The sequence below is a fragment of the Protopterus annectens genome, chromosome 13.part0, assembly GCF_019279795.1.
Source record: "Protopterus annectens isolate FY-2018-M chromosome 13.part0, PAN1.0, whole genome shotgun sequence".
Classification (NCBI taxonomy): Eukaryota; Metazoa; Chordata; order Ceratodontiformes; family Protopteridae; genus Protopterus; species Protopterus annectens.
In genome coordinates, this window is record NC_056747.1 from 773970806 (window position 1) to 774042894 (window position 72089).

Here is a 72089-nt window from a genome sequence, read left to right on the forward strand (position 1 = left end):
GTCACATGCCAATCTATACGTGTCAACACAGTCACATACCAAGTCATGCATGTCCACACAGTTACATGCCAAGCCATGAGTGTCCACACAGTCACATGCCATGCTGCTAGCATGTCTATATCCCTGTCTTCACCAAAATGTCAAATCTTTGGGACAGTTATCTCACTGAGAAGGTTGAGTTATACTAACTGTGCTAGCCTGCCTTGTGTTTTTTTTCATTTCTTAACCACGTAAGTGAGCTGGCCTGTCTGAAACTTTTCAGCTATTATTGAGCCGCAAAACAAGGGTAAATGTAATATGCATGGACAGTTTCAAGTAGCCAGCCAAGAAGCATGCTTTTGGAAGGTGTAAAGAAACCAGAATACTCAGGGAAAAAATGCACAGACACATAGGAAACACTCAATCTCCACATAGATAGTGGCCAGAAATAAGGACAGATCCTCAGACCTTTGAGCTGTAAGCAGATATCTTAATCATTTAACTCGGTAAACTCAATACCTTCATTAATTATTCATAAGGGCTTATGCATATTTAGTCTTCTTTATGAATCAGGCTTTACAACTAAGCATAGTCCAGCAGCCTGTCACAGGATTATGTAAAGTTGTGCGGCACGTTTTATGAATCTGACCCTCAGACTTCTGTGAGGACTATACTAGAGTGCTTTTAGTCTAGCTGTCTACTAAATAGTTAACATTCAAGTTAAAGCCCATTTTAACTTTTTAAACCTTTATTTAATGAAATTACTTGAGCCGCGGTGGTGGTGCTGCGGTAGCATTGTCGCCTCACAGTAAGACGCTGTCCGGTTCGATTCTCAGCTAGAGCATCTTCTGCGTGGAGACATGCGTGAACCAGTGCACCTTTGTTGAAGGTTGTGCATCAGGGCTGGTAACGCGGCATGTAAAAATCAACTACCAATCATTAGCGGACCGGAGTTCCGCTGTGGCGACCCCTAACCGGGAAAAGCCAAAAGACACAACAACAACTCATTTGTCATTAAAACGTGGCATATGAGGAACCTATTATAACTACTTGATACTGCAAGCTGCGGTGGTACAGCGGTAGCGTTGTTGCCTCACAGCAAGAGGTTCTCCTGTTCGATTCAAGGCTGGAGTGCCTTCTGTGTGGAGTCTGCATGTCCTCCCCGTGGTCGAGTGGCTTCCAAAAGACAAGCGTGAATGGGCATGCCTTCGCTGAAGGTTGGGTGTCGGGCTGGCAACTCGGCACCATAAAAAATCTACTGCCAATCATTAGAGGACCAGAGTTCCACTGTGGTGACCCCTAACCGGGAAAAGCCGAAAAGACAAACAAAACACTATATTGAACAATGTGCAAATTGTTTCCATATAGACAGCTATGCAAGCAGTTTAAATATATAAACAGTGTTACTATTGCATATAATGCTGAGATTTGTGTAAATAACATCAAGTAAAGGCACAGCTGTAGTAGTTATTGAACTGTATAAGTGATACAGTATGGAATGCAGTGATTTGTGTAACTAATATTCATGTAAACATACAATTGTAGTTATTAAACTGTTAATGTTGATTATCATGCAGTAACATGAATCTAAATGGTATGAAATGTAATCAGAATGTAATCAATATGTAAATGTTGAAAAATTGTTACTGTCTTTTGGGCTGGGGTATGGATGAAAAGATCTTTGGACAAGTTCACTTACTCATTCAACAAAACATTAGATAAATAAAACACAGTTCCAAGGCAAAAAGTATTTGAAATTCACACACAAAGTACACAAATTCTAGGCACATGTGTTCACAGTTGTATGCCCACAAGCAGTTGTACAACAGAGACTTCCCTCCCCATATTGGGGAAAAATTTATTCTCCCACCTCCCTATCACATACGTATTATTCTGTCTCCAAAGTTGCTGCACCTCAGAAAAAAGATCAATCACTAATATAGAAATAACAAGGTCTCTCTCTCTCTCTCTGAAGCAGTGAAGTCATAGATGTCTAAAGCAAAATACATTTTAGTACTAACAAATCACTCCTACAAACAGCAAACAATAGCACATACCAACTGCCATCTCCAGCAATTGTACATTGGATAGCAGTCTGCCTGGCAAGTAATAGGTGCCTTTCAGTACCAATCCCCTAACTATGTAAGCAGCACTGTGACATCATGGGCTATGAAATGACTGCTGCTTTGGAGCACCCACTGAATGAGTGTCACATATGAAATCACCAATAGATGACATCACAATGCAGAGCAAGAAATAAATGAAACAGCTGCTAAAAGGCTCCACAGACCACAATTGCAAAGGTTAAAAAAAAAGTCTGCAAAATTAAATAACATGGAATGATTTTTAAGAAGTGACATAATAATTAGTTAAATACAAACTTGTGGCATGAAATACTTCATGTAAAGACATTGATTTTTTGGGGGGGCACTCTACCCCCTGCACCTCTCAATGTGCGGACTTTCTCCCCCATCAGTCTCTAAATGTACTACCTCCAACGTCACACAAACTTGGAGACGAGGAAAAAAAAACATCTCCCTGTGGAGAACACATACCTACACCTGCAAAAAAACAGGCTGTGCTATCCTGTGACACTGACGTGATGAGAAAGGAATTACAAAGCTGTGACAATATGGATGTTGACAAAGGAGCTGTCAATAACCCACAGGAAATCTTATAGTCATCACATTCATAAATCACATCACACAAAGTGCAGTTTAGTTCTTCTGTCACTGCTGAATTCTCCATGCCCCTCTGTATCCAAAGCTCTCCTTTCACAAACCAGTACTTGTTTATTAGCTGGCAGTTTATTTAGTAACCTTTTCCATTTCATAACCATCTGAATTTTTGGGACCACATTTGCTGAGTCCCAGGATGAGGAGACCAAATGTCCAAAAATCCAGATTTATGTACATTAAGTCTGAGAATGCCATTTTTCATAATATTCCTTTTCTCTGAGGCATGGTGATCTCAGAGCTGGTTGACTGGACAGACTCCGCTACGAACACAGCATTTTTTTTTTTCTGGGGAGCTCCAAAGTGACATTTATACTGATTCACAGAAAACTAACATAACACTGAAGAAATTCCTGTACCTGAACTGCACAAGATGTGTGTGGAAGGTATTTCCTTGTGACATAAGATGGAGGAAAGCAGAGCACAAGCCTAAAGTTCCAATGGTTCAAAAAGAGCTTACTCTTTCAGCATCATGAATTCAGTATTTTTCTCATGGTAACTAACGCACCCCATCAAGTGATGATTATGTGGTAGACAGGACTGTCACTTATGTGCAGTGATGGCACTTGTATTTCTGGAGAGGTTTCCACCAGGGCTGCACATCTAACAAATGTGTCTCTGTGTGTTTTTATCAATCCTAGACATCAACACTGCATTTGGATCCCCAATATAACACCCAACAGATGTGTTGCATGAGTGAGACTGACACACATTCCCAGGTGAGCAAGGGTCATGGATCATTAATTACATTAGGTCCTGAGAAGAGCACATCAAGGACTGAAACAATACTAACTGCATGAACTTTAATCATACCCTGACTTAGGAATAGGGTCCATTCCTGAAATGGTATTAGAAACTCAAACACACACACACACCATACATGCTTTGGACCTAGTGTAAACACATAACATAGGATGATGTTCATTGTAACAGCTATGCACATGCTGTGCTTATTAGTGTGTGTGCTATAAGAATCCTGCATCTGTGCAGATCCACCAAGCCATGCCAACAAAACAGAAGTACTTAGTACGCAATGTGCAAAGTCATTATACTGATTTACCTTTCAAACCGACATCACTCCACCCCATTATCCCCAGAATCAGCTACAACAGCACTGCACAAACAGACATAATTACAAAGGGCAGAGTATGCTACAGCAATAAGGAAAGTACAAAAGAACATATAAACTTACAAAGTACTTCAAAGATAGATGGAACACACTAAAAAGAACTACTGCAACATTCAAACATGGTTAATCGTCTTCACTTCACAAACATTAAAACGACTTCTACAGAATAAACTTCATTCACAAAACTACACATTTGTAAATATCCCTATAAAATCATCTAAATACTGCGGTGGTGGTGCTGAGGTAGTGTTGTCTCCTCATAGCAAGACGTTGTCCCGTTTGATTCTCAGCTAAAGCGTCTTCTGTGTGGAGGCATACATGAATGGGGCGTGCCTTCGTTGAAGGTTGTGTGTCAGGGCTGGTAACCCGGTACGTAAAAATCCACTACCAATCATTAGTGGACTAGAGTTCCGCTGTGGGAAAAGCCGAAAAACACAAACATGATATGAAAGACATTATTCATCCAATCAATAAAATAATCAGCTTTGTTAAGCAATAATAAATACATCAAAAATAGATGTCAGTAAATAAAGTAATAAATAAATAAAATATGTTTAATCAATGCAAGATGAAAGCAATTAACCATAATTTTAAGTAACAATAAATTTCCTTTAAATATGTTCTGTTTTCTCTTTCTTTAAGGCATTTTATTTTGGTTTATTTTATTGTAAACAATGTTTCTAGCTTACTGAATATTGCATGCTTTATATAGTGCCCATGACTGCACAGCAGGGTTAGCAGTGCTGTTTCTATGACCAACAAGTGTATATTGGATTCATGTTTGCAAACTGCTGCACACTGCTCAGCACCATCGTGTTCACTAACTCGTCTTCCACTGATGTGTATTATGTGGGACTGAATACTTTGTGTGACTGGCATCTAATTCAACCAGTAGTGTGGAATCACCCAGTATCAATGAACAACCTTCACAGCATTTTCCAAAGTGCAAAGGTATACCAAATAAAAGTGATGAAATACAATACGCCCCAAGGGGTCCACCACATGTATCACCTTGGGGCATGAAAGCATTACCACCATCCCTCTTAGCAGAAGAAATCTGGACAATAGCAAAAATAATGTGTGGACAAAGGCCCAAAAATATGGATACATTTTAAATATTGCACTTATAAATTTAGAAAGTTACTACAATAATAGGTTTTGCATCATCATACACTGTCTGAAGGATATGAAGTCTGAAACGTAAATGTGTCATTATTTAGTGACTTTAGTCCTCAGTGATTTTCCAGAACATCACAAATTTTATGAAGAGCAGACTGCAAATATCTGGGCTTTTAAAATCTGGACAGTTGATACATATGATTGCCACTTTGTAGAATGATGCCTACCTACTGTAGAATAACGTTTCAGATCTGTACCATGGATGACAGCCACTGCGGGTATAGGCATCAGTAGCATGATCATTTACTGCAACCATAGGAAGTCCAAGGAATGTAAAGCATTGTTGTACAAATAGTCTGGCCTGCAAAGAAGGGAAGCAGGTAGGCTCTGGAGTTCCACTATATGCACTGCTTAGGTAACCCGACTCTGTTTGTGCTATATCATGCAGCCATGTGCACTTTAAAAGTGAGAGAATATATTTTATTTTACTTTATTTATAATTCATGTAACTATATTTCCACTGCAGATAAAGACATTATTTTGTATAATCATCAGTGGTATCTGGTATCTGGTATCTGGTATCTGGTATGCACTCATGGTAACTACTGCTTAAGTTAAGGTTTAGATGTATGTGCATGTTTTTGGGTTGCAGTTGTTTGTGTTGTCATCTAATTATATTGCATCATGGTCTACTCAGTGTACTTCTTTTAAGTATGTTTTGATAGAGTGGTATGATCCACTTATACTGCATCAGCTTGACACTGCATAGTTATCTTGGGACATTTTATGTTGGTGTGTGTGCGTGTGCGCATCTGGGCGTGTGTGCATGTATGTATTGGAAGTGCAGTGGGGTCCCATTACCTTGCTTGAGGTTGGCCTTGTGCAGACTACCTGGGTCATGCCCTCTAAGTGACCACGTGTAGTGTGGTGTAGAACATTTACAACTGGATTATATCAGGCCTGCACTGTCTACTTGAAGTGTTGCTTTTAAGCTTCAGTCAATAGTGCTATGTGGTCCTGTTATATTGCATAAGCTCAGCTATTTTTGGATTGCTTTGGTCATTCTCTGCAGGTATGTCAGTAGTGCAGTGTGATCCAATCATACCATGTGAACTCATCACTGTGAAGTCTCTATGTAGCATTCCAGATAACAGTGAATCAGCAGTGCAGTGAGATTCCACTACAACTTCAAAGAAAGCATATAGTGAAAATTCAGATGTGAAAATAAGAATTAAACTGGAATAAAACTGATTACACACCACCTGAAGAGTGTAGTGTGGTCATCTTTGTTGATGCAGTGGTAATGTATTTTGCAAGCCAGAGTTTGCTTGGCAACTGTCAGTCAGTGAGCCGTGTTGTAGTGCAGGTCATCCTGGCTGATGTGCATTATCAAACTAGCTCTGATCAGGAATGATTATACATGATACAGCCAATGCTATTGCTCCTTAGGGCATTGTGTCTGCCTTCACATCAGTCCCTTTAAACTCACAATGCTGAATGCTGGAATTTGAAGGCTGAATGACCAAAAATCCAGACATATATACTAAAGTCCGAGTCTGCAATTTGTCAGAATATTCCCTTCTCTCAGAGGTATGTCAATCCCATTGTTGATATATATATATATATATATATATATATATATAGGTTCAGGGAGTGTGGAAGGATCATTCTACACATCTGGGGGGAGTGTGAGGGGGTCCTCCCCTGCAAAAACAAGTTTAAAGAACAACAATGTTCGATATTCTCTTTTCTCCTGCATTTTCGGTCTTTTTTTTTTTTTTTTAACATTTAAGTACTTAACATTCCAAGTTCCAACATTCCAATAGGGAGCCATCCTGCTCATGTATCCTTGAGGAATTTCTACATTGCACACACATCAGGGACTTCACATCTGCACCTTGATAATTTACCTGTTGCCCCTCACTTTGCCTTACTGTAAACTGCACCATTTTACAACAAGCAAGAATGGGATAAGTAGCCAAAAAATACCTATCACTTTACAGTACCAGTGAATGTGAGTTTGTGTACTGGGCTGGTGTTGCTGTCTGTGTGCTCGCAGATTTTTAAAGTGCACCACTGATGTGCTCGTCCACCATGTGTTCTGCAGCATATCCTGATACCCAAGTTAGTCTGTGCAGACCTTCATGTATGCACCATTTCCTAGATTGTGAATGAGAATGTGTTGTTTTGCATCCATTTTAGTAAGAAGCATTGCCCTACAACCTGTGAGAGATGCACTTATCTAGCCAAACTGGAGGTAAAGCTCTCTCCAACCAAGACTGAACTTGACAGTCATGAGGTGAAGGTAAACATTTGCACCACACCACACTCATCACATAGTCTCACTAAATCTACACCACCAAAATCCACACATAGTAACGCAAAAACATTCGCGGAGGCTCTCAATAATAATCTGTCTAAGCAACAGAGACATCCAAAGCAGAAACGTAAGCAACCTCCATCCCCCAATACAACCCAAATGACACATAGCCCACAAACTCAGTATGCCACTCAACTACAGCCAATAAGGCAAAACTACATACCCAACACACTAGTCATAGGTGACTCTATAGTCAGGCACATTGATGTCCCACTCACCAGGCTAAACAAGGAGAAGGTTCCTGTTAGCTGGCTGTCGGGTGCCAGGATCCGCCACATAACCCACGCACTCAGGTCACTCTACAACAAGTACAAATATGACTCTGTCATTGTCCATGTTGGTGTGAATGACCTGAGACGTACCTCGCTGGACTACATGAAAAGAGACATGGAAGAGCTCTCCGATCTTGAAACCCAGGCAGGTATGACCCTAGCCCTGAGTAGCATTCTGCCATCGCCCAGAATGAAACTGCAGTACAAGGAAAAAATGACTGACTTCAACAATTGGCTAAGCTTCTGGTGTCATTCTAAGGGGATCCAGTATCTGTCTGCTTGGGATGACATGGTCGACAGACCACAATGCTTTGCCACAGATGGCCTGCACCTGTCCCCCCTGGGATTCCGGATACTGGCTAAAGCTCTTGCAGCCCCTATAGTGCCTTTTTTAGGCAAGGCTCAAATAACAAATTCACCACCATAACAGGAACAGGCAAGCAAAAACTGAGGGTAATGCTACTCAATGCTAGAAGTCTAAATCTCAAAATGTACTCACTCGAGGCACTCCTTAAAATGGAGAACATCGATATCTGTGCAGTGACTGAGACCTGGTTCAAGGCTCCAGAGAGCACCCCTGCACTACCAGGCTATAACTCATACCACACTTTTCGGCCATGTAACCTGGTCCGAAACACCAAAGGCGGAAGTGTGTCCATATTCACTAAGGATATCCACAACGCCAGGCTAGTTGCTTAGCATAATGCATCCGAGGTTATCCAAGTGCAACTAACTCTGGCAAAACTGCATTCCAAATTGTAGCTTGCTACAGATCCCCCACAATGCCCCAGGATTCCCACTCCTCTTTTCTTGATGTAATGGAAAATATTAGGGTTCGACCAAACACCCTAATAATGGGCGACTTCAAATACCCCACCATTAACTGGGAAAACTACTCATGTACCAACTCCTTAGCTCAACGCTTTCTGGAATTCATAAACTCCAATGCCCTGGATCAACTTATCCACACCCCCACCAGGGGCAACAATATCCTAGACCTAGTCATTACCAACATGAGTGACCAGTGTTCCACACCTGAAGTCAACTCCTCGTTGGTCCGATACGACCATAAGTTAATCACCCTTGATATCCACATCCCGCCCCCACACCCTATTAAGGAAACCACAGTAAAAAATTTCTCCAAAGCCAACTTCATGCTTCTTAAGACACAAGTGGTGAACTTCATGACACCCATGCAGATGGACAATACAGTTACAACTGCTGAATCCTACACAAATGCACTCTATAAGCACTTACACGAGTGCATGGATTGTGCTATCCCAAACAGAACCAAGATGCTATCCTCCAAAAAAAGAAGCCAATCTGGTGGTCCCCTGCCTTAAACAAACTGTATAACAGAAGGAAGAAACTGTTGCAAAAGAGAGTAAAATCCTATGAGTGGAGGAGCTCCCTGGTCAGCCTCAGTAAGAAGCTGAGATCCCTTATCCTCCAAAGCTAGCTACGAAAACAAAATCGCCACTAATTCCAATGACAACCACAAAGCATTCTATAGCTATGTCAAGAATCTCGATGGCAACACCCAGATCTGCTCTGAGTTACAGCACACAGGCAAGAAAATTACAGAACCAACTGATATTGCCAACATCCTGGCAGATAGGTTCAATGCTAACTTTACCCCCTCTCACCCCCTAAAGGGCCCATATCTATACAGGAACAATGCAGAGTCCTTGTAATCCCAACTATGCAGGTAAAAGCTGCACTCTCTAAAGCCAAAAACAGAGCATCCATGGAACCGGACAACATCTCAGGCTGCGTTTTACACGAACTTCAGAACGAACTGGCTCCCCACTTAAGCACCATGTTTGATAATAGCCTCACATCAGGCTTTGTGCCCACTGAATGGCACACAGCAACAGTTATCCCACTCCACAAAGGGGGAGCCACCACTGATCCCGGGAACTATCGACCTATTAGCCTGACGAGCCTGGTCTGCAAGGCCATGGGTCGTATCATCATGGAACTTATAAACAACGATATTGGTAACCTCCAGACTCTAGATCCCACTCAGTTTGGGTTTGTGAAAGGCAGATCATGCCTCCTGAACCTGATCGACTTCTTTGAGGCTGTCATCAAAGCCATATATGAGGGTAAGGTGGTTCACACAGCCTATCTTGACCTCGCCAAGGCTTTCAACACCATCCCCCATTCTGGAATTATAGCTAAACTCACTAAACTAGGTATAAATCCCCATGTCACAAGATGGGTTGCCAACTGGCTCACTGACAGAACCCACACTGTAAAAGTTGCAGACTCCAAATCTGACCTCAAAGCAGTGGCAAATGGTGTACCACAGGGTTCCATCCTGGGACCTCTTCTGTTTGGTATCTACTTCTCTGAAGTACAGGCTAACACAGAAGGCCTCTGGCTAATGAAGTTTGCAGATGACTGCAAACTAGGAGCCATAGTCAAGTCCCCAAATGATGTGGACATCCTACAGAAGGGCCTCACTGAGACAGATGCCTGGTGTCAGAGCCAAGGCCTCAAGCTCAATGCCAAAAAGTGCAGTGTAATCCCCTTTGGTAAAAACTCTGTACCCATGACCTACCACATAGGCAGCAATCTACTTAACACCGAATGCGTGGTAAGAGACCTTGGGACCCAGGTGGACAGTAGTCTCTCCTTTGATAGTCACATCGCCACAGTAATCAGGAAGTCCTTCTATGTGGCACACCTCATCATAAAAGGGTTCTCATCCAGGAAAAAAAGAGGTCATTGTTTCCCTCTACTCGACACTCATTAGACCCATTATAGAGTACAACGCCCCTTTTGGAATGTACCTCATAAGACATCTGCAGCAGCTGGAAAGGCAACAGAAGTACCTCACAAAGAGGATTACTGGCTTCAAACAAATGCCCTACATTGACCGCCTCAAAAAACTCCAGCTTTACTCCATAGTATATTGCCTACTCCGAGGTGATCTCTGACTAACATATACAGCTATGCCAAACCCAGAGCTGTGGGGCATGCTACACCTAAAAAATCCCAATCCCCCTGAGCTACAAGCTCTAGGGACCTAAACCTTGTCACCACAATAAACAGGACATGCTGTAGGGATAGATTGTCCCAGAGACTTCCCATACTCTGGAACAGGCTAACCATCTATGTCAGGCAAAGTTCTTCATTAGCACTGTTCAAGAAAAATCTTGATGAGTGGATGGGAAATAGGAAATACACCCCGGGGATCACTTCTGTGTCTCTGTTCAACAGTGACACAGGAAAATAACTTTCTTGGGTGGCATAAGCCAGGGAACCTTGTTGGCTAGGCTTACGTAGTCCCTTGGGCCGATAGCCTAGTACCTACCTATGAACCTATGCACTTATATACCTCTGTGTACTGTACATTTAATAGTACCACCCAACATACAAAGTACACCATTCTTTCTGAATCCTAACTTTATAAAATTCTTATGCCTCCTGAAATGGAAAATTTATATTCTTTTACATATTTACTGAGTACTGCTCTTCTGCATTATCCTTCTTTTACTTGCTCCACAATGCAGCATTTTCTGTAATTTGTTTTTAGTATCTACCGTGTTTACTGTACTCCTCTAAGGTTGCACATTAACATTGTATGTTGTCAAATGAAACATTCACTGCTATTTATTTGTCTAATGCATGCCATGTTTACAAACTTCCCAGGTCATCCCTGACATTTGTGATTAATCTGGTAGCTATACAAGCAAGAAAGCCACTGATTTGGAACTCTCCTGCCATCTCTGCTGCCACAGATGAAATGTGGAATACCTTTGATTATTGTTGTATCTTAATATTCTACAAGCAATACAAAGCTGGATAACATGCATGCTTTATCCTCCTTACTTCCAGAATAGCCCGTTGCTAGTCAGATTGAATGGACTTCCTATAGAGTAATGAGATAACTGCACTGCACCTTTGCCCATCAGATTCTCTTACATAAGTTACTTCGGACTTTCAGGCAAACACTGATCAGGAAGGCAGAGCCACCCTAAAGTCTCAGATCACAGAAGTCTGTTGTTCCTGAAATCCTGATGCCAAATCAAGTTTCTGCTCCGGCAACTGAATAGCCTTTGACTCACACTTTATGAATCACTGATTTGTGTTAACGTTAGGGAAAGCCTAACAACTCAGACATGATACAGAGCAATGAGCAGCTGTTTTAACTGAATACAGTCTCTCTCCCAAGCACCACTGAGGCTACTCACATTTGATGTTCACCCTTGTTAGAACGAGTACACAGAAGAGTTCAGTTTTATATCAGCCATGCATAGGGATGAGCATCATCACCATTCATGCAGGCAGCATCCCTTCTCCACTCATAAACATAATATATAAACAACCCACAGGTGGGTGTCTGGCTCCATTGCACAGGGGGTGGGCTCAAGGAGTTAGGGTGCGGTCAGTGACTCCAACACTGAAGAGTAAAGGGTCATGGCCACTTTGCCTCCTTTCATGGAGTGTGGAGGGTATCAGACATTTAGTAACACATAGGGAAGTGCAATTTCACCCATGTAAAGCAGTGGTACTGCTTCACATGCTTGAGGGGAGGGGATGGGGCTGCTTGCTGGCAACAACCCTTGCAGATGTGCGGCATGACCAGCACAGGCAGCTCACTTAACATCCCTCTCTGGATTTGCAAGCTGGGTGTTCACGCGGATCCGAGAGCTAAGACAAGCCTTGAGCCACTCCTAATATCTGTTTAAATGATGGCCTTCCTGATTGCCCTTTGTACCAGTGATAGAGAATACATGGGCCAATTTGGCCTGTGGGCAGAGGAAAGGGTGATGGTCAACAAACAGCTGGGGTGAAGAGTGCTAAAAAAACTCTAAAGATGGTGAACTTTGGACAAGTCACCCTTGAAGCACACATTCATTTGAATATCTAATTTTGAACTAATGTATATTTCACAAAATTTTGTCTACATCGGCTACAAAACCAGCAGCATGGTTATTAATTGTTTTTCATGCTTAAAAATAGTTCTTTTGATGCATTAGTAATATAATTCAAAATTATTTAGTAATATTACCATGAATATCTGTTAAAAAAATTCTTAATGACAGTGAGCCAGATGTGGAACAGCAAGGAACACAGAATTTTTAAAACTCAAAATAAGTCTTGATCCTGATAATGAGGTATGGGTACCAGGTAAATACAGAAACAGTACAGTTCCTGGACAATTGCTCAGAGGACTGAAGCAGAGGTATACTTGTTTACTGCATTTTATTTTGCCCTAGAACTCGCTATGCAAAGTTTGTAAAGTTTTTGGCTGACTAATGGGTGAGTTCACACCCTAACTTAACATTACTCTCAGTACCATTAGAAGTCAGATAGACTAAAGTGTAAATCTGTCAATATCACAATTATCAGAATGGTGGTGTTTGTGACAGGATTTCTGTAGACAGTTAATATGGCCTTTTGTCTGTGTTATGACTGAAATAAGCCAACAACTCAGTAACTAATATTACACTCACATATATATATATATGTATGGGATCCGTACGTACACCATCCCCCACTCTGGAATCATAGATAAACTTACTAAGCTGTGCATTAATCCCTACGTCACCCAATGGGTTGCTAACTGGCTTACTGATAGAACCCACACTGTAAAAGTAGCCAACTCCAAATCCAGCTCCAGACAAGTGACAAGTGGAGTACCTCAGGGTTCAGTCCTGGGACCACTCTTGTTTGGCATCTACTTCTCTGAAGTACAGGCCAACACTAAGGGACTCTGGCTAACAAAGTTCATACATGACTGCAAACTGGGAGCCATTATTGAATCCCCAAATTATGTGGATACTCTACAAAAGGGCCTTACAGAAACAGATGCTTGGTGCCAGAGCTCAATGCCAAGAAATGTATAGTTATCCCCTTTGGGAAAAAACATGTATCTGTGAATTACCATATAGGTGTCAGTACACTAAATACCAAAAGTGTGATAAGGGACACAGGTGGACAGTGGTCTCACCTTCGATAACCACATCGCCACAACAGTCAGGAAATCCTTCTATGTGGCACACCTCATCACTAAGGGCTTTTCATCCAGAAAAAAAGGAGGTCATTGTCCCACTGTACTCATCCCTCATTAGACCCATTATAGAATACAATGCCCTGTTTGGTATGTACCTCTCAAGACATATGCAACAACTGGAAAGGCCGCAGAAATACTTCACTAAAAGAATCACAGGCCTAAAGCAGATGCCCTACGCTGACCACCTAAAAAATTCCAGCTATACTCTATTGCATATCATCTACTCAGAGGCCATCTCTGCTTAACATACAAGGCAATGTCAAACCCAGAGCTGTTGGACATGCTACACTTAAAGAAATCCCAATCCCTCAGAGCCACACACTCCGGGGATCTAAACCTTGTCATCACAATAAACAAAAAAGCTGGAGGGATAGGTTCCTGACCAAGAGACTCCCCAGACTCTGGAACAGATTGCCCATACATGTCAAGCAGAGTGCCTCTTTGGCCCCCTTCAAAAGGAACCTTGACAATTGGATGGGAGAAAGGAAATTCACCCCAGGGATCACATCAGTTGCCCTGCTAGACAGGGGTCCAAGGAAGTAAATAGTGTGGGAAGAAATAGCCAGGGAATTGTTATGACTAGGCTTGTATAGGCCCTAGGGCTGATAGCCTAGTACCAACCTATGAACCTAATCACCGAACGGCAACATAACCGAAATAGATTCGGCCGGGCATACTTGCACGAAAGTGGTTTTCACCAAAAGGCACTTTCGCGTAAGTATGCCTGTTGCAAAGATCGCATTACAGTGGGGATAAGGAATAGTTCCCTTTTCCCCACTGTAGTGCGACCTCAGAGTGAGAATATTTAAGCAGGGGGGTGTGAGGGGCACAGCCCTCCATGTGGAGTTGGGGGGGGGGGTTCGGTGAAAGCGCTTTCGTTAAAGTGTGTTTGGACTATTGAACTTTTGTTCAATAGTCCTAGATCCATATATATATATATATATATATATATATATATATATATATATATATATGTATATACACACACACACACACACACACACGTGTGTACATACCGTACATACACATAAACCTATACATACATAGTAATGTATGTTTATATATATATATATCTCAGAATGTATCTTAATTGCAGCCCCATCATGAGACTAGCCATGATTTTATTCAGAGGATGATGTAATCAGCTACTTACAACTGGTGTGCTGTGATCAAGTTTAAGCAAATGTAACAGTTGTGTAGTTAGCACAGAAAGAATGAGTTTGCCACAAGTCAGTTTCCTTTTTGTATGGAAAGGGGGACTCTTACTGTATGTCATTATGAAAGGCTGGGCAGCTGTGTATGTGGGTTCGGCCTTGAGGATGGGGTCTACCTCAATTCCAGACGGCAGTATATAAGACTGCCTGTATGTGAAACCACTACTTGAAGTAAATAAGTGCAAAACTAACATATCTCCTTCAATCTACCTTTCACCCATTTCTGTGGTGCTTGTGTATCTATGTGGGTTTGGACTCACTCTCATCAGAGAAACATCCCTCAAGAATAGCTAAGCCGCATGACAAAAATGATGATAGCATGTGAACAGCACTAAAGATCTAGACAGAACAAGCAGACAGTATAAAACCAGAAGAACTTACGGAATTCAGGGATCAGGAAGATCTTAATTCAGTCCTAGAATGATCTTCCGAGTAGCATAAAAAGATTATTTTGTTTTTGGTAGCTAAAATGAGTAGCTTGTTAAAACACAGTTGTCTGAAGGCCATATCAAGTGTTACGCTAAGGAGTGAAGCCATGACCTTTGTGAGTAATTCTTGTTTGTTAACATCTTATTTCCCATACAACTAGGAACAAGAAGTTCATTCTGACCCTGTAATCTGTAACACCACTTTGTTCAGGTCTGCCCTTTGCTCATTCCATCCTGCCTCGAGCTGCAAAAGAACCAATTCCATGCTCCTTTCTCAGCATTAAATTCTCCTGCCTTCCTCTTCACACAAAAGGGCACTGACTGAGGTCAGGATATTAAAGAGAGCTGTTACCTTTAAACAGCATGGGAAACACCTACTCTCATCAAAAATTCTTTGCAAAAAAGGCCATCAATAGGGTCAAAAAAGGCAACCACTAAGGTCAAACATTGTAAGTGATAGTTATGTTTTTTGCAAGCTTCACACTCATACCTCTCAAAATTTCCAGATTTTTGCCTCATATTTTTAGTCTGTTCCATATAAAATCTGCTTTTCCTGGCAAATAATTAAAGATTGATGTCACTAAATAATGACATACATTTCAGTTTCAGACTTCATATCCTTCAGAAAATGGATACTGAACAAAGTGTATTATTCTGGCAACCTCCTAAGTTTATAAAAGCAATATTTAAAATTTGTCCCTGATTCTGGTCCTTTGACCCCCCCCCACAGGCATAGGTTTTGGGGAGGTTAATTTGAAGTACTAACAGAAAACCTATGTAGACACTGGGAATGCATGCAAGCCTGACAGTGACTACAAGTCAGTATTGAATCCTGGACCTTTGGAGTTGTGAGGCAGAAAGGTGATACTAAGGTGACAGGAAAACCAGAGGAAATCTGCAGAGGTGGCTGCTTAATAAACCATTTCAGATTTGTTATATAAATTCTAAGTTTTGTATATGACCCATAAATAGACTATTAACCTACAGTAGCCATGCAAGAAACTAGTACTAGAGTAGCTGGTAACTACTGGTTAACAGACTATTTAAAGCAGCAACCAAACCTTACAGGCAGCTGAGATTGGCATGATATACTGCATAAAGCAGACAATGACTTATTCAAGTACATAACAGGAGGAAGGGGAACCAAATATTGGCAGTAATTTTCCATTATACCCGAAAAGGTTATTTACATCACACTAAATGGCAGAATCTAGCCTTATCACAGGTAACTGTTCCAAGGCAGTGTAACTGCTTTATATAATATTATACATAAAAATACACAACTGACACATTTGTTCTGTTATGTCTACCTGTCCAGTACAGTACTGCAGCTAACCTTATGCTGCCCTTCCTCCCTTTGCTGGCATTTTTGTCATTTGCTACAGGTACCTATTAATCTTTCTATAGCTCTACATGCCACTTAACTTTCTACAAATTAATTAAAAAGCTTTCTGATGCTGTGTATGAGGCACTTCACTACATCATACCCAGTAGATCCCCACAGAAATAACAGCATTAAAATGAACAATTACTGCATGCAACAAGGTACGACTTTAACAATGGTGTGTTTCAGTAGATACAAAACTGCAAGTGGAGAATACAGGTTATAATGAGAGAAGCCTAATTCAGTTACAGAGCTATATAGTTGTGTAATGGGTTGCAGAACCATTTTGTTTCAAATTAAATTCCAAATTCTCTTCCAGAATCTTGGAACACGTTTTATCAATCGCCACCCAGTGCACAATTAGACACTTTTGTACTGTACCATTTGATTTCTTGGTTCAACCTTTCACCAGCTTCTCATAGGTTCGTAGGTAAGCCAAGTTATCCAACCTGTATGGTGTTTAGTTAACCCTTTTGATTACCCTTACCCCCTCATGGACTAGATTCATTTTACACATAGTGATAATAATTGGGAGGATAACATAGATATTTATATGGCCCACGTATGGCATATATCATTTATTAGCTGCCTTTGTCCTTTAGTAGAGTAGGGGACATACCTGTGGTAAATTTTCTATTTCACATCCAGTACAGACAGGGGTGAGCTTTGTTTTACATGGATAGAAAGTCTGCTCCAGGGCAGTGGCATAGTCTGTGAGATATACCTGTCTCTTCTCACCATTCTGCTAAATTGCAGAGGAGGTCTAATATCCTGGACCAAGTATTTCTATTGCAGTTTAATTTGCTGATGTGCAGTACACCCATTAGGGCTGTCTCACATGATGCCTTGCATGCCAGACACATATCACATCTTAGCAGTCTGTAAGTGACCAAATATAGCAATAGAGTTTTGAGACACCCTATTTATGTAGATTGTGTAAGCCAAGTATCCTTATTGTAAGGTCTCTCTATAGGTCCAGTTGTTCCATATATATGGACAGATGCACTCAAAAGGAGACAGTTATACAAAATGATTGGTCTTATGAGGGCTGAACAGAGAATGATGGTGACACCCTTGGGCCTTGAAGCAATCCCCTTGTCATTAAGCTGTGCAGTATAGGTCTTTCTTACCACAGTGGCTACATGCTGAGATTAGCATGATATACTGCATAAAGCAGACAATGACTTCTTCAAGTACATAACAGGAGGAAGGGGAACCAAATATTGGCAGTAATTTTCCATTACACCCTGGTGGAAAGTTAGGTTACTGTCCACATAACTTCCTAAATCCTGAACGACTGGAACAAGTCTGAAGGGTGTATTCTCAATGTGATGGTTTCCAAGGGAAACCAACTTAACAAACGATATGGCAATGCATTTTTTGGCATTTAACTTCAGTCCATGATTTTGGCACCATACATCGGCGTGGGACAATCCTTTCTACAAGATAGCTAATAACTGCACCCAATTTATAGTCATCCACAAATCTACTCAGACAAAGTCCTTTTGTACTGGCTTTAACTTCAGAGAAGTAGATTCCACATAGGTTAGGTTCCAGCACTGGGCTCTGGGGAGCTTCACTAAAGACTGGTATTTTTGTTTAGGTAGTTTCCCCTATTTTTCTCTTGCATTTTCTCCATGAGCCACTTGGTGATCCAGCAGAGAAAGTCTACCACATTGAGTAGCCATCCAGTTTCTGTCAGCCTGGGATGACATGGTTGGCAAACCTTGCTGCTTTGCCAGAGATGGTTTGCACCTGACACCACTAGGCTTCGGGCTGATGGCAAAGGATGCTGCCTCCCCCATAGTGCCTTTTTTTAGCCAAGGTCTCAGAAACAAAATTGCTGACATGAAAATTACCAATCATAGCAAAATAAGGGTTATGCTGCTAAAAGCTAGGAGCTTAAATCAAAAAATGCACACCCTGGATGCACTCCTATCACTGGAGGATGTAGATGTCTGTGCAGTCACAGAAACCTGGTTCAAGGCATCAGACAGTATCCCGGCCTTGCAAGGCTACAATACCTTCCACACCAAAAACCAAAGGAGGCAGTGTTTCTCCTTCACCTCCTGACTAGTTAGACAGGACAACTCCATGGCGTTACTGCAAGTTCCAATTACTCTGGGTAAGACCCCCATTCAAGTCATAGCTATTTATAGACCTCCCTTCATGAATCATGATGCGCATGAGACCTACTTGACCAAACTGGAGTCAATCTAAATATCACCAAATACTCTGGTCATGGGGAATTTCAATTATCCCACCATCAACTGGAAACCTACTCTAGCCCTAACTCACTAGAGCAAAAGTCTCTTGACTTTGTTAACTCAAATGCCCTAGAACAAATTGTTCAAACCCCAACAAGAGGAACAAACATACTAGATCTGGTACTCACTAACATGACAAACAGATGCACCATCTCAACTGTCAGACCCTCATTAGTTAAATCTGACCACAAATCAGTCACCTTTGAACTAACACTAGAACTCACAAAGGGCAAAGTCAGACTAAAAAACTTCACAAAGGCAAACTACACCCTCCTAGGGGAAGGAATAAATGCATTCCAAGGCCCACCCACAGCTGGAAGTGGTAACCACATCAAAACTTACATTAAAGCCCTGTACAATCACCTGTATAAGTGTATAGACTCAACTCTTTCACAGAGAATCAAAGCCAGAGCCCCAAGTAAAAACAAGCCACCCTGATGGGTATCCAGTATCAAAATACTTTACAACAAATGCAAAAAGTTGCTGTCTAAAAAAACTAAAGCGAAGCCCCGACAATGGAAAAGCACCCTCCTCAGCCCATAGCCGGCCTTAGGCATAGGCCAACTAGGCGGCCGCCTAGGGCGCCGCTGTAGCAGGGGCACTTTTCCAGTATTTATTTGGTGTAGATAGACCAGGATGGGGGCACTAAGTGGTGTGGTGGGGGGCACCGTGGAGCCCTTTTGCCTAGGGCACCAGTTGACCTAAGGCCGCTCAGCCTCATCAGGCAAACAAGACAAGGGTAACTTTGGGAAATAATTAGCAATCACAGCCAAAGATAACCATAAGGTCTTTTACAGCTACATATGCAGCCTAAAAGGTAGGACCCAAGTATGTGCTGAACTAGTGATTACTGGTATCACACACACTGATCTTGTAGAGATAGCAAACCTCTAGGTGGACAGATTTGGTGAAATTTTCACTCCCTTATCCCCTCCAAACTTATCACAAACCTTGCCCCCAACATCCCCCGCACCATACATATCCAAAGAGCAGGTCATTAAAGCCTTGTCTGAGGCACAAATGCAGCCTCTACGGGACCAGGCAACATCCCAGGCTGTTTTCTAAACAAACTAAAACATGAACTAGCATCACCATTAAGTATCCTATTCAATCACAGCCTAACCACAGGCTATGTCCCTGCGGAATGGAGAACAGCAACAATTATTCCCCTCCACAAAGGTAGCTTAACAACAGACCTGGGGAATTGTAGACCCATACATTTGACCCACCTCATCTGTAACGTCATGGAACATATCATCATAGACCGCATAAATAAAGACATAGGTGACCTCCAAACCCTGGATCCTACCCAATCTGGCTTCGTCAAGAGCAGATCCTGCCTGTTAAACCTGGTGGATTTCTTTGAAAATGTGACCAGGGCCACTGACGAGGGCAAATCTGCGCACACTGCATACCTCGACTTGGCCAAGGCCTTCAACACAATTCCACAATCAAGCATTACCGATAAACTTGGCAAACTGAATGTAAACCCCTTTGTTGTAAGATGGGGTGCCAACTGGCTCACAAACCATTCACACACTATCAAAGTGGGTGACTCCCCATCAGCCAGCAGACCTGTCACCAGTAGGGTGCCACATAGGCCAAAACTAAGAGGCTGTGGCTGACCAAGTCTGTGAACAACTGCAAACTGGGTGCAACTATTAAATCCCCAAATTATGTCAGTATACTTCAGGAGGGTCTTACGCAGACCAACGGTTGGTGTCTTAGTTACGGTCTCAAACTAAATACAAAGAAATGCATCATCATTCCCTTCAGTAAAAACAATGTCCCTTCATACTATGAAATTAACAGTACCCTATGTGCCTATGAAATGGTAAAGGATTTGAGATAACAAGTAGACTGCGACCTTAACTTTGACCACCATGCGTCTACTGTAGTAAGGAAGGCTTTCTGCGTAGCACACTTAATTAGCAAAGGTATCACGTCTAGAGCATAGGAGGCTATAACCCCTCTATACTTGTCACTAATCAGGCCCATAATTGAGTATAACACCTCTTTTGGCATGTACCATACAAAGCACCTGCAGCAATTGCAGAGACCTCAGAGGTTTCTAACAAAGATGATCAAGGGACTCCAGCACGTACCTTCCACAGACCAACTAACCTGTTACTATACTCAGTATCATATAGACTTCTTAGGGGAGACATATGCCTGATTTACAGAGCAATCTCCAATCCAAACCTAATGAATTTGCTGCACATTCATAAATCAAATGGGACTAGATCTACATGTTCCAGGGACCTAAATATGGCCTGCGACATGCTGGAGGGACAGATTTGTCTCCCAGTGACTGCCACATCTTTGGAATAGGCTAACAATTCAGGTGAAGCAGAGCACCTCTATGACACTGTTCAAAAGGAACCTGGACGAGTGGATGGGGCACCGTAAATTCATACCAGGGATAGCACCCACAACCCTCCTGGACATGGGCAGTCATTACCAGATACAATCCTGGGTATTGACTAGAGTATCTATGGTATTACATTGGGATGAAACGGCTAGGCTTGAAATGACCTCCGGGTCAATAGCCTAGTAATCTCCTATGATTCTATGATGCTATGTCCTGCCTTTGACAATTCTGAACTGAAAAGGATACAGTGTTTGGAGGATCACTGTATCCTTATTTATTAACTCCATGATAAAACATTCCATAGCTTTACATATGAAGCTGGTCAGTTTTGTAATTACATGGATCAGTGGAGAGTCCTCCCTTGTGCAGGGGATGATTGATGCTACCCTCCACACATTTGGTACAAAGTCTGTGCTGAGGCTGAGGTTGAAAGGTGTTGTTAGGGGCTTAGCTAAATCATGTTTCATGGTGTCAGGATACATTCAAAGATATTGTCAAGACCCATCCATGCAGAATTTTTAGCTTTTGATATGATTTTATTTTATTTTATTTATCTTACATTTGTTTATCATGAGAGTCCGACTGGGCAAGATGTCCATTTTCAGTTGAAGCCTAGGGAGAAAAGCTCAATACAATACTAAGGTTAACAATACTGAAAACATCCACATAAAATATACAAGAAAAATTATACACAGGAAATCTGAGATTATATTTAAAAGGAAATGACTGTTATATCCATTAAGAAATGATTGTAAGTTAAAGTGAAAAACAATGAATACACATAACAAGTACTGCAATACAATACTTTGCATTGGAAATAGTGGGTGTTACATACAAAATCTGTGCAGGAATGCATATTTGGTACAATGTAAATGTAGAGTTAAGTTTCTAGAATACAGCAATCTATGTCAGGTAGTTTTTGAGATTCTAACATACAGCAAACCTGTGAGTATAATACACTACAAAAGGTTGATGAATAGTACATCCTTTGAAAGTTCTGCCTTTAGAATAGGATATGTGTGTATTGCATTTGCAGAGAGGAGGGTTATAGCATAGGAATACCTAAGCTATGTTAGTGGGGAGTGTATATGGAGTAAGGCATAATATTTGATTTGGTTGGAGGTTATCCTAGTTATGTGCAGGTACATTTCCATGAGCTGGTTAAGTGGGACTGGAGAAGGTTTTGAAGTTATGTTTACTGTCTAGGATCTGGATTTCTAGAGGAAAGGATTCCATATTTTTGCTATAACACTACAGTAGAGGGAGTCACCTGAACAATTCCTGCTTTTGGATATTACAACTAGTGCTTTGTTGGAGGATCTTAGTAGATGGTTGTTTCTGTAGTGATTTAGTAGGCCTTTAAGAGCTGTTTTTTTTTTCAGGTGATATAGCATTTGGTGAGCAATTGTAAGTTGGTTATAGATCAGTAAGTCTGGTAATTCCAGCCAGGATAATTTTTTGAGGGCTACACAGTGGTGGGTCCTAAAAGCTGAGTCGGTAGCACACTTGACAATTTTGTTATAGCAGTTGGTTAACTTATATGTCACCTTTGTTTAGGTTAGTTAGTATGGAGGAAGCATAAAGTAGTGTAGAGAGCAGGGGGGGTTGCGTTGATGGCTATACTGTTATTGGTAAGGTAGTTTTTGCATCTGTAGAGAGTTCTGAGTTTTTTATATATTTTTGTATTGTTTGTGCTATATGCTTGTCGAATTTCATGTTGTGATCTGTGATAAATCCTAATAGTTTGGTTTGCAAGACTGGTATGATGGGGGTATTGTTAGAAGAGGTTATTTAAGATAGGTGGTGGGGTCTGTGGCTTTTGAGGGATGAAATAGCATTACTTGCATTTCTTTAGGGCTGAGTATTAGTTGTGAGTCAGATAATCAAGCTTCTATGGCAGTAAAGGATTCCTGGGTAATGTTTTGCAGAAGTTGGAGAGAGGGGGAAGTGCAGATTAGGGTGGAGTCGTCAGCATACTGGACCAGACTGGCAGGGAGGATGGCTTTGTAAAGGTCACTGGTAAATATGGTGAAGAGAAGAGGTCCAAGGATGGATCCCTGTGGGACACCTAACATTACAGGGAGAAGAGGAGATAGAGAGTTTTTTTCATTTTACGGCTTGCTGGAGGTTAGATAGATAGTCTTTGAACCATAATAGTGGAGTTACTTAGGCTGTGTTTGAGAGTGCAGTTAGGAGTTTGGCATGGGAGACCATGTAGAATGCCTTGGAGAGATCTAGAAAGATAGTGGAGGCCAGGATACCATTGTTCAATTGTTGATTTACAGTTCTGGAAAAGCTAATAAGGGCTGTGGTGTTATTGTGATTGGGGTGATATCTGTGTTGTCTGTTACACAGGAGGTTGTTGGTTAGGAGATAGTTTAGAATTTGGGAGTGTATATATTTCTCTAGGATTTTTGACGGTGGGGGGTAGTATGACAATTGGTAGGTAGTTAGATAGTTCAGTTGAGTTGCCACCTTTATGAAGCAGTATTATGTGTAAAATTTTACAGAGGGTTGGGATGGATTGTTCTGAGGCTGACTTATTTATTACTAGGGAGACAGGGTATGAAATAGCTTTGGCTGCGATTTTGAAGTATTCTGCTGGGAGTTTATCAGCTGCTAGGGTTGTGGGTTTAAGTTTTGTCAAGTATCTATAAATTATGTTGGTTGGGACCAGTTGTAGGGAGATGAAATTTTGGTCTGATGTTGAGGCCTTAGAATTAGGATATGTTGTGGGGGAACTAGTGTTTGTGAGGTGTAGAATGGATTTGGTGAAGTATTGGTTAAACTGAGTAACAATATTGTTGGTGGTGGCAGTACTGTCAGTGGTGGTATCAATATGTGGGGTGGAGTACTGTTTTTTCCATTTGTAGGAGTTTACTGATGGCTGCCAAGAATTTTTGTGGGTTAGTTTTGTGTTTTGCTTGGATATCAGAGTAATGATTTGTTTTGTAAGTTCGTATTTGTTTTTTGGCTTTGTTTCTTAGTTTGAAGTATTTCTGTCTGTTTGTATCTGTTTTGTTGTGATGTCAAGCTTCCCATGCTAAGTAGTTGAGTACTTTTTCTGAGCCAGGGAGCATAACTGGACTTTGTTCTTACTATTCTGGTAGGGGCAATGTGATTTAGTATGCTCAGAAAAATTGTGTTAAAGTAATCTACAGCACTGTCTAGGGGGAGATGTGAAAGAGGTCCAATTGCAGTGATATCGTGTAGTTATGAGGTCTTGGAGTTTGAAATTCTTTGTATAGCGAATTTGTTGAAGGGAGGTTGTTTTTATTGGTTTAACCTGTTGCCTTAGTATGAATGTAGGAAGGTGGTCACTAAGGGTGTCAGGGAGGAAACCCAATTAGTGTGACTGGGAGGGATGGTTGGTAAGAATCCAATCTAGTGTGGACTTTTTCTTGGTTGTTTTATCAATTCTGGTGAAAGTATGGATTAATTGAGAAAAGCCGTGGAGGTGTATATGGTAAGTGGGAAGGGGAGAATTGCAGATGGCAGTCTATGTTAATGTCATCTAGTATAATTGTTTCTTAGGGGAGGGAAAGAGATGATCAGTGCAGGATGGATTCTACTGTATCATTGTTATTCCCAGGGGGAATATAAGCACCAATAATGTTTAGCTGTTTTTTTGGAATTGATGTTTAGTTTGGTGAATACAGCCTCTGCATTATTGAAGGTGGAGGGGGATGTCTGTGATGTCTATAGTAAGGTTGTTTTTGAAAAGTAGGGTGATACCCCCACCTCTTTTGTATGTTCTGTGTTTTCTGAGTATGTTGTAGCCTGGAGGAAGTAATTCATTATACTTAATATGTGGCTTAAGCCAGGTCTCATTGAGAATAACTATGTCAGGGGAGTATAGTGTCCAGACTGCATGCAGTTCTGCTGTTTTAAGTTTGCTTTTTATGTCAATGTTAAGAATTAGGAGGTCTGCTGGCTTTCTTTGGGAGTATATTGTGTGTATTGTTTGGTTGGTGGTGGTGTTGGGGTTATTTGTTGGGCTGGCATTTAGATATATATCGCCACTTAGTATCAGTTGTGATTCTGTATGGATGATAGCCCATAGGTATTTAGATATGAATTTGTCATATTGTAGTCAGATATGGGCTTTTGTTTGGTACTGAGGAATTATGAATTAGGCCATGTCCATGTAAGATGAATTTTATATTGAAAGTAAGATTAATAGTAAGTTTGGCTTGGATTCTAGAGGGGTTGGGTAGGTGGGACATTGTATTATTAATTTGGGGCTAGTGTTTTGATTGTAGAAGAAGAAGATGTTAGCTACAATAAGAAGGGTTGCTACTAGTAAACCTTGCAATTATAGCATTTTGTGCCTCAGGGAGATGAGGGTTGTCTTGGGAAAATTGTGATCATGGGTAGGAGAGTTAATAAGATTTGGTTGTGATGTGGTGTTAGCTGGGGTTGTAGTAAAAAAAAAAGCCTAGTTGAGGTACAGGTGAGCTTTATGGAGATTATAGGAATTAGAGTGGTATAATTCAATGAGTCTTCTGGTAGTGCCAGGTGTGTCTAAGAGGTTGTGAACTGAGTGGTTGGTTGTGCTAAGGGGCTTGGCCTAAGTAACCATAAAGGTCTTGAAAGTGGAGGTGGGTGGGAATGGGGGTAGGGTAGGGGAGCAGAGAGGAAAGCCCGAGAAGTAGAAGTAAGAGAAGAAAGAACTTTCCCATGTGGGATAGCTGAGGGGTGTCAGGTACAGGTTTCTCTTGTGGGACATATAGGGGAGCTGGGTAAAGTTTGAGATGAATTTATCAGCCAGAAGGTTAGCTACCCATTCAGCATCAGTGAAGGTAGCATTATTTGCAATCAGCTCAGCACATTCCTGCATTGTGCTCAAGAGATTTTGAAACATAACTAAAAAAGGCCCTGTAATTATTTTTAGTGTGGGTGGCTATCTTTGACTCAAATGTTGTTTTTATAGATTTAATTATGCATCTGAGTTGTTTGTTTAATTCAGTGATGAGTGATGAGAGCTCTTATTTTAGCCAATACCTTCTTCATTTTATTGTATAGTTTGTTGATGCTATAGTTCAACCATGGGGGATTCTTCCTGGGGTTTGCCCTACACTTGTATCTGCAGGGAACAATTGCATCTATGCAGCTGTTTCCATGGTGGTACAGTTCAGTGCTGTATAAATGCATACACAGCAGAATATTCAGGGTTTGGTGGGGATCTGAAGCCTGCCAAAGTATCGCCTGGAAGTAGACAGTTTGTGTTACAGAAATTTCTAAATGTACCAAGCTGAGGGGGGCCTCTGTTTTCAATTTTATTCAAATGAGATGGCTTTATCATCATTCCTAATAAGGGACAATGCTACACAAAAGATGGTGCAAAATGCACCCATACTGGTAAGACAAGATCCAAGATATTGTTTTCTCTAGTGGGTAGTCTGGCAAATTGTTGTAGAGCATTAGTATTCACAGTCTGATGGTCAGTCTTGGTCATTCATACTATTCTAGTGCAATCTTATTCTGGAAATGGACTTCCAACAGCAGTAGCAAGATATCCTTCAAGAAGCATCTGCTTAAGGGTACCTGACCACTGGAAAATGTAGCTCATTCTTAGCCACAGCCACACTGCAGTGTAACGGTATTCACTCAACCTGCCTTTAGGGAGTAAATTCAAAGTTAATACTACAGTCTTTTTAGGGGCATTTGTTCTGATCATCATGCATAGCATCGCATTTATCAAATAACGTTCCCTGATGTTGATCTAAACTGTCCCCCAAAAGCCTGCCATTAAGACCCACTGTAACACATTCTTTTTAGCTCATTCTGTATCATGTCCCCTGATCAAGCACTCTACACCCACAGTATACCTTATTCTCCCTTTTCTTTCCCTCCCACAGTGAACATTCCCAATACTCTGAATCTTGCTATATGCCCACCCCCCCATTCTACATGCCTATGCATATTTTCAACTAAGCTGATATCATTTTCATGGTACTGTTACTAAGACAGAGCACAGAACAGTCCTAATTAATACCCCATATAACTGGAAGAGGACATCTGCATCTCTACAGTCCAGAACCATGACAGAGCAATCCAGAATACGGTTGGCCTTTGCCACTGCCCTCTCACTGCCTGGGTGAATGCAATCCTTAAATATTTTTTTATCCTGTATTATCTCTGGTGTGCTCCCCCCTAACCAAAGTGTACACCCTTACCCTTTTCTCACTGAATTCCAGACACCATCAATCTACCATCCTTGTTAGCTGCTCTAGGTCATGTAGAGGCTGGCTCACCAATCGCTGACCATCACTGAAATCTCTTCATTCATGATAAGCAGGATGACCTTATTCCTTGGTCCCAGTAATATATCTGGCACATATCTGTTCAACAGGACAGATCTCAATCAAAGGTATCTTGCTTGATATCCTTCCTGCTCATATCAGCTAGCCAGAAATCTAGCAGTCTTTCAAATTTGAGTCCCACACCCATACGTTTTAGCTCTTTAACCACCTGCCTATGAGTCATGGTGTCAAAAGCTTTACTGAAGGTCAGAAACATTAAAATTATTAGGTTCTCCTTGTCAAACTTAGCAATGATCTTTCTGTACAAGTGATCATAATAGACTGACAATATCTTGCTTGTGCGAGTCCATTATGTTGACTAGTTATAAGGCAACAGACATTCAGGAAATGCACTAGTTGGCCCTGCAGAATCATTTTTTTATGTGGTGTCTATCCATCTTTATGTGGTAGTATGCATCCTTCAGGTTTACAGAGCACATCCAATCATTCATCTTCAGAAGAGGTAAGCTGGACTGGTTCATGACCATCCTGAACTTTGTGTGCTTCACCGGCATGTTCAAGGTGGTCAAGTCCAGAATCAGCCGTAAGTCTCCTGTTTTTTGAGGTACTAAAAGAACATGGAGTAAACACACAATCTGACTTGATTGGGGGGACATTTTGGGTGACTATTTTGCTTCGTAGCTTTTCTATTTCTAAGACTGCATTCTCGCTCTGACTGGGTGGAACATCAGGGAGGCAATTTCTTTGTTTGGGAGTTTGTAAAAAGGAATGTAGTATCCTCTGGATATGATCCTTAGCACCAAGCGATCATTTGTGATGGCCTCCTAGGCTGCTAGGTGAAGGGAGAAGTGCTCCCTGACTGCCTCCAGAGGAAGGCAGCCAGAAAACATTCAGGAGTGCAGGAAGAGTCGATCTGAGAATGTTTCTTGTGACCCTTGGTTTTGTGGACCCCATCGGCTGTGTGGGTAGTGTCTTCCATTCTGGTTGTTCCCCCCTCTAACCCTGGGGGAAAAATCTCCCTGTGCATCCTGAAAGGACCCTGAGACTTAAGAAACCACATCTTTTTACTCCCAAACTGGTTTCTAGAAAAATACTTTGTTGGGGTAGAAAAATGGATCCCAATGACAAATAGTCTTTCCATCCTTTTCACTGCATGGAGAGTGTGTCACCAGCCGTAGGCCCAAACGAGGTGGAGCCATCTAAGGGGGCATTGATAAAAGACTGCTTGAAGGGCTCTGCAAAGTCACACAGCCCCGTCCAGGCATGGTGCCTAATGGCAATGCCAGAACTGGCTGCTCTTCAGGTACCCTCTATGGTGTGGGATATCAGCCTCGTGGAAGCATTAGCTAGCTAGTGATTGGAGGGTGGCCAGTCTAGAGGAAAAAGGTCTTCTTTTCCTCCACAGATGTGGACTAGGGGATGAACTAGAAAGTTCCTTCACCCGATCCCTTTGTAGCCTCATAAAATGTGATAGGTAGTTCCATGTCCTCAACGTAAATGTGAAAGAGGTATAAACTCCTTTTCCAAATCTGTCCAATACTCATGATTCTCTGTTGGAAGGGTGGACAGAAAAGCTCTCTTGTGCAAGCTTGCTCCTTCTTGGTAGCTGCTGCGACAACCATAACATCTACTGAGATATCCTTGGTCCAAAGGGGCACTCATAATCCTTCCATGCTCTAGTCAGCACTAGGACTTAGCAGGGGGAGACACTCAGATGGTAGATGGGCCGGACACAAAAGCCTCCCACAGAACTGATTCCTCTAGGGAAGAGTTTTGAACAGACCAACCACCTTTCTGGTGTAGGATTTCTAGAATGTCTCCAAAGGAGACTTCAATCAGGTGGTAACCTGGGGGACCCTTCTCCTTTCTTGAAATTGGCGTTGGTGGTGAGGGATTCCTTGAGGGAATCCATATGCCTCCTTTTACACAACCTCTTTTTGGGACAGCCTCAGTGGGACGCTCTGGGAAGGTGTTGGAAGGCTCTCAGGGATCTGCAGAAGGGAGATTGTGGGGGCTTTCCAGGCCTGGCTGTCCACGTGGCAGACAATGTCTCACTCACTAGAACAGAATGGAGAGGGGAAGGTTCCAAGAGGGTGCATGCCAAAGCTCTCCCAGGGTGGGAGAGAACCTTCTCCATCACCTTGAAAGCAAAAGGACTCCAACCCTCCAAAAGCAGTCACTTTGGGGCCAAAGCCACCAAACTAGATGCCTCCCACTCTGAAGGGGGAGCCAGGGTCGAGTTGTCAAAGGCCAATGCCCCAAGGGGGAGAGAGAGCTCCGAAAACCTCAGAGTTGACGTCAACCCCCCCCCCAGAAGCCGACCTCAAACTTACAGCTTTAAGACACACTCGGAACTGACACAGTCAGGGTCGAGCAAGTTGAGGAAACAGTCAGACGTGAAGATGTAATCTCGATCACTTCTGGCACCATGGCGCCAGAGACCACTGGAATCAAGGGCTCTAACATTGAAGGATGGGTCAGAGAAGGAGCTACTGGGTAGAATACGGAAACCCTCAGGGATCCAGATGTTGATAGAGTGGACACACGATCCATCTGGATCTGGGCCTCGGGGAACTGCATCATCAGTCTGCCCACGTGCTTGGAAGTAAGGCTTCGGAAAGACCTGGAGGAAGCAGAAGGGAAGTCTCAAAGACTTCCTGGGTGAACGGGAGGGAGACCTCCTGGACAGTCTGGTCGGCACTGAGCTTGGGGGCAAAATGGATGTTGGGACAGTCACGGAGTAGCACTCTGTGCTGAAGCCGTGGAGGAGAGGAGATAGGAGCCAAGGACCCCGGGTCAGACTGTTTCTGCTCTGAGACTCTTGGAGCCTTCTTGTGTGGCTCCTACGAGGATCTTGTGGGTGAGTACTTCCTGCTCTCTCAGGATGTTTTGTAGGGGGGTTGAGCCCCTGAAGTGGAAAGGACACCCAAAGAAGATGGAGTGAGCAAGCCCTTTAGGATAAGCTTGCTCCAAAGGAGAGGATAGACAAAGAAAGAGAGTTTTTATTTATTTATTCATTCTTTAATTCTTTTTTTTTTCACTAGAAAGATAGGAAAGGGATTATGGCATGAGAAATCCAATTAAAAGAGCAATGAAAGGCAGAAGAAACAACTAGCAGAAGGATACAGAAGAAGATAGTACAAAAAAATGTTAAATGTAACTCTCACAGAAGAGCTCAGAGCTCAGGAACCTCACTGCTGAACAAATGCACAGCAAAAGAGACCCACAGGTTAATGGAGATGAAGATGGCAACATCAGATCAAACCTCAAGTGAAGGTCTGCCATTCGCACTGAGGATCTTCGGGAGCAGTTTTCTGCTTCTTTTTGAGTGGGGCATCAGCCTTAAAAAATTTTGGAGGCTCTGAACCCTGGTGGCACTCATCAGGCCCTCTTCCTAATGAAAATTTGAGGAACATCCCTTGGCCCTTCAGTAATAATGAGCCGTGGTTTCCCCTGTACATCTGAGGCGGATGTCTGCAAAACCTCCATGAATGTATGTGGCATTGAGTCCATGCCGGCCTCTGAAGTGGTCACGGTAGAGGAATCCAAGAAAAAAACTGGACACTTCTCCGGGCTTTCACCAGCCTAAAGGAAGACGTCTGGTGTAGGAGGTACAGATGAAGAATCAGACCTAACTTTCTTGGTATTTTTTTTCACAGATGGCTGGCCCTTGAGTCAGGAGGATCCTTCCATTGTATCCTTAGCCAACAATTAAGTAATCAGTTTTCAAAATAAATCGATAGGGAAGAAAGATGACTCCTCAATGTCTTTGGAACAAAGGACTGACAAATCTCACAAGATGTATGGTTATGTGAAATGCCTAAACAGAACAAACACTGCTCATGATAATTTTTTTGGGGAATCTCTCTCCTGCACTGGCATTTCCCCTTTCTGGATGACATGAAACCCAACAACCAGATCACCCAGATCTGAAGAAGTTTTTCTATTGAATAGATGAAAGTGCTAATATTCATAATATATGGTATTTTAAGATACGGGCATCATGTTTAATTTCTGTTTTTTAAACTGCAAGAATGACTAGACAGTTAAAAATAAAATGTCCACATGTGTGAACAGAATACATTATAGGACATAGGTTCATAGATAAATACTAGGCTAACTGCCTTGAAGGGTCATTTTAAGCCTAGCCAATAACTCAAGATAAGAATTAAACCATACCACTTTTGTCTATGAGATGAAGACATTAACATTATGCCAAACCCACCCCTAAAAATGAATAGTAGGCTAAATGCCCTGAAGGACCATTTTGAACCTAGCTAATAACCTGAGGCCAGAATCAAACTCTGTACCTTATGTTTATGAGCTAAACACCTTAATCATTATGCTATACCTAAACCCTAAAGAAAAAGATGGACCAAAAGCACTCTGGAATTTTCAAAATAACTGAGTCTTTGTGAAACATATAAAAGAACAATAATAACAGAAGTCTGCAGGAAACAGAATACGCTTTAAGTAGGCAATCAGAGGAAACAGTTGTTGTACAAACTGCTGAAAAGGCGATGAAAGCAAAATAGGTGGAAGAGCAAATAATATATGAACAAATGGCACCATCTTGGGTCTCCTCTGAAAAGGAGGCCATTGGTCCAGTAGGAGTAACAACACACTCAGAGACAGGAAAACCAGCTGTTAGTGGTATAAGGTAGCAGGATGACTGAGTGGATCTTATAACACAAAGCTTGATGGATTTTTGTCAGTATAAGAAGGTAGAGGGTCAGCAGTTGAGCGGAGTGCAGAGACAAATAACTCCATTTCGGATTAAAAGAAGAGATTGTCTCATTGTATTTGATGGTGGTTGGGCCTTAGCTGGGGAACTGTGTACAGTCTGGCAAATGAAGTATCATACATACTATTGGAGATGTAGCAGCAAACATGTCAGAGCTCATCCAAGCATGGGAAGGCAAGCAGTATGAGAAGTGTGGAAAAATTGTATACAAAATTTGTACGGACCGGAAAGGAATGAACAGCTCTCTTTGAAGTGTTTACAATAAAAATGGAAACAGGACAGCATATTCTGAGATTCACTGAGGTGATAAAAGGAGATTATTCCTCACAGAAAATGTGGTAAACTACAGTGTGTGCCACTTTTAAATATGAGCAGGAGAGTCAGAGAAGCAAAAAAATATTGGTGGGGGTGGGACGAGGGAAGGGATACCTGTTGGATGAAGAATTAGCTTTAAAATTATGTATACCTGTCAGGTGTCAGGACTTTCTGTTTAACAGCACAGATGATTAGTGCTCTAAGCTGTTGCCTATAGTAAAAAAAAGTACAGAGTTTGGTTCCTTCCACCTCCATTTGCATACTAAGTGATTCTGCACTTAACCAGAGAGGTTGACCCTGAAAATGGAATCTTTTTCTAGTGATCTTACCCAGTGAACAAATAAGTAGAATCAAAATTCTTACTCTTCTCATATGTACACATACCTGTGAGGAACACTGGACTGTCGCACTTCTGGATGCATAAAGGGTTATGAATACACTGCTTCTTTTTGCTTGCTGTCAACTTTGATTTAATTAATTGAATAGCAGCAACTGTTCCTTTACTTTCATTAGTTTTACGAGAATGGTCCCCAGTACAGAAAAATTAAAATGCAAAACCAAGACATCAGTTTAAAAGTGCAACATAATCTGAACTTCAGATGTAATTTTGAACAAGCCATTCAATGATCTTATTGTCTCCAGCTTAACCAGATCATTTTTATACTAAATGATGAATCCCCTGTTAACAGATTACTGTGGACAAACCACAACACTGATGACTTTGGTTCACAATCTGCATTATTGCATATCATACAGCTGCCAGTAAAAGGTATTCAGCTGTATTGGTTTGTTCGTTTGTGTCTTTTGGCTTTTCCCGGTTAGGGGTCACCACAACGGAACTCCGGTCCACTAATGATTGGTAGTTGATTTTTACGTGCCGAGTTACCAGCCCTGATGCACAACCTTCAACAAAGGTACGCCCATTCACGCATATCTCCACGCAGAAGATGCTCTAGCTGAGAATCGAACCGGACAGCGTCTTACTGTGAGGCGACAATGTTACCGCAGCACCACATTCAGCTGTATTGGTAATGTGAAGATTGTGATTGTCTGCTCTTCTGCCACCTATGGGCCTGCAAGTTGCAGTGCAGAATGGAGATAGCACACCATGACACTTTGCTGTAAATGCTGTTATGCTACCTTATCACAGCACTTGCAAAAGAGAAACATTGTCCAAGAGTAAAGGTAAGACAGATGGTCAAAACAAATACCATACTTCTCAAGTGAAGCAATGTCTTCTCACTGCTCTCCAGGGGAATCTCTAAGAGCTTGATATCATTAAATGATAAATTCTTTGGCAGTAACAAATCAGAAAACCGAGAATCCAACATCAGTCTAGATGCAGGGATATCTTGTCTTCAAAGGAGTAGCATTATTGGTACAAGATAGCAAATTGTATACATGGAACATCATCCAGCAAGGGGCATCAGTTAATGGCAAAGAAGTAGGAAAGAGGTTCAGAATGTCTTGTCATAAGAATAAAAAGAACTGGTTTTAAAAGAAAGGACAGACATTACAGAACAGGGCATGTCTGGCAAATAAGAGAAATATACAGAAGTGATATAATGATGTTTCCCATTTTGTTTTTTGTGCTGTACAGTACTTGAGTTATGGAATAATTTATCTAGCAATTTTGTTCAAGATAGTTTAACTTAAGAGTTTAAAACAGCATGACTTGTAAAAAGGGACATTTTCAATGGCAACCCCAGTAAATCCAGTAACAAGAACAATTTCAAAGCAAACTACCTATTATTATGCAAAGGTTTGTAAGGTTTGCTAAAGCAAATAACACAGCTCAGTGGGCCTTGATAATATCCCAGGATGCCTCCTGAATAATCTAAAATATAACCTGTCAGGGCTACTGGAGTTATTTTTAACTATAGTCACAAAACAATGTTTGTGCAATGAGAATGGAGGACTGCAACATTCATCCCTCTTCTTAAGGGCAGACCATCAACAGATCCCAGAAACTACAGACTCATTAGTCTGACTAGTCTTATAGGCAAAGCCATGGAATGAATTATCAAAGAAATGATCAAGAAAGACATAGGAGACTTTCACACACTAGATCCATTATAGTTCGGCATGACCTTCCTTTAACGAAGCCAAATGAACCTGGTGGATATCTTTGAGAAGCTCACCAAGGCAATGGATAAGGGTAAAATGGTACGTACTGCCTAGCTTGACCTAGCTAAGGCATTTGATACAATACTGCACTCGGGGATTGTTAACAAACTTATGGAATTAGGCATGACCCCCTATATCATGCTGTGGATTGCCAGCTGGTTCACAAATAGAACCCAGAAAGTTAAGATTAGTGAGATTACCTCCACAAAAAGGCCAGTCACCATTAGAGTCCCTCAAGGCTCTGTGTTGGGCCTGCTCTTCTTTGTCCTCTGCTTCTCAGAAGTTAAGGCCAATGCCAAAGGCCTCTGGCTAACCTGATTCTCAAATGATTGCAGACTGGAAGCAGCCATAATATCCCCTCAAGATGCAAACATCTTGCAAGACGGTCTAACACAGACAAATGACTGGTGCCAAATCCACGGGTTAAAGCTCAGTACCAGGAAATGCATATTACCTTCTGGAAATTCAACCACCCTGGGAAACTATGATATTGATAAAACACCCCTAAGAGTTGACCCACTAGTCAGTGATCTGGGAACACATGTAGACTGTAAGCTGGCTTTCGACCAACATGCATTCAAAGTATGGCACGGTATCTGGGTCCAAAGAAGTAATTGTGCCACAATACTAAGCCCTTATCAAACCAATCATCGAATATAATGCCCCCTTCGGTATGTACCCTACCAGACACATGCAGCAATTTGAATGCCCAAAGAGGTTTCTTAATAAAGAATACAGGGCATAAAGACAATGTCCTAAGCGGATAACCTGAAAGCCCTATCTCTATACTCAGTCTGCTACAGACTACAGAGAGGTGATTGATGCCTGGTGTACAAGGCCTCGTACCTATTAATGCCTGGTGTACAAGGACTCCACTCTGATGAACCTTTTGCACATCCGCAAAACAAACATCAGAGCTACTATATCTAAAAACCTAAATTTTGCTTGCAACATAAATAGGACATATTGGAGAGACAGATATGTATCTTAGAGAATTCCATTTTCTCAGGAAAAGTCTCCCCAACTTTGTGGAACAAAGTCCCTCCCTAACCCTACTTAAGTGCAGCATGGACCATTGTTTGGGAAATCAAAAACTCCCCCTGGTCTGGAGCCCCCATCTCTAATGGACAAAGGCAGTCAGTAAACCATGTCATAAACAACATTCACCCTATATAAATGTCTAAAACATATAACTTTTGGGGCAAATTTGGATTACATGACTAGGCTTATAAAGGGCCTAGGGGCTGTTAGCCTTTTACACATATGAACCTAGGAGACAATAACAATATTAATGTGAAAGATGCAACTGTGACACATGTATTTATTAAATGATCATTTTTAATAATCATAAATAATACAGCTAGAGGTAATATACAACAGTACACAGAATGCCTAGACACTTCCATCTCTCAGAGTTGCAAGCAATGCTGCAACTATTTAATGAGCCTAGATGGGATAGGAAAACATACATATTATATTTACATGCTACTCTCCATAACAAATACATCGCTGTGATGTGTAAATCAGTGTGACTCACTTTGGAGCTATATAAGCTGAACTGCCCTGATGTTTGTGCACCACATATGCAGTCATTTATATAACTGCATTTGTTAGTACTTAAAACATAAAAATACAAAGTATGAGATGCTGTAGATTCTGCTCTGGCCCTGTTGTCTTTCTTCCAACTCTTACAAATAAACTCTCTGACCAATATTCACATAATGAAAGTGTGCTCCCTCACAGATCACAGGCTGTGCATGTTTTCTCCTCCAAACCGTGAAAGAATCCAAGTGTCCAGGCCAGGCTGGAAGATGAATGCGGCTCACACAACAAAAATCCTGGGCCAAAGCTACCTGAAAATCTGCTGATGTTGACTGTCCCCAGGGATTAGATGATAAGGTTTCACCAAGAAGTTCTCCAACATGGAAGATTAGATCTCCTTTGAAATGAGCCAGACAGTTAAGAGAAAAGGTCGAAGACTCTGAAAAATAGTCATAAATTAGCTCTTAGTTATAAATAAGTGGAAACTAAATTAAAACCACACCAGTAAACTGTTCATTCCATGAATAACAGACTTCCATTAAAGAATATTTAGGAAATATATAGTCTAGGATTGGATTAACTAAGATCAGAAGCTTTATCTACAGGTATCAAAATCCTTACTAATCTCCATCTCCTAGAATACCTGCCTAAATTATCTTTCTGAGGACACTTAGTGTAACTTCTACCAAGTTAATCACTAACATTTCTTCCATCCTTTGTAACAGCACTGCATGATGTAGCTATGTGACAACTGTTTTACTTTCTTCAACAACCACTTTATGAATCTTTTTCTGCTTTCTTTTATGATATACAAAGCTTTTAAGATTAACTGTAAGCATTTTGTGCAATGTTTCATATTTATCTGTAGTTAGATTTTTTTTATAAATATGCTGTATGGTATATTTTCACTGCACTGTACATAGCCTCGGCTGTGGCCCAAAAAAAAAAAAAAAAAAACACTAGACCAGCCCACCTACTCAGTCAATAAACAAAGAAACAGATGAACAGACACACAGATAGAAAATATAAAATAAGACTATAGTTTTTACAAAAAACTGCCACTCATGTAATTAATATTTGAAAATGTTGTGCAATATTATTTTCAAACTAATGTTTTGATCTTAGTTAATGTACGACACAAGTCTTACCCACTAAGCCATTTTACTGTCCATCTTCAAAGCATTCCACCCATTATGTAGTAAAAGTGAGCATTAGAATCTATAGAGAAGACAGACCAAAAGCTAAGAGTGAATTTGACAGAGTGATTGTTGTAGCAAAGGAGGGGAGGCGACTGCCACAGAGGAGTATGGGAATCAAACAGCAAATCTGCAGTATATGTTGGGTGGGAGGAACTGCCATACAAGCACGTGACAGTATGAAAAACAGCAATGATGGGATGAATGCTTCGGTGGACAGGAGATCAAAGACCAGCAAATTATAGGAGTAGTTCCCACACTGAAAGTAAAAAAAAAGCCAATGTTTTGTGGTCAGAAAAAGGCAAAAATGACATCCGTCCAATGTTTTACAAAGGCCAGGTTCTAAATCGGGCTAAAGGTTCTGCATAGTTTTAGGCTAAGAATGTCATAATCATAATCAGTGTTAATTGTGGCTTGGGTGCTCAGCCCAATTACTTTTTTATTTCATTTTTGACCTTTGTTCTGAGCCCTAACATGGGGCCAAGACACAGTATAAAACAAGTCTCTCAGCCATGGCTGCCTCTCACTGCAGCTTTCCATGTTTAGACTAGCTGGATACAACAATGTAGACCACCTGACCATAAGCAATATTTGGTCATTTATTTTGCACAAAAATAATTTTCAGTAAAAAAAAAAAAGACAGATACAAATGTAGTCCACCAGCAAAACTGCATAAAAGAATTAAGTTCTACTGCATTAGAAATGTATTTCTATTTATACAAAGACCTAGTCAAACATTTCCATATAAAAATGCTAGTTCCAGTGCTTTTAACTCTAAGCCCAAGCATTACTCCACTGAAATATTTGCAATAATCACTGCAATTTACCTGCTATTTACAGAATTTTAAAAGGATGCTTGGATCAGCAGTACACTAAAATTTTTCAAAGAAAAACGATTTACAGCTACAGTTAAAAAAATATTGAGTGGCCAATGCGTTTGAATAGGCTTTGCATCAGAAATATTTTCCCTTCTAACGTGTCATGTCTGCAGTGCTAGTTATAATTTATGGTGTTCATCCAGTTTTGTTAAAATAAAAAATATATATTATTTAGCTAGAGCTATGAATGGGCAAAGCATATGAAATTTATCAAAACTTTTAATGATTGAGATTCGTACCTATGCCTTACACAACAGCACAGACCACCAGCAATAGGTTGATGTGTAATGGATGTTCACCTGCAAGGAGCAAGGAGTACTCAGCAGTCATGAGTACAAGATGACCCCCAATGGCTACATCTCTATAAAATGAACTGTGTGTAAACATAATGCCATGATGTACTAAACAAGGCACTATGGGTACAGCCTGAAATTACATGAAGTGGCATATGGAATCAGACATTATAAAATTTTGCTCAGACTGAGTAACTGTTTCTGGTTCGCACAGCATATTTCACAGACATCTTCACCAACCACCAGTGTGCTATGTCTTGGTCAGCTGTCCCTTTTGATTCTCTGTCAGTTTGCAAAGTAGTAGGGTCCTCCCAACAAAGCATAATGTTAAATTACTGAACATCGTAAGTGGTGGCAAAGGTAATTTCAAGGAGTACGAATACTCAGAGAGAAAAGCTGAAAAACGCAAACATTTTTGTATTGTCAACATTTGTACAATTAAATAAAAAAGATACCGATGTGCTTGAGATCTGTTACAGCTAAAATGGTGATTTCTGAAACTAAGTTAGGTAGAATGAAATGCTGCTAACTATCTATATTGTGAATGCTGAAGCAATGAAGTTGTACAGCAGTCAGGCTGTTTCCTTTAATATACACAAGCAACATGCTGCCACCTGCTGTTTCAAAGTAATAATAACAGGCCTTAAAGCAATATTCAATAGAAAAACATAGTAGAATGTTTATCTTCTAAAAGAGGAATTGGGTTTACTATTATATGTTCGATCGCACCTTATGTGAGTTATTGTTATGCTGAACCATATGGGTGAAACTGAAAACATCTGCTACAGAAAATGTCGCCTGTGGATGTGGAGAATGTTTAATTTGACGTTATTCGAAAATTGTCCACACTTCCACAAGATGTAGCAGACTACAACACACACCAAACAACGGTTTTGCAGGGTGACAAGTCCCTCTGCACCCCCACACACCCTGCTACTTACAAACTCCGAGATCACACTACAGTGAGGGAAAGGGTACATTTCCCAATCCCCACTATAGTGCGATCTGCATTAAAATGTTGAAATTCACAACAGCGAATGCTAGAGTGCATTCACTGTTCTGCATTTCAACATTTTTGATTTTGTTCCTTTGTATTGTCGAATTGGGCATTTGGACTTACATAACTCAAAGGAAGTCCGATTGCCCTTTTGATAGTAAACCAAAGAATTGTATTACTAGCATGTGGTAATTACAGGGCTTTGCAATCACATGCTTTTGTCTGCATCTGCCTGACATATTTCTTTTCTTAGCTATCACATATATTGTAAGCAAGGAGCCCAGAAATAACTGAATAGCCTCAGATTCACAACTGCTCGTACTATTAGACAGGTATGTACTAGTCTAGGCTAAAAATCACTGGGGCTTTTTTACGACTAGCCATGCATCCCAACTCCCAGGGGCTTAGGAGGTGAATGAAACATTGCAAGCAATGGCCTGGGAGATGAACCATTTACAGGCTGCCTGTGTCCATTAGAGACAGAGGTTCAAAACAAGGGTTGAATTTCCTATTCCCCATCCAGTTGCCTAAATTACTGTTCAAGAGAAGGGTGCAGTTTCTAGGATATATATATATATATATATATATATATATATATATATATATATCAGTCTCTCCAACAAGTCCCATTTATATCACAGGCAAGGTTTATGTATTTAGAATGGGTAATTCTGGCACTGTTTGTTTTGTGGATATGCAGGAGGTCCATTAGAGTGCAGTCCGATGGCGCTTTGTATGCAAGACATAGATCCCCCTCAACAGCCTGTAGGAGACAGAATACAGGGATAGGGCTTTAAGGTGGTCTGCATAGGACATGTTATTTATGCCCTGTGTTATTTTAGTGAAGAACCAAATGTTGGGCGTTTCTGGTTAGGTACATACCAAATGGAGCACTGTACTCAATGATAGGTCTGAGGAATGCTGAATACCGTGGCACAATGACTTCCTTAAATCTAGATGCCACACAAGTTGCACAACATAATATGATTTCCTCACTACTGTAGACACTTGATGGTCAAAGGCTAGATTAGTGTGTGTGTCCACAGGTCCCTAACTACTGGATCAACTTTTAGGGGTGTGTTCTCAATATGATAGCTAGCAGGAGTTGCTGACATCCCAAAGGATACCATTATGCATTACTTGGCATTCAATTTTGTCAATGACTGAAACCAGATATTTGTCTGTGTCAGCCCTTCTTGGAAAACATTAAAGTCAGTGACGGATACTGTGATTGCTCCTAATTTGCAACTGTCTGCAATTTTGTTCAGCAGGGGCACTTGACATTGGCCTTAACTTCAGAGAAGTAAATACTAAAAAGGAGCAGTTCCAGGACCAATCCCTGAGATACTCCAATGGTGACCGGCCACTCTGTAGAGGTGCAGGTTTTATGCCAAAATGCAAAATATGAAAACAAATTTAATACACCCCAAAACACTAGGTAATAGTTCTACACTGCATTTAAACAGAAATTGATAACAGGCTTCAGTTGCACTTTACAAGAAAGACGTAATGAGAACTTAAAAATTCTCTGCACTGGACTTTCATTACCTCATCAGTTTTAGGAGATCCCTGAAGGCCCAGCTTTATCCAAAATGCAATCATTTACAGTATCTTGGTTGCTACCTTTTGATGTCAGATCTGTCTTGCATTCTGTTATTTGTTGGTTTAACTGTTCCAGCATTTTGGTCATTTATTTGTATTTTACATCTGTACACTGTGCATGTGTGTGTGTGTGTGTGTTTGTGTGTGTGTGTATCCCACAACAGACTAGCAACCTGTTCATTATTAGTTTCTTACCTTGCATCTACTGAATGCTGAAGTAGATTCCTCCTGAGACCCTAAACTGTCTAAAGTGAGTAATCAGACACAGAATGAATGAGCAATGCTAAGATTTTTTAGCAATAAAGTGAAATCTGATTTGATAAGAATTTGATTTACTTATGACATATAACCAACTCTGAGAGCAGACTTACTTACACATCAGATGAATAGAACTCATTTTCAGCAGAGGCTGAGGATTGCATGCAGAAGTCATATTCCAAGGCTTTGGCTATGAAAGTCAGAGATGTGATAATTTACATTGCACTTCTTCAACTCTAAACCCTTAATAAACAACCAACGTACACAGTATAATGGGACCAATCAAAACAATTGTTTTTTGTTTGGTTTGTTTTTTAGAGGCAAGCCCCCCCCCCCCCCCCCCATGCACAGCTCACCCACCAGACTTATACATACCAACTTCACAGTTAAACAGCAACACTGGAAAAGAGAAACTCAACTAATATTCCACAACAGAGCACAAGGCTTCTCCCAGCCGACAGTTTTGTGCATGAAGAAAAAAAACTCAGCAACAAAATACAGTACAGCAGGCAGCCACTAAATGAAAGTTGATTTTATTTTAAAGCATTATTTCCAAATAGAGCAACTTTAGCAGATATAGTGCAGGTGTGGTGGGTCTTGTTCCCCCTGCATAAAAACTTCTTTTTTTTTTGTTATATACTTCAAATGGTGTTTGCATTCAAGTGATTTTGTTCTACTGTGATTCATAGGTGTTTACTAGGCTAACAACCACAAGGGCCTTTTTAAGCCTAGCCATGCATCCAAAATCTCTGACAAGTTCTCGTACCCTTGATAAGTGTAAGCAGGAGCCTGGGAGATGAAACATTTACAGATTGCACCTATTCATTACAGACACAGGTACCAAGCCAGGGATGAATTTCCTGTTCTCCATCCAGTTGTTCAAGTTACATTTGAATTGGGTTAGGGAAGTTTACCTTCAAATTGGCTATTCCTGAGGGCAGAAGAATCTTGCCTTCCCTGTATAGCACTACTACAGACAGATTAGAGTAGAAGTGGGCTTTGACTACAGCTCTCTAGTATTCACAAGCAAGTAAGAAAGCAAAAAAGAAAGTCTTTCCAAAAGCTTTAAGGACAGACAAAAGTTTTGTTTGGCCCTATAGTGCTGGTGACCACTACCTTTCAGAACAGGCAGAATGACAAATGCATACAATGGTTCCACTAGTTATCGGACAGGTAGAAGCTAGGGAAACAAAATAAATAAATAAAATGCTGCATATGGAAGATTGAAAAATCCCATAGCATCAGCAACCTCCTTGAGACATGTGTCCTCTGATTTCGCCAAGTGTGTCTTTGTTCACAGCAGCACATTCTGCAAACAAGCACAGCTTCACTGTAACTGGAAGTAGATAACCTGTCTTTGTTACACAGCATTTGTTGTTGTTACATAGCATTTGTTGCTGTAATATAGTTTCTATCTGTAATGGGTGGGGCAAAGTCCAGCAGTGGCAAAAGCCATAATGATGAAACTACTATTAACAAATTCTTACTATTATCTTATTAGATTTGTAGTTATAGACCACAATAAAATGAAATGTATGTTACCTTCTGCATCTGGCCAAGCCAATAGCAAGGCTCGCTCTGGAAACTGCTCTAGGATTTCTGAGCCACTGGTCTAAGGAGAAAGAGAAGAAGGGGTTAATAACAGAGTACTGTATAAATCCTAATTTCAGTTGCATAATAAAAATCAGAATTTCATTTTATGTTTCATTTTATTTCTACAGGAGTCGTCTGCTATCTCTGTCATATGGCATCTCTGCGAGTTCTTTGCTTTCTCTGAACCCTTTGTATAATCTCTAAGTTGCCATGTCACTTCACAATGTCATGTACCTAAACAGCTTTAAAATAATGAGGTGTTCATTTGATTTGTGAATTACTTTGCTTACTATGGAATTATATTCCAAAATATGGTATGAAATTGGGCTTGATCCTACAGCACTACCATGCTAGGATCCAGACTACATTAAAATTTAATAAGTCAGCACACAACAATATAGTACATAACAGTTAATAAAAGAATCAGACTGCCCAGGTCATAGGGAAATAATGGCAGAACTCCAAGCACAGATATGCAGTATGTTAGTTAAAACTCCAGTCTTACCAGGACTTCCATGTATCTCATCTCTGCTGGATACAAGGTGTTTTTGTCAAATGCTATCACATCAACTCCACGACTCTGAAGCAGGAATTCCCAATATCCAGTTCCCTGGAAACACAAGCAATTATTAACCATACCAATAAGCAATAATCACCAATACTACAGTTTACATTTAGCTATGCATTTATAAAATACAGAAATAATAGTATACAGACTGCTGTGTCACTGTGAAACCACAGATACACAGATGGTTTTAAATGACAAAGTAATGCAGCAGGAACAAATATCAATACATGCAGAATACATTAAGACAATAAAAACGAGTCATTCAATAAAACACTCACAGATTTCCTTTCCTGGGAGCTCAGTGCACGTGTTTCGAGGATACTGGTTAAACCATGACTTTTAAACCACTGTAACCAAGTAGCTTACTTCCAAAAGTGCAGATGAACCATATGTTTAATCTGTCTCCTTTTTGCATATATTGTGCACATTGTAAGTATCCTCTGTAAATATTTACAAATTTGACACCTTTGTACATTTTTAAGCTGATAGTATTCTTACAATATGTATTAATTCTTGTCCACATTCTTCTTCGCACTGTTGCATGTTAACATTGTATGTGTTTTTTTTCTGGGCATAACTGAAAAGGATCTCTAGATCAACTCACACTCCTAGTTATCAAACTGTAAAATAAAAATAAAAAAAATACACATGAGAAATATTAATTCCAGGCTACTTGGTTCTTTTCAAGAGCTCAACCCTTGTTTGCCTTGTAGAAGCAACAAATCCCTTATGGGACAGAAAGATCAGTTTCCTTCTAGAAGCAGGTTCATAACATCATAGGATATTACTAGACTAATGTCCCTAGACCCTTTTGAAGCCTAGCCAGTCATACTCGAATTTTCTTTATTATAAATGCCCAAGGACTAAAATAATTTTGGTATATACCTGTGCCCTAGGACATCTACAAGCTACCCTGTCCATAAGGGGCACATGCGACATGCCAGGGGTGAATTTGCAATTTACCATCCATTAGTTCAAACTGCATTTAAACAGGCTTAGGGAAGAAATCTGCTTCACATGAATGGGGAGTCTCTTCCAAAGAAGTGGTAATCTTTGAAATGCATACTTATCCCTCCAGCATGTTTTTTTAATGTCACAGGCATGGTTTAGATCCTTAGTCCAAGTAATTCTTATGCTGTTTGTCTGTGAATGTGTAGCAGATCCAGTAGGGCTGGATCAGAGAATGCCTTGCAGGTTATACATAGATCGCCCCTCAGTAGTATGTAGGAGACTGAGTGCAGGAACATGGTTTTGAGGCAGTTCACACAGGACATGTTATTGATACCATGTATTATTTTAGGGAGGAACCTCTGTTGCTGCTCCAGCTGCTGCAAATGCTTGATCAGCCACATGTCAAAGGTTACAGTGTCCTCAATTATTGGCCTAATGAGGGTGGAGTATAGTGGGACTATGATCTGATTAGATCTGGATGCCATGCCCTTACTTAAAAGTTGTGCCATGTAGAAGGATTTTCTCACCACCATTGACACATGGTGATCAAAGTTCAGGTTACTGTCAACCTGAGTTCCCAAGTAGCTTACCACTAGGTCTACTATTATGGGAATGTTACCAATGTTGTAATTTGTAGGGGTGGAAAAGTATATAATTATGAATTTTTTTGAACTGAGCTTTAGGCCATGGCTCTGGCACCAGTTATTTTTTCTTTGTCAGACCTGCGTGGAGGATAGCTACATATTTTGGGTAGTCAGTGATTGAATCCACCTTGCAGTCATCAGCAGATTTGGTCAACCAAAGGCCCTCTACATTTGCCTTGACTTCAGAGAAGTATATTCCAAACAGAAGGAGTCCCAGTACCACGCTCTGTGGGGCACCATTAGTAATAGGCCTGTTGGTGGAGGTGGATTCCCCTACCTTAACTTAGTGAATCCTATCCATAAGCCATTTGGCTATCCATCAGGTGACATAGGCATCTATGCCTAAATTTGTGAGTTTGTCTACAGTACCTGAGTGAGACAGTGGCTCAAATGCCTTTGCCAAGTTGAGGTAAGCAGTACGCAACAGTATGCTCTCTTTCATGGCTCTAGTGTGTGACCAACTATCCTGCTTTATTCATCATTTGAAGGAACAGATGCTTCTTCTCACTGAAGCTACATACCTTTTTATACCAAAGGGTGCCTTTGCATTGTGGGTCACAAACCAGTGGCATTGAGTGGAATGATGTCAGCACCAAGCCCGGTGCTTCTATCACCACCATTCATAGTGCAGAATGATGAATGTGTTCTAAAACTGCCTCCACTGTATATAGACACATTACTGTCAGGTATTTTCTTGTATGACAAGATGGTGCAAGACCAAATGACAGCATATAGCTCTGGTCTACATAGTGGACTGGAAGAATGGGAACTGTTCTTATGTCAAACTATAAACCTAAGTCATGGCAAGGAGCATCTTCTGGAGTTATATGTCAGGCTACCCTGGGATGGTGACATAACCTTTCCCCATGCGAGCGGTTTAGATTTTAGTGTCACTCCCAACATAGGATATTATTTGGTAAAGTGACAGCAGAAGGTCTGATCTAATGTTCGGGCTTCCAAAGACAGCAAACAATTAATATTAATAAAGAGATAAGGTAAAAAAAACATATATTTTGGTTTGTGTTTTGCAGAGAGGTTGGTGGAATCTCTAGTAAAGGATTCCTGTGGCATGGCCTCTCAAAGGTGCATAAGTTAGTACCAGGCCCTTGTGGGCCATTTTAAGCTAAGCCAAGTACCAGGGCAAAATGCAGGCAGAACAGCTGACTGGCAGAGTACATCAAAAACATATCTCTTCACCTGTCAAGTGTCCAATCCTCTTAGTCCCAATGCAATTAATGCTTTGCTTTTTATCTAATGTTTTAAACATTACGCTTCTATCAGACAGATACTTGAAATGGTTCTTCTCAAAATACCAGTTAAGTGTTGTGTAATTTAGGGTCCTTGGTTGGGGCTTATGATAGTACTGTGATCAAGGAAGACTTAGAAAGGTAGCTGAAATTTAATTAGAATAAGGGTAGGACAAACATGCTGTAAAAGCTGATGTAAACATTCCCACAGTCCTACTGTGTGGCATATAGCTCTAGTATTCCTTATGCATGCATTTGATAATACACACATACCCTTTTTAAGGTGATGGAATATTATACTATTATTACCCTTGCAGTGGGTAGTTTGATGGGTCAAATTACAAAGGCATGCTACAACACAATGGAGCATATACAGAGCTTAAACATGATATCTTAGGAGACTCGGCCAGAAATCTATCCTAGCATGACAGTACTTTTTCCGTGGTGGGTGCACATAATGTACATAGTCAGTGGTGTTTGGAACCAATGCAGCATGGGTGAATGTGGTGTAATTAGCTGGTGTGGCTAGGGGTAGCCAGCTATACAGTAGCACAGTGATCACCCTTAAAGACATAGCAACAAGGCTAAAGGTAATATTTACCAGCAGAACTGTACTGAGGACCTCATGAAGCATGGTATGAGTGGTGTGGTATATATAAGAACCATACAAACCAGCTCAGACCAGGTACACCCAAAAGACAGGTGCTGCAGCGAATGGCTGCCTCAGGATGGCTTAGGCAATTAACACCAACTTTGGAAACACATATGCAAACACACCCGCAACACACAAAGACACCTTCCAGCATGGGCACGTATACACACACATACACAGAAAAACTGTTTTTTCCTTATTTTTCATATATAAAAACTGTTGCACAATCTCTCTCTCCACTTGGTGAAATTCATTAGCTTTTGTTACAACATCTTTTACTTTCTTTTTGCACAGGTGATATGATAAAGGTCCCTGAAAGAATTTTGGGTTACTGCAGAAGTTTTTTTTTCTGTTGACTTATTTTAATTGTAAATAAACATCACAAAAGGATAAGACTAAGTCCTAATCTGTAGCTTTTACATTTGATTTGTACAACCTCAACCTGTGAAACATGGAGGAAAGCAAACAAAACAGTATGCATTGTACTAAGGGACAAATGGCTATCATGGTGCAGTTGTATATAAAGAAGGACCAGTCTAATTGCATTTGCTGCCTTGTCTGCAACACAGGTAGGCTGCAAAAGTGATGAAGTAGGTCTGGAAGAGGTCAAACTGAAGCCATAAAACTGAAAAGCTTTCTCTAGAACATAGCAGTGATGATGACGCTTCATTTCAAAATAAGTTGCACTTAAAAAATTAATTTAAAGGGAAATGGTTTTGTTTAATAACAGGAAACAATAAGATAAAGAACTTAGGCTGTCTTATCAGAGAATACAAGCAAAACAGAACTATTTATTGAGACGCAGAGGCAGTTATGAATGTGTTAGATGCCTAGATGGGAAACATTGCTCCTGTGCACAAGGCTAATACACAGACAAAAGTTTGAAATCTAGCTTAAAGATTACTTCGGTATTAAGACTGGGGTTATCCTGTCTTGTGAATGGGAACAAACTGACTCGGTATTTCCTTACCATTAGCTGCCAAAAGAGAAACACATTATAGATATTAAAGTTACTCAGATATAGTGACCCAAAAAGAATTTGTAAAAACTGTCAAAAGAGAAAAGAAAATGTAGTTGCTTTCCATTCAAATAAATGAAATCAAACGTATCTAAATCTTTTAGATAATCTGTACACACGTCTCCATACAATAGAATTTGTCTTCACATATTAAATCTGTGCATTATTCATGACAAGACTTAACTATTATAACCCCCCTCTACACACACACACACACACACACATAAAAGCACTTGTCCTGTTTAAAATAATCGGTACACGCTGTCTTTCAAGATTGTCTTTACTTGGTTAGCAAGTTTTTCTGACAGTTTTTTTCATTATGTCATTCCTGATAAATCTGCTTTATCCTCTTCAGGTTTTAGGGGCTTATAGACTCATAACCTGTCCATGTAAAAGCAGAAATTTACATCTTCAGGGGGACACCAAACAAGAGCAGAAAACGCATTCATTTTAAGTTAATTTAATGCCTCACTCATCTGCCGGCAAGTCTTTGAGATGTGAGAGAAATGCAAAGACCATGGCAAAACCCATGCAAACACAAAGACAACAGACAGACTCATGAGTTGATGAGAAGGCTGACTGCACTACTACTAAAAATCATTAAGGAGTACTTATGTATAGTATTTATGGCACAGAGGAAGATGGCCAACCATAGCCATACCCCAACAGGAATATAAAAATCATTAAGGAGTACTTATGTATAGTATTTATGGCACAGAGGAAGATGGCCAACCATAGCCATACCCCAACAGGAATATAAAAATCATTAAGGAGTACTTATGTATAGTATTTATGGCACAGAGGAAGATGACCAACCATAGCCATACCCCAACAGGAATATAAAAATCATTAAGGAGTACTTATGTATAGTATTTATGGCACAGAGGAAGATGACCAACCATAGCCATACCCTAACAGGAATATAAAAATCATTAAGGAGTACTTATGTATAGTATTTATGGCACAGAGGAAGATGACCAACCATAGCCATACCCCAACAGGAATATAAAAATCATTAAGGAGTACTTATGTATAGTATTTATGGCACAGAGGAAGATGACCAACCATAGCCATACCCTAACAGGAATATAAAAATCATTAAGGAGTACTTATGTATAGTATTTATGGCACAGAGGAAGATGACCAACCATAGCCATACCCCAACAGGAATATAAAATCATTAAGGAGTACTTATGTATAGTATTTATGGCACAGAGGAAGATGACCAACCATAGCCATACCCTAACAGGAATATAAAAATCATTAAGGAGTACTTATGTATAGTATTTATGGCACAGAGGAAGATGACCAACCATAGCCATACCCCAACAGGAATATAAAAATCATTAAGGAGTACTTATGTATAGTATTTATGGCACAGAGGAAGATGACCAACCATAGCCATACCCCAACAGGAATATAACAATCATTAAAGAGTACTTATGTATAGTATTTATGGCACAGAGGAAGATGACCAACCATAGCCATGCCCCAATCGGACTATAAAAATCATTAAGGAGTACTTATGTATAGTATTTATGGCACAGAGGAAGATGACCAACCATAGCCATGCCCCAACAGGAATAAAAGACTGGAATGAGAGATTTAATTGTTTCCAAAGGAAGATGTGCAGTCATATTCATACCCCAAAAGAGAGGGACAGCATACCTCTCAATTGTCTAGATTTTTGTCAGAAAATTTTGGTTTGTTTATAATAAAATTTGTAGTTTTCTGGCAAATCATTGGTTTGATCTGAGGAATGAAATCACAAAATAATGACATACATTTGAGTTTCAGACTTCATATCCTTTAGAAAATGCATTTTAACAAAAACCCTGTTATTCTAGCAGCTTTCTAAGTTTATAAGAACAATATTTAAAATCCGTCTCCATTTTTGGGCCTTTGTCTCCCCATTATGGCAAGCTTTGTCCAGATTTCTTGGCTAACGGGTTGAGTGGTATGAGGGACAGCCTGAATATTTACCACAGAATGATGAATGGTAAAGGCCGCTCCCAACTGATGAGCATCCAGAGAACCAATGTTTGTGATATTTCTGATATACTAAACTGAAGATATTCCCCAGCAAACGTTATACCCGAGTCATTGTTCCTAGCCCATCTGGGCTACAGAGGTGCTACCTTGAGTTCCTGAAAGGTAAAGCTGCAAAAGGAGAAAGTGTTTAGTTAATCACAGAAAAATTGCAAATGCGATTTAAATGCTGCAAAAGTGGAAATTGTCTAGCTAATTGCAGGAAACTTGCTAATATCCATGAAACTACACTACTGAGCAGACCTGCATGCTATTCATGAAACCAAAGTGATAACCATCTATGATATGATAAGAGGATTCAAGGTTAGTTACAACAGACAATAATACCGGCCACATTGATATAAGCATTTCTCTTATAGACTTACCATGCAAACAGTGATATAAAGTAATATCTCACTACAGTGCTCTGTTCTCTTTTGTTAGGTTAAACGTAAAGGGGAGGCATATTATACAGGAGGTAATATCAGGTGATCAAAGCATATATCTGGCCAACACCTCAATGGTGAGGGACAAAAACTGATAAATGGAGGGATAGGGAATATTTCTGCAGTCAGTCCCCTCTTAGGTCACATACACTAAAACTTTAAAGTCATATACTAATCACACAGAAGTAAATGATTTGCCATATATTAAAAGTAAAAGTTTCTGTATCTCATGGTAGGATAATTTGTAATACTGACAAGCAAATTATACAACAGAACCTCATAGGTTCAAATGTCAAAGAATATGACGTTTTGTTGTTTATAATGAAGCTTGAGTTCTACAACTACACAATCATTCATATTTTCTGCTTCCTGTATGATTTTTATTTGTAAGCCCTACCATCCTCAACCTGCACTTGTAGCTTCTGAAGAATGTCATGCTGTCGGCCTCCAAATGACATTTTTATCTCTACATGCAGCATAAACATGGCCCAAACTCCTTGTTGATATCAAATCTGTGTGATTTTCAGTCCCACCAGGATTCTTATCAAAGTATGCCTGGATACACACAGCTTACCCCTCACCTCAAGGTTCATAGGTTGGTACTAGGCTATCAGCCCTAGGGCCTATACAAGCCTAGCCATAACAATTCCCTGGCTATTTCTTCCCACACTATTTACTTCCCTGGACCCCTGTCTAGCAGGGCAACTGACGTGATCCCTGGGGTGAATTTCCTTTCTCCCATCCAATCGTCAGGGTTCCTTTTGAAGAGGCCCAAAGAGGCACTCTGCTTGACATGTATGGGCAATCTATTCCAGAGTCTGGGGAGTCTCTGGGTCAGGAACCTATCCCTCCAGCATGTTTTGTTTATTGTGATGACAAGGTTTAGATCCCTGGAGCGTATGGCTCTGAAGGATTGGGATTTCTTTAAGTGTAGCATGTCCAACAGCTCTGGGTTTGACATGGCCTTGTATGTTAAGCAGAGATCGCTTCTGAGTAGATGATATGCGACAGAGTATAGCTGGAGTTTTTTAAGGTGGTCAGCATAGGGCATCTGCTTTAGGCCTGTGATTCTTTTAGTGAGAAAAAAACAGCCATGCAGGTCTCGGACCCAGGACCCTATACACCATAGTCATAGTAGTTAACCAAGCCATCACAGAAGTACGCAAGGAAAGGCAAACAGGCTATACAGGCCAAACCTTATCATTCTTCTCTTCACCCAGTCCAGCTCCGCCATCAAACTCTGGTCAACTGGGTCACACATAGGCCTTTATACCTCTATGCCAATGAAGTTGGCAGCAAAGACATAATTTATTATTTTAATGGCTGAATGACTTTTTCATGGGCAGGGCTGATTCAGTTGGGGGTATAAGGCGACTTTCTTTTCATGGGCAGAACTGACTCAGATGAGGGTATAAGACAACTTTTTCATGAGCAGGGCTCACTCAGATGAGGGTATAAGATGACTTTCTTTACATGGGCTTGACAGACTCCAGTGAGGGTATAAAACAACTTTCTTTTCATGGGCAGGGCCGATCAGATGAGGGTATAAGATGACTTTCTTTTCATGGGGAGGGTCAATCAGATGAGGGTATAAGATGACTTTCTTTTCACAGGCAGGGCTTACTCAGATGAGGGTATAAGACAACTTTCTTTTCATCGGCAGGGCTGACTCAGACGATGGTACAAGAATACTGCAAGTTTTCAGAAAAGTGTGTGTAAATTTGGGGGTCCCGACAAAAAGAGAAATATCAGAAGTTCCAGCCAACTAGATTTATTTTTTAAGCACTGAAATTTACAGCATCAAACAGCAAAGTCACCTATCCCTGAAGAAGGTTGTCAAGTTAGAAGGGGTATTGTGAGATGTAGTGGTAGCCAAGAAAATTACTGTAGGGCAGCTTGAGGTATTAACAGGGATACTTAACTTTGCATACAAGGTCATTCTAGTTTTTAGGGCCTTCTTTATTAGGCTAGTGGCAAAGGCAGCTTGTTGTAATAAGCTTCATTACAGAATATATAAGGCAAGTGCCAAAAGGCAAATGATAGTTTGCTTGGCATTCATCTAGAACTTCAATGGTATGGCTTTGTGTTAGCAACCAGCATCAAGTTCTGAGTGCAGGAGAATTTGTGTACATATGCAGCATGTAGGTTTGATTTGGGGATTATGAAACATGGTGTTTTAGAAGGGTGGGGTGAAGGGGCAGTAAAATGTGGCCAATTTGATAGTGTATCACAAGGTGAAGTTTTTTCATGGAATTGTATGGGCATTTTATTTATTTATTTATTTATTTATTTATTTATTTATTGCAGTTGGTTTACCAGGATAGTCCATTGGGCCTCGAAGAACCCGTTTTCAATGGAGTCCTGGGGAGAAAAGCTCCAGAACAGAAATATATCTACATTAACATTGACAATAGTTTGGGGGTAAAACATTTGGGGGTAAAATGAAAGACATACAGGTTAGGTCAGAAAATATTGAGGTGTTGTACACAGTGAACAATCAGATGGAATGAAAAGGAACAGTGGGCAGGTTAGTGCAACACTAAACACCTCTGCTTAATGTTAAATGCAATAATCAGAGAACTACATGTCAAAGACCTGGATACCTAATTGGCTGAGTGTATTTCATACCTGCAGTGAGCCAAATACAGGACACTGGCACCAAAACTAGCTGTAATTAATGACAGGGTACCTTCTCACTTGGGAAGATTGTAGGCAAACAAGAGTGGGAACTTATGCTTAATTCATTAGAATCAGCAATAAAACCTTATATAAGCAAAGGATGCAGCATTTGGTAAGAAGTCGGCTGGCCAGGGTTGGCCAGAAAAAATTCTCATGTCTGTGGAACATCACAGGGTTATATCATGTGGTTGTTTAAAGGCTAGAATCAGTGAACTGCAGCCTTACACATAGCAGCCATTAGCTAGTTTCAAAACAACATGGTGAGCCTTGAGGATATGTGGAAAGCAAGACATCATCCTAAGTAAGGGTGGAAAAATAGTCAGTAAGTATGAAAGTATTCAAGAAATTGTGAAAAATGCTGCTGGGAATTTGCTCATAGGACTAAGAAACCTAATTATTCCAAGTATGTTTTAGAGAGATTTCTGTGAAGCATTTACAGACTCAGATTTGGCTCAGCCTGATTGGTAAAGCCAGAACAGCCACAGTTCTACCACTAATTGATATGTGGATGTCAAAAGAGGACTTTGGCATTTGGACAGCAAGGCCAAAAACATAGCAGTATACAAAGAGTCCATATGTAAAGTGATAGGTGACTGATGGGGCTGTAATAGAATGCGAGACTATGGGCATAAAAATATTGAATGGCATAGGGTGAAGGAAGTGGCCCATTTTCTGTTACAGGTAGGGTACCCCTTTTACTATATACCAACTCAGGGCAGTCTTCCACAAGTCAATACAGTTTTTAGGTTTGGACCCTCAGCTGGTATTTGTTGCATTCCTTTATAATAGCAACAGTATTAAGTGCAGCAGGATGGAGCTTCCACTGAAACTATTAAAGATCTGAACCCCATAAATCTATAGTCTATAAGGTACATTTATGGAGGTGTCATTTTTTATTTTTACTTATTTATCCTTTGTTGACCAGACTAGCCCTGCTATGCTAGTATCCTCTTTTTCATGGGAGACCCAAGGTGGTACTTAGTATTTATAGTACTTGGAGAAATTTGGTCAGGGCATCTGGAAACTTGCCCTACTCTTTTCAGTAGGTGCCATGGTATCATTTATGTCCACCTCAGCTACCATCGACTCAAGTATATGAGGCCTCAGTTTAACACCTTATCCAAAGGATGGCATACTCAGGAGTGCAGCATCCCCCACATGCTCCACTGCTGTATCAGCTATCAATCTACCTGCTGTGAAAATACAACCCACAGTTTTTCTGTTCCTTCTGTTTCATCCAGAATCACGTCAGCTAAGAACATCTGGAAAATTGGTCATTCCTACGTGAGGAGGCTAAAGGCAATTACAATGATGCCACGGTCAAAAAGTGAGACATAAGTTGGCTAGAGTTTACAGCCATGACATGGCAACAATTCATAAAGCATTTGTGTATTCCAGACATTATTTTCAACTCAGGGTAATAATTTGGGCTAGGTAAAACAAAGTTTGACTGCTTTGGGAATGTGCCTGTGTCTCAACAGGACAATTCTCTGAAGCATGAGGATCCTGCTGCTGATGGCTGACCAAGTGTATGCATATCCAGTTCATCTGGCTATGATGGTGACAGAGTTGGCATGCTGAAGCTGCATAAAATTTGTCCATAACAGCTAACTCACTGAAATGCATGGGAAGCCTTTAGACCATTGCCTTGGCAACCTGGAGATCGAGCCACCAGAAGGACCAGGGCAAACAGCCATAAACAGGACAAGTGCCGATACATACACTCTAGTTAGCAATATATATATGTACAAACTCTAGTATTGCATCAGCTGTGGGCGGGGGCAGTATGTCTGGTGTTGACACATGACAGGGATGGCTACAGATAGTAATAAGGCACTGGAGCTTGCAGGGTGTCTTGAACATTGCTGCAAGTTCTACTAAGCTTTGTGTTGTCTATTTGGTCACACATCTTAACCATAGTTGCTCGTTTCCACACAGCCACATGTACCCCCCCATGCAGTGCTTCCCATCAGACATCCCAGGGGAGTACTTGATTGTTGCAGGATTTGGTATGTTTCTACTGCCTCAGCACTCTCCCAGTTGCTGCACACATTGCTCATAGCATATTTTCCTGGCAGGCAACTTTCCATAGGAGTCCTGTGTTACAGTAAACTGTTCCGCACACACGCTTCTATTCCATGTTTTGGCTGTAAAGTGGCCTGGGATAAAAAGGATGCTGTCTGAAGTGATGCAAAAATTTAGGTGCTGGCATGCCACCACCTTACAGGCAATTAAGAGGGATAGTACATACTTGCATTTGATCACAGACAAAATGATGATGAAACTCAAAAGCAGAGCATCCATGGTTAAAAATGAAGCAGACACCTGTATGGTAAAGATGAAGTACACCTACTGGTACAAGTATGGACAATTTAAGAAGGATTTACTGGCAGCTGTATGGTACGGCTATGAGATGTGCTTGGTGAAATGGGGAGAATCAAAGCCCTCCACACCCCAGCTCTGTGTTAGCAAGCTGGATCAGTAAGGGGGTAAGAAAAGGGAGGGGATGGTCATAGGACTCATTACCCAGTTCTACCTACAAGGATATGGCAACACCACAGGAAGTCCTAGGACTCATTAACCAGGACCCTTCATCTGGTAGATGTAAGGCAAACCATGGCACAAAGTCAACCCTATTCAAATGGGTTATGAATATGATTTTGGTGAAGAGGTTGAGATATCACAATACAACCAGCACTGTAGACACGCAATTTACAGTGACTACACTTAATCCTCTCTCTCTGAGGATTTTTCTTTTGCATGTCTCTTTCTGATGCTGGTAATGAATTAACGTGCCTATTAATAAGTAAATGTCTGTAATCATTTTGTTTAATTCTTCTTTGTGGTGTCTCTCTCAAATTATTCAGATAGGTTAAATAAAATGAAGATGGTAGTATGACGGTGTACAACTGGACAATCTAACAATGTGCTCTGCATAGTGTAGGAAGTGCTAACACTACAAGAGCAAGTGCTGTCTCCCATATAAATGACCCCTGTTGTTAATGCTGCACCTACTAGGAGTTTACCGCAGTACTTCTACTCTGCTTAGTACACATTTGATGCTATGTTAAGGTGTTTGCCTTACAAACACAAGGTGCAGGGTTTGAATCTCACAAGGCATAACTGGCTACACTTAAAATGGCTCGCAAGGGCAGTTAGCTTAGTACTAACCTATGAACCTAAGTCTGTTTTTGTCTGCATCCTGCTAATGCATCACCCCCTAATTTATAGGCAATACAGTAAGAAATGATTATACATGTTATAACATTTACTGAGGTTCAGACTTCATACAAAAATATGTTATTACACTTCAGTCACAATGTTTCCCATGGGATTCTGTACCTGACTTAAATATGTTTACTTACAGCACCAGCAGAAATGATAGGAACATTCAGGCTAACTATGAAGCTCAGCACTTCTGCACTTGGAACTGAAAATGAGAACAAGATCTGCAGTCGTTGGCAGCTGAGTTCAGAGTCTTCATCTAGACTTCTCAGCAGTTTTAGCAGCTCTTTCCTTCTAAGGTGAGGCAAGTCTGGGTGACAAAACCTGTGGATATCCTCTGGAAACCGTTTCATTGTATACTGGTAAATGTTGTAATACTGATTCTCACCCCCCTGGCTTCTGGCTTCCAGTGTCTGCCACTCTGGCTGGGTATCTGCTTCAGAAGGGGATGTTTCTGCCATCTGTAGTTTCTGTGAAATGTGCTTTTATTACATATACATTTCAGTTTACTTTTTCCTGCTAGCAGAGAAGAACAACAAAGAAGGTAGTTATTAAGAAGAAAATGAGTGCTCAACCAGTGTTATATCACCATCTAGTGGTCATATTGTTATATGCAGATTTTTTTTTTTTCTCAAAAGATTTTACTGGGTTTCCGGATTAAAAAAATATGAAATAAATGACAATGGTTAATGATTACTGGCACATGAATTAAATAACATGAAGATATGTTATCGCACCCAGGGGCAGACATATTCCTGTACTTTGTTTCAGGATATTTCTGCATTAAGATTGGGTCTAATATTGAGACTATTGGTGCTGCCACTGTGTGTTACCAACTAGCAACTGCTGTCATATGTTTTAAGCAAACAATTTCCTCAGGAGGCACAGAGTCAGACAAGCTGCTCTTTCCATGTGGCACTTCTTAGCTGGACTAATTAACTAACAAGAGAATCTTCTTTTGTTTTTTCCCGGTTAGGGGTCGCCACAGCGGATCACCTGTCCGCTCATGATTGACAGTGCAGTTTTATGGTGTTGAGTTGCCAGCCCAGCGCCCAACCTTCCATAGAAGGCACACAATGTATGTAGTCACACCTAGGGCCAATTTAGAGTGTCCAATCCACCTATAGCATGTCTTTGGGATGTGGGAGGAAACCGGAGCACCCGGAGGAAACCAACGTGACCACAGGGAGGACATGCAGACTCCGCACAGAAGGCACCCCAGCCGAGGATCGAACCGGAGAACCTCTTGCTGTGAGGTGGCAACACTAACCGCTGTACCACCGTGACCACCCAAGTACCTAACAGGAGAATAATATACTGATATTGTTTACACTTGAGTTCTATAATGGAAAATTACTGCAGGATGAACCCTTACTTTTCAGGACTCTGAAGCTTGCGATTTTCTGTCTTGATTCACAATTTTCTAATCCTGTTGCAACTAATCCTCATATTTCCCCACCTGCTGCAGCAGTTTTACCATAATTTGGAATATCAAGCATTTGTGGCTTCCTCCTTTCTCTCCTATGATCTGTTACACCTATGATGTTCTTTCTGTTGCTCCCACTTACTCTCAAGGTAAGGTTCAGCACCCAGAATGTCACGTGTCCACTCCCTTGACACTCTGAGTCTTTATGAAGTAAAGGTCTGATCTATAGATGCTCAGCATATCAATAACTGTTGCAGTAGCCAAAGCTAAATGGGCTATATCCTGCCTATGATATAACCACCTCCCCACTTCTCAAACCTTTGGGGCACCTTCCACAAGCCCTAGTCACAGGATGGCTTGAAGAGAGCCATATAAAAGGAGCAATTAAGGAGCCAAAACCTTCATAGCTTTCTTGCCACCAAAATATGTTCACACTACTGGCTTCATGGAGCTGACAATTGGCTAGCATTCTTTGAAGTTGGCCAGGTAAATACCCTTTGTGAGAATTATACTTTCCACTTATTGTTTTTCTGTGAAATTTTTAATTTCTGAAGGAAACTGACTTTTTATCTCAGACCAACAAGGGCCTCTTATCTTGGTCAGTATAGAGTAGAACTAGATTTAGGAACTTTGGTCCTGTTTAAAAGTGTGCTAAAATAACTTTTGCTGCTTAGTATGATTGTTTTTTGAAAAACAAAAGTTCTGTCAGAAGGGTTACTAATGTTTACTGCTTCTGCTGCCTGGTGTCCAGAATTATTTTGGCTTGAATATGGGGCAATCGCACGTCTCCACAATTCTCTCGTCTCTTGCTCACAAGAAGAAAAAGTTGAATAAGGCACTGGAAGCAGTGCCAACACCTTTGGTGCCTCAGCAGCAGATGGATGATTCCACAGTGGACAAAGCCAGTCTCTTGGGCCATCCATCCTCACTACCCTCTCCCTCTGGTATAGCACCCAACAAACACAGATCACATTTCAGCCATATCCTCTGTGTCTATTAGGTCATCATCACCAGGCAAGGGAAACCACTCTTGTCAGACTGGGGAGAGTTCCAGCTGTACCACATAGTCATGTTAGAGTAACCAATCTTCTGACTAGTACCCCTAACATCAATCAGTCTTTTTCTGTAATTTTTCTAAGAACGGGAAACAAAAATCAAATAATGTTGCTTCTTCTGCCCCCTTTTCCTTGAACAGTGACGATTTATTGTCTGATTTTGACATGTTAAATCCACTTCTTCTTTTCCTTCTAAAAGTAAAAAAAGAGGTTTTTCTCCAATTCTGAATCCTTGCCAGATGGAAAAGGATTGCAGGGAGAATATGTTGATTCAGATACCTTTTCTACCCCAGAACATTCTGACTTGGAGAATAGTATCTCTTTAAATTTCCCTCAGAATCTTTTTCCTTTTCTTGAGGCTAACAAAATACCAGATTTTTTTTCAGTGAGAGCAGTGTCACTTTTCTTCTTCTCAGATGAAATTTTACTACATGTTACAATTGGTTGCCAGTGGATTTACCTCAGACAACAGCTGTTCCTCCAATTTTACTGGCTATGAAGGCTGGCAGTATGCCTGTTACTTAAGGGCCTCCATCCAAATATCCTATCAAATTGTATTAAGGGTCTCACAGATATCTGATTATTCAGCAGCAAAGCAAGAGTGAGGAGAAGGGGGCAACCACAATCCAAGAGCTCCTGCAGCTTTTTATGTACTGAAAAGCTTTTTATTCTTCTGGACATAAATGTACCTGTATGCTTTTACACCCTTTCCACTAATACCAAGAGTTCTCTAAAGATTGAGAGAAGGGCATACCAAAGATTATTGCGGTGACGAGGACATAACAGAGATTATTGTGGTAACTACCTTTTGGCCCAAGCAACTGTGGCTCTCCCTTCTTTTCAGTCTGGCCAAAGGCAATTACTACATGCTCTCATACACAGTGAATCTATTCACACATACCAATGTGGATACTCTGCAAATGACTTTCTGGATTATATAGTTTGATTCCTTTAAGGTACCTGTGTTCTGAGGACATGCAACAGGTATAAAGGAGGCTAGAAGACCTGCAACTAGTTGGTAACATTCTAAGAATGAGGATCCTTTTAAGGCCACTAGTCCACTAGTTTAATATATACTTCCTTCAAGATGAATTTATCACCCATCTCTGTCTGCACTAACATCCCCTTTCTTCTTGTTCTTAGGTTAAACAGTTTTTGAAAGGGGTCTTACACATTTGTGGTCCTAGAAAACAGCTGGCATCTGATGTTGTCTTCTTCACTCCTCCTCACAATAGGGTCTCGGATCCGACCCTTGGATCCAGCTCAGCCACATTCTACAGACTTGGATCCATCTCTCAAGCTGCTCCTTTCTACCCATAATCCCAAATACCTCAAATCTCGTTTGCTGCTTCACCATACCAGATGCAAATCTCATGCTCCGAAGCTGGGAATTATTTTTTACTTCAAGTTTGTGGTTAGCTCTTTGCAGTTTTCTTCTGTAAGTCCCCCCTGCTTTAATTCTTTCTTGCTAGCATGCATGTGTGCGTGTGAGATTTTCCTTTCCTGTAAAAAAAAAATGTTAAAAAGTTAGCTGATTTTCTCCTTTCTAAGTATATTTAAACCTAATTTAACTTTAAACCATTAACTGTATACTTACCTGTAGTTGTTTCTGTAGTTGAACCCTTGTTTCTAACCCATGTCTCGCACGTCGGCTGAGTTATTGATAGTTTAATAGTTGGCGTTTTGGCAAGTTTTTTTCTAGTCATGGCTGGCAAGCCTTCAACCAGGTTCAAGCTCTCCACTACTTGTGGGCATAAAAATCCCCAACCAGGATGCCCATAATGAGTGTGTGTATTGCTTGGTTGCTGAACATTTGAAAGCAGATTGCTTGATCTGTGCTGCCTTCAGTCCACGTGCATTAGCCAACAGAAGGTATAAGTTGATACATAGGGGCCTTCTTCTCTCCTCAGCTCTGGAGGCTAACACCCCTTCTTTGGCATCATCTTCTTCTCTGACCATCAAAGAGGCATAAAATAGGTCCCTCCCTATTTCTCCAAGGGACTTTCTTGAGACAAAGAAGTCAAAGAAATCTTCAGATCCATCCTCCTTGGATCCAAGGAAGTTGCCTCACCCTACAGATCCACCAGCTCCTTCAGATTCAGGGGATATCATAACCATCTCTCTTCCAGTCTCGTCAGCTCCTTTGTTGGATCCAGGTGCCTCAGGATCCAAAGGCCTCGACAAGGTCACTGGCTCTTTCCTCTAATTTGAAGCATTCCTATCCTCCCTCGTCAGCTTCATCTAGGTCCTCCAGAAGTTGGTCCAAGGTGGATATGGACAGGATGATGAGGAGATTCCTCAAGGTTCAGATCCAGATGGGGGTAGTCTTGAGTCTGTCCCCTGTTGGATCCATGAGCTACCCTGGTCATACTATTAGAACTTCTCCAATCCATCCTTCAGTTTCGGTGTTGCAGGATTCAGGACTAACATGTGTATCAGACTCAGTGCAGGGAAAGCCTTCTTCCTCAGTGCTGAGGATTTCCTTGACTAGCTCTGTTCCATGGTTCTTGGAGCAGAGCAAGTTTCAGAGTCTTGGCATCAGTGCTGGATCTGGGGGACCAGAGTTGGCTCTGTCTTTTCCCCTAGGCACTTCAGCATTTGACAGTTTAGGTCTGGTCCCTTCTAGAGGTCGTGGATCCAGAGTGAGTCTTGCTTGTTTTCCATCTGTGATTTTGGCTTCAGGGGAAGCAGAAAGTACTTCTCCGGGCCCATCAGCCTTTCGGATATTGAAGAGGGTTTTCTCCAGAGCTTGGAGATCTGACACCACATGTTCCTGGAACCACCCCTGTACCCTCATCAGATCCAGGCCTTGAGTCCATTCATCCTGCCATGAGTCTTCCTGTCCTGCACAGCCTCCAAGAACTCTGTGGTCAGGGGGGATCTCCATCTTCTTACACTTCTCCAGAGTACCCAGCTGAGGAAGTCCCTCAGAAGAAGACATGCAAAAGGAGGTACATTGATTGACCACTGGAGTCTCTAACTGAGGATACTGACTTCGATGAGGGGAAGGATCTCCCTGATCCCCACCAGAAAACGTCTCCTTTGGGGACATATTAGAGATCTTAAAAGTAAAAAGGTGGGTGGTCTGCCCAACCTCCTTCCTCTGAGGACAAAAGTTCTCTTGGAGGTGTTCAGGACAGACCCATCTGCATCCTTGGTTACCCCCCCATCAGATGGCCTGGTTGATTTGGTGTCCCACCAGGCATGGAAGGAACCGGACACCACTGAGCCCATACCCAAATAACCCGATAGGTTTCTGGTACCCCCTGCAGATAGAAAGCATTGGAGTAAGGGTCCTGTAGTTGATACCAGTGTGGTGGTGGCAGCCACTAAAAAAGAGCTGGCAGAAGAGTCTGTAATGTCCATCTGCCTAATAAGGACTCTAGACTGTTGGACAGAATTGGGAAGCACGTTTATGCCTTGGCCACTTTCGTCCTGAAGTCATTGAAATATCTTGCTGATTTTCCCAGTTTCAGAGAGATCTGATCAAGGAACTCTTAGCTTTTCTCTTAGAGTCCATGCCTGTGGAGGAATTTAAGAAATTTTCTCCCAAGCTAACCACTCTTTCGTCCATCGCAAACTCATCAATGAGGTTGATCTCCCATACCACAGAGGGTACCTCATGAGCTGCCAGTTCAGGACTTTCCCTAAGGAGACATGCCTGGATGAGGCTATGTGATTTCGTGGAGCCCCTTAAAGCATACTTCATGAATGCCACTTACAATGGCTCTTGTCTTTTTTGGCCATCTGTTCAAGGTACTCTCACCTGCAGTGAAAAGGAAGGGAAGACCTTTCTGCTATTGGAATCAAATTTTCTACCCCTAGAGGTCCTTCTCAAGGAACCAGCATGGAGGTAAGAAAATGTGGCTTCACAAATCCCAATAGCCTTTCCAGAACCCATGCAGGGGACCCACCTCCAGAGACAGAGGGGGAGGGTTTGATGGTAGATGCCAGCCTAGAGGCAGAGGGGATCCACAGAACCTGGGCTTTAGGGAATCCTTTCTTGACAAGCCCTACCAGTATTTCTGAAGTGCTGCCTGACTGTTCATCTCTGGAGGCAGTCGAGGGATGACTTCCTTTTCACCCAGAAGCCTGGACCCAGTTGACCTAAAACCATTAGGTGCTAAGCATAATATACAGAGGCTACCACACTCTCTTTTCCCTTCTTCCTCCAAACTCCAGAAGCTTTCCTGATGTCCCACCTAGTCAGAGGGATCAGGTAGCACGGGAAAATCTACAACTGCTGAAAACAGTCATCTAAGACGTCCCAGCCAAACAAAAGGGATTCGGAACCTACTCATGCTTCTTTTTAGTGCTGAAAAAGACAGGAGGCCTAAGACCTATTCTAAATCTAAGCAAGTTGAATGGATATGTAAATAAGACCAGGTTCTGAATGGTTATGGTTCAGTTCATTCTGCCACTGTTACACAAGGACAAGTGGATGTACTTGATAGATCTCAAGGACACGTACTATCACATCAAAATAGAAAGAAGGTCCAGGAGATATCTGCACTTCTGTCTGGGAGCCAATCATTACCAGTTCAGAGCACTGTCCTTTGGGCTAACCACAGCCCCCCTGGTGTTCACCAAATGCATGGCAGTGGTAGCAGCTCACTTGAGGCTTAGAGGATTCTAGGTATTTCTATACCTAGATGATTGGCTTGTTACCACTTCCATGAGGCATCAGCTAAACCAAGTCAGGGGCTATTTGCTCAAGTTGTCTCAGTCCCTGGGCATCACCATAAATCTGACCAAGTCCAACCTGACTCTGGTACAGAACCTAGAATTTACAGGGACTCAGCTGGACACAAGGAATCAGAGAGCATCTCTTCCCTTACACTGAGTAATCAGTATGAGGAATCAGGTGGAGGAACTGTTACCCAACAGATCCCCACTGCTCGGCAGGTATTACAAGCCCTAGAATCCATGTCAGCAGTTATTCTGTTAGTCTCTCTAGCCAGATTCTTTATGAGGGTTCTCCAGTGGACATTAGTGACTTAATGGTCCATCCTTTTTCAACCTCTCTCCCTGCCCATCAGATTGACTCCAATTTGCAAGCATCACCTCAGCTGGTGGATACAGTCAGAAATTCCCTTTCTAGGCAGACCATTCTTGAACCACTCCTCTATAGCCACAGTGACCATGGACACTTCCCAGTTTGGGTGGGGGGCATTCCAATGGGAAGATGGTCTAAGACACATGGTCCCCTATCAAGACCAAGTTGCATATCAGTGTCCTAGAGATGAGATCAGTCTTCCTAATTTTGCAAGCCTTTCAGGATATTCTCACCTTAGGGACTATTGCACAACACACTGACAGCATGTCTGTTCTCTGGTGCATCAACAAACAAGAAGGAACCTGTTCTTACCCCTTGTGCAGGGAGGTCATGAAGGTGTGGGAGTGGGCGATATCTTAAGATTGCTTTCTAGATGTAATGCATATCCCGGGGAAAACCAACGACTTAGCAGACAGACTCAGCAGATCATTCCTGATTCCGTACAAGTGGTCCCTCAATCAATCAGTAGCAGACATGATCTTCAGTCTCTGGGGTCAACTTTGCTGTGACCTCTTTGTCTCTCCCCACAACAAATGTAGCAAGTTCTTCACTCTGATCCCTTCTCTGGGGGAGCTCCCCAGAGATGCACTGGTCCACTATTGGCTCCTGGGTCTCCTATATGCTTACCCTCCTCTTCTGCTCATACTGAAATGTCTACAGAAGGCAAGCAGGTTGAAGAGCTTGGTCATCCTCATTGCTCCCTTCTGGCCTCACCAGGTGTGGTTCCCCTTCCTCTGGTCTCATCTGAAATATCCCCCTTGGATACTGGAGCCAAGTCAGGACCTCCTTTCTCATCCATCAGGGATGCAGCATCTGAATCTCTGTGCCCTCAAACTGACCGCTTGGGTTCTCCACTTCCAACCCTAGTGAGACAGTCCAGGCCTAACTTTCCAGTCTGGAAAATTCTTCTAGCCTCGCAAAAAGCTTCCAATAAAGAAGTATACAACAGTAAGTGGAAGAGATTTGTTGTATGGGCCACAGACAGAAATATTGACCCCTTCTCAACACAAGTGTCAGATATCCTGTTATTTCTCAGTACTATATTTGAGGAAGGTGTTAGCTTCTCCACAACCAAGCTTCAGTTAGCTGCTATCTCCAATTTCCATACTGCGAGTCAGCCTTGTTCTCTGTTTACCTTTAGGTTTTGCAAATCCTTCATGTATAGTGTGTTTTTGTGAAGGCCTCCAGTCAAGGACCCATCCCCTTCTTGGATCTCACTTTAGTGTTGAAAAGTTTGACCCAGGGACCTTTTGAACCAGCTGCAAATTGCAACATGAGGCTCTTATCATGGAAACAATATTTCTGGTGGTTATAACTACTGCTAAGAGGATTTCTGAACTACAAGCCTTATCCTCCAAACATCCCTACATAGGTTTTCATAAGGACAGAGTGTCTTTACACTCCAATCCCTCCTTTATGCCTTAAGTGGCCACAGAGAACAATATCAATCAATCCATCCATTTACCAGTGTTCTTTCCAAATTTCTCCAATAAAGGGGAGTATGTTCTTCACCTTCTTGATGTCCATAGATAACTCCATTTTTATCTGCACAGGACCAAACAACACAGTAAGTCTGAGTTGCTCTTTGTAGCATTTTCACCTAGCAGACTAGGACAAGCAGTGTCAAAAATGACCTTGACAAAATGGATATCTGGCTTTCTTTCATAAATTTACTCTGCCAAAGCATTGGAATTACCCAGACCTCCCGGGGCACATTCCACCAGAGCTATGGATACTTCTGCCTTCTATTCCAGATCCTCTAGCGATGATATCTGTGCGGCATTGACATGGTCTAACAATCACACATTTGTATCACACTACAAGTTGGATATTATATCCAGGAGCAGGGCCTCCTTTGGCTCAATAGTGCTCCGGCATATCCTTCCATGAGGGCCACCTGGGGTCTACATATCTGGGGACTCTGACCCTATCGTGAGTAAAAATGAAGAAGACAACATTAGATTAAAAAGTTATATCTTACCATAACTTGGCATCTGTGTTGTCTTCCTTCATTTCTCCTCACTTTCCCACCCACCATCCGCCTGCCTCTTTGTTCTGGCGGAACCTAGATTATGAAGGCCCCCTTATGTACCATGTCTGAGCCTCTCCTTCCATTCCATGCTGTGCGGTATGTTGCATGTATGGAAGTGGCAAACTCAATCTGAAGTATTTGGGTGGGTGCAAGGGATTATGGGTAGGAGGCAGGAGCTTGAGAGTCAGAATAAAGTCTGTAGAATGTGGCCGAGCCAGATCCGAGGGTGAGATTTGAGACCCTATCATGAGGAGGAATGAAGGAAGACAACACAGATGCCAAGTTATGGTCCTTGGGATCTCAGATTTGTGCTTGAAAAGCTTACCATTACTCCATTTTAATCAGCTAATGAAGCTGAATTATGATTCCTAACATGGAAGACTGCCCTCCCTATTGCAATCACATGTGCATGAAGGGTGTCTGAGTTATAGGCCCTTATAGTGAGTCAGCCCACCTTATCTTTCACATCAAATTCAGCTTTTATTCCTAAAGTTGTCACAGAGTTTACTTTGAGTCAACCCATTATTCTCTTTGGGTTTTATCCAGAATCCAAGAATGAGGGAGAATGTATTTTGTATATTCTGGATCTCCACAGACAGCTCAGATATTACTTGAAAAGAACAGAACCCTTCAGAAAAGCTTTCTAACAAGGTAAGAAAAAAGAATAATCCAAAAAGAAGTACAGAACCAAGGTAAAAAAAAAACACAACCCATAAAAAAAGAAAATACCTTGGTAACGGGCTTCAGGGAACCACATCACACTCAAATTACACAAAAATATGCCTTTATTATTAACAGATTTAGTGCTTTTGTCCAATAGGACTTCATCAAAATGACAATACAGAATGAAAAATCTATGTTATAGACTCACCAGTTAAAGTTAGTTCTAGACCATTGGTTCATCACTTTCCATTATATTGATATCATTTCCTTTCCCACATTAATCAAGCACTTTAATAATTAAAATCATGTAAAGTAAATACATATAAAATAGTTAGCTATCACATCCTTATAAAAATCATACTGTACTTTAATCAAAATAATATTGCACAATCGTTTTAATAAACTCACCTCTATTCTATGGTTACTTAAATGCTTAAAAACATTACAATTAACTTGCAAAGTCAAATCCATTCAGTTGTAATATTATACTAGTATAATTTCATGGCCCTCATTTTCAATACAGGAGCTAAGGACAACTGGACATTCAAATTAGCCAAAGATCCTGCGTTCAACCGCAGCTGCCAAATTAATTCTTGGTATTCGAACCAAGTCTCCCATTGACCACCCTTTGGGTTTTGTTCCACCTGTTCTAACATTCAAAATAAAAACTTTCTTTCCTTACAATCCTTCAGGTGCATATACAGGCCATTAGTGTCATCCCTTCTACCTATGTCATAAAAGTGTTCATACACTCTTGACTTTAGACATCTTTCCATTTTCTCTATGTAGTAATGTGAACACTTTTGACAATACGCAAGATAAACAACGCCCTTAGACATACAATTATAATATTTTGTTCCCCTGAAAAGGGTGTCTATAGTGGGCAGTTTCAATACCACACAGTGTGCCATGTACTTACATTGGCTACACATGCCACATCTTTAGGCACCCATTTTCCTTTTGTTGTTGTTAGATATACCTATGGTTTCCCCTTGTGTTTGTTTTCAAAAACATCTTTAATATTACATCCCCTCTTATAACTGAATAATAGGGTTTCCAAAAATATTTCCAAACTGTTGGGCATCTTCAAAAAGATTTCCCAATTCTTCCATATTATTTTCTGAATATCCTTCATATTTTGATTATATTTCCAAATCAAAGCATTGTTCTAATTCACTACCCTTTCATTTGAACTACCACAAAGGTGACCGCTACCAACCCTTCCATCTCTCTAATGTTACCACCTAATAACGGGGTGTACTTCGTACCCTACCCCTCTAATATCTCATTCATCAACCCTTTTACGAGGGTTTCTGGGTATGCCCTCTCCAAAAACAGCTCAGTTACATAGTCTAGCTCGCCTTTCAGATCTTCCTCCTCAGATGTCATCCTTGCTACCCAGACTATTTGTCCTTTCACAATACTTTTCTTTTGGTGGAATGGGTGGTCGCTGCTAAAGTGTAAATATCTATTCGTGAAGTTACTTTTCCTGTATAACTTAGACTTAAGTTTACTCCTACCCACATCCTTAATTAACTTCACATCCAAGTTTTTTCATACAAACCCCACTGATAAGTGAATTTCAAAAATCTGTAGCTTTATTAATATATTGGATGTACTCATTCAAAGTACTTTCCAATCCCTTCCAGATAATAAATATATCATCCAAAAAACAGAGATATATAGATATTAATTCAAAGTACTGGGAATTAAACACATAAGTACATTCCCAATATAATAACACAATGTGTCCAGTAGATGCTGGGGGTGATAACATTCCTTCTTAATTTTGACCAGAAAATCCCACGAGTCTATCAATATATGACCACATTGGCATGTAACCTCTTTCAACTTTCTATCCACATAAACCACCAATGGATGCATTTTTGAACCCGTGGCTGCTACTACTGGTCTGGGGGGTTATCCACATCCTTATGAATTTTCAGTATATCAAATATAACAAGAATGATAGGCCTAGTATTGTACAAAAACTCAAATACTTTTTTTATCAAATAGCCCCTGTGATAAGTGATCTTCTAAAATCAAATTGATCTTCATGTAAGCTGTAAAAATTTCATTCCTGGATACTTGAATGTATCTAGAGTCACTGTGGAGTATTTCCAACATTTTAGCTGTATAACTCCAAAAATCCATGATGACCATACACACCCCCATCAGGTTTAATTATTCTGATTCCTTTGTTAGTAATTAATTCCTCCAAAATTATCTTCTCATCAGGATTTAGGTTACCACACCCTCTAATACTCTTGTTCTTCAATAGTTTCCTAATCTTGTGCTCTACCAATGTTTTGAAATTCACCAATGTAGGATGCAATGGGGGATTGAATGTGCTCTTACATTTTAACATACAAGAACCACCCTGCTCCCATTGTCCAGATATATATAAGTCCTGAGTTTATTTTTCTCAAAAACATTTTAATTCAATAAGGGCTTCACTAATATCTGCATTGTGGCAAGTTACAAACTTGAATCCTTTAATAAACAGAGAAAAATGAGCAGGGGCAACTCAAGAGCCCTATAATTATATATATTAATATAATTAAAGGTGTAAGTCACCCCAGTTACTTGAATATCTACCTGTTCCTGTATCTGGATAGAACCTGTTACCTGGGGCATAATTTTCTCCCTCATTCCATTCTTCCTCTTCCCCCCTCAAGGTCTTGGATTTTCCACTTGCTAGTAATTGTCCAAATTCACCATTCTCCTCCTGTTTTTTATCCTGTCTGACCTCCTCAATGGAGGAGTTCTAAAGGGTCCTCCAAGGCTAAACTATTCTGTTCAGTCTGACCTGTATTACCATTATGTGTGTCCTCATTCATCCCTTCACCAATTTCTCTTTTGTACTGGCTCCAACCATTGAACTCATTATATTTGTATTTGGGTGGTAAATATACTTTACTCTCAGCATACCCCTTCATATCCCTCTCCAGTTTCCCCATTTTCTGTTTGTATCACTTTATCCATTCTCTCATCCACCTCCTTAAAAACAAAATAATATTGGTTCTTGTATTCATCCAAATTGAACAAATCCTGTTGCATAGCTGTATTTAACAACATAATTTCCTCATACAGTATAGTTAACAAATTATCATTATTTCTACTAATAGCTCTCATAACATCAAGACCACAATTATTAAAAATCTCTCTTTCTGAAGTTCAATACCCATTACTACCCTGTTTGGATATTTACAAATTCTAAGTCCCCTTTGTACATCATTGTGTGTGATATACCTTTAAGAAGCTTTCCAGTGAGTCAGCACATGCATATAAGTACTGACCATGTGTAAGGAAGAGTGACATTTTGAGTGAGCAGCCAGAGTGTGAGCATGCAGGTATGTAGTCAGTCAGTTAGTTAAACAGTTCATTTAAGTTTAATGTTCCTGTCATCCATCCTGATGAATTTGTATACAATAAACTACTTAAATGAACACCAAAGCCTCAACATCTTCTTAATGCACTTAAGAGTGACATGGTATCAGAATGGGACCCAGAGTCGCAGTCATGAGGCAACCAGTTAAAGTTGGAGAAATATACAGGAGTGGATAATCCCTTTGGCTCAAACGACTCACAAAACAGGTCAGAAACAAATTCCAGGTACTAAAACTCGCTTAAATGATTTCTTTTGCTATAAATATAAAACAAATCACTCAGAATGCTCAAAATAAATTTCTTATTAAATGAAATGTCTGAAACTGCGACATATTGAGAAAAGTATTCAAAATAATTACAAAAATGTTTCAAACAATATCTGAATTGCATAAAATGTACAAAAAAGAGAAAACAACCGTATTTTTCACTATGTGCTACTTTTTTGTATTAACTAAAGCTATTCAAAATATCCGAAGTGTGCAAAGTGTTTGCATGTGTGTGCAGTATTACAGTGCAGTTATTTCGCAAAGTAAAGTTGCTTCAAAGAATATTTTGCAAAGTACAGTTATTTCAAAGCTTATTTCACAGAGTAAATCTTTCAATAGAGTTTATTGTGTATTTGATTATTATTACAAGTATCTGGTCTATGTGAATGTTTGTACATAATTAAAAGGGTCATTTTGCATTGTGTTTTACTATAATCTGTGGGCATGGCAAAAGGATTTTGCAGACCTGCACCACTTGTGTTTGACAACAATATTTCAAAAAATTGGAGAGTGTTTGAGCAGAAATATGATATTTTCATACAGGCTGCTTTTTCTGACAAAGACACACATACAAAAGCATTTATTCTGCTTAATCTAGCTGGGTTAGAGGCCATTGAAAGAGAGCGTTCATTTGTGTATGCACCTGCTGTTTGCAGGGAAGGGGGCAGACTGCCATATAGTGGTACTGGGTGAGTCAGCAAAGTCAAAACATGTGCCCCAACCCAGCTTTATAGTCAACTGTCATAATTGTGGTGGTAAGCATGAACCCAAAAGTGAAAACTGCTTAGCTTTTCGTCAGCAGTGTCATTCTTGCAATAAGTGGAATCATTTCAAAAGATTTTGTAAATCAAATAAGGCACATTCTTTTATTAAAATAAGGCATTCCAAGAGGCAAGTTGATCAATTGGAAAGCTGCAACCCTACTTTTTATGTTGATGGTGTGTCTGTGCTTGGTAAAACAGTTAATAGAGTAGATTTGTGGGCAAATAATGAGATATTTTGTACTGTTTGGATTAATGGGAGCCCTGTAGAGCTCAAAGTAGATACTGGCTCAAAGTGCAATGTTATATCATCCGAAACGTTTACTAGAGTAAAAGCTACTGAACAACTTGATTTGACAAAGTGTGCGAAGCTTGTTGCTTATGGTGGTGGAGAGATTCAAACCAAAGGCTCGGTAGTGCTTTAATGTTACTTTGCTGGGAACAGCTATGACTTGCAATTTTTCATAGTCAAGAGATACATGCAGTCATTATTAGGCCTCACAGCCAGTTTGAAAATGGGACTGCTTTCACTTAATAAAGAAGTTCACCATGTAAGCCTGCATGACAACAGCTCATATTTCACCCAAACAAATTTTTCTGAGTATGCTGATATTTTGCAGACCAACTAGGCAAACTATGAGTTGTGTACTCTATGAAGTTAGACCCAGAGATCAGCCCAGTTATCAGACCAGCACAAAAAGTTGCAGTAGCTATGCAGAGCAGAGTCAAAGCCAAGCTAGACAAAATGGTGCAGCTAGGAGTAATTTGTCCAGAAGAAGAACCTACTGAATGAGTATCCTCCATGTTAGTAGCTCATAAGAGAAGCTCAGATGATATCTGAATATGTATTGATCCAAGAGATCTG

General features: G+C 40.8%; 1 protein-coding gene across 1 annotated transcript; it reads right to left on the bottom strand.

Moving 5' to 3' along the window:
• Positions 1-36078: 36078 nt before the first annotated feature.
• Positions 36079-57098, bottom strand: LOC122788362. Its single transcript, XM_044055439.1, has 4 exons — positions 56716-57098; positions 43623-43727; positions 43067-43136; positions 36079-36739 (listed from the first exon to the last, which is right to left on the bottom strand). Exons 1-4 carry the CDS (start codon positions 57034-57036, stop codon positions 36447-36449), a joined length of 789 nt encoding a protein of 262 aa, XP_043911374.1. The 5' UTR covers positions 57037-57098; the 3' UTR covers positions 36079-36446.
• Positions 57099-72089: the final 14991 nt, after the last annotated feature.

What these genes read in the sequence shown, in the direction of transcription:
- LOC122788362 (XM_044055439.1), bottom strand. Translation starts at nt 57,036, where the DNA reads ATGGCAGAAACATCCCCTTCTGAAGCAGATACCCAGCCAGAGTGGCAG. An exon ending in CTATCATTTCTGCTGGTGCT is followed by an intron (nt 43,728 to 56,715) that starts GTAAGTAAACAT and finishes TTGTGTTTCCAG; the next exon opens with GGAACTGGATATTGGGAATT. An exon ending in GGCTTGGCCAGATGCAGAAG is followed by an intron (nt 36,740 to 43,066) that starts GTAACATACATT and finishes ACTATTTTTCAG; the next exon opens with AGTCTTCGACCTTTTCTCTT.